Genomic DNA, 70409 nt, shown 5'->3' with positions numbered 1-70409 from the left:
CCTATTTAGCTATGATCTTCTAGGCTATGTCGATGGCTCCCTTCATTGTCCACCGGCACTGCTAAACATCCCAGGAGCACCCAGTCCAGTACCAAATCCAGATCACAAACTATGGTTACGCTAGGATCGTCTCATCCTCCAGGCAATTCAAGTCTCGGTTGATGGATCCCTCGCCCCACTCATATCTTCATGTGACACTACTGCCGAAGCCTAGTGTAAGTTGCAAACCACCCTAGCAAATAGTTCACGCACTCGCATGCTTAGTCTCCTATCTAGTCTCATGACAACTAGATAAGAGGGAAATCTTGTTACTGATTATCTACACAACATAAATATTATCATCGATAACTTGGCCTTAATAGGTCATTCTCTCAGTGATGAAGAAATCACTGTTCATATTCTCAACGGCCTCGGTGACGAGTACAAGGAATTGGTAGCAGCAATACGGGCATGTGACTCACCAGTATCTTTTGAAGAACTCTATGACAAGCTAACTGACTTTGAGATATATCTAAAGCATGAAGACAAATTGTCAGGAACATCCATCACAGCTCAAGTTAGTCAAAAATCTATGAGGAGGGGCAATCTGTATAACAAGACTATCAACAAAAGTTTGACTAAGATGCCTCTTGAACCTATGAGCTCTAAATAAACCATACCTCCTCAACATCATTAATATTCTAATCACAACACCCAAGGTGGCTACTTCACTCCTCGGCAATCCTAGCGCCCTCACCACTAACAAAAAGTTGTGTGCCAACTATGTGACAAAGTCGGTTACTCTGCAAAGGTCTGTCGATCTCGACCTAGACTCCCTACTCAATCACATTGGCCTCAAGCAAATCTCATTGCTACTCCAAACACTAGTGATCAAAATTGGATCGTGGACTCTGATACATCTCATCACATCACTTTGATATACAGAACTTGTTCATCCACAACAACTATGGTGGAAATGAAGACATCATCATTGGTGACGGTAAAGAATTTCGTTACTCATACTGGTTCTATAATGCTTAATTCACCTACCATAATTTTTACACTTGATGATGTTTTGTGTACACCTCACATTAAATTAAATCTCATTTTCATTTCTCAATTTCACAAACAAAATAATATCTCCATTGAATTCTTTCCTAACTCTTTTCTTGTCAAAGATTTGAGCACGGGGGCATCCTTGGTCCAAGGTCAGAGTAAAGACAATGTTTATGAATAACCGTCAGTTCTACAAATAAAACAGCCCATTGTCTACTCCTTAGTTGTAGCTCCAATTGATGTGTGGCATTGTCGTCTCGGTTATCCCTCACTCTCTATCCAAAATAAATTACTTTCTCGTTATTCTCTTCCTACTCTTAAAAATACAAGTATTATCACTCATTGTGATGCTTATCTCAGTAATAAAAGTCATAGACTTCCTTTTGGCACTTCTTCCATATCATGTTCTACACTATTTGAAATTATTTATACTGATGTTTGGGGCCCTGCTCCCATCATCTCTTTTGATAAGTTTAGATTTTATATCATTTTTGTAGACTATTTTACTAAGTACAAATGGATATACCCTCTTCGTCATAAATCATAAGTTTCAACAATCTTTACCAACTTTAAAAAGCTGGTCAAAAACTTCTTCTAATCTACCATTAAAACAGTCTACTATGATGATGGTGGTGAATATCAAGCCCTCGTATTCTACCTTTCAACCTGTGGCATCCAACACCTTAAGTCACCTCCACACACTCCTCAACTAGTTGGCTTTGCTGAACGCAAACATCGATATATCATAGAAACTGGTCTCACTCTTCTACATCAAGCCTCCAAGCCAGCCACTTTTTGGTCTGTAGCTTTTCAAATTGTCGTCTACCTTATTAATCATATGCTCACTCCAGTCCTCTAATATCAATCACCATTTGAAAAACTATTTTTCAAATCCCTCAATCTTCACAAAGTTAGAATATTTAGTTATTTATGTTATCCATGACTACGTCCCTATACATCACACCAAGATCTAAGCATTACATTTTCATAGGATATTCTCTTGAACATAATGTCTTTCAATGTTACGATTCTAAAACTCAAAAAGTCTTTGTCTCTTGCCATGTTATTTTTGTGGAGTCTGCCTTTCCATTTTAAAATCATGAGTCTCATACTATGCAAGCTACTCCAACAAATATACATCATTGGAGTATATAATTGATCCCCTCAAACGAACCTTTCACCACACCATCCAGTCCCTTCCCTCAAGACCCACACTCTTTTGTTCTCCCGGTTCAATAGCTCCTCACTCCCTCCATTACTTCTCCTCTTCCTTCTTCATAAATATCACCCATTACTGGTGTCATATCCTCATAAACATAATAACCTTCTTTACCTAGTGCCACTGATGTATCTCAGCCCAACCCAACCCATGTCAATGTCTCTCCACCACCCAGACTAATACCACAACCTATAACTCCTAGACATCCAATGACAACTTGCTCAAAAAGTGGTATATTTAAACCACGTCAGGTTCTCGACCTACATGCTCTCATACAATCCTCTCCTTAGACCAGTGAACCTATCACAATCACTTAAGCCCAAAAATCTTCACACTGGCATAAAGCCATATATGAAGAATATGGTGCCATACTCCATAACTCTACATTGACTCTTGTGTCATTTCATCCTACACAAAACATCATCGGGTGTAAATGGGTCTTTCGAATTAAGCAGAACCCAGACGGGTCCGTTGTTAGATACAAAGCCCATTTAGTTGCTAAAGGGTTTCATCAACGACCTGGAGTTGACTTCATAGAGACTTTCAGCCCTGTAGTTAAACATACAAGAATTTGGCTTATTTTGAATTTGGTCATCTCTAGGGGCCGGCACTTATGCCAACTAGACATTAATAATGCCTTTTTACAGGGGACTCCAACTGAAGATGTTTTTATGCAGCAACCCCTAGCTTCGTTCATCACTAGTATCTGATACATGTTTGCAAACTACAAAAAGCCATTTATGGACTCCGTCAGGCTCCAAGACTTGGTATACTGAACTTGGATCGTTTTTGATATCAACTGGTTTCATCAACTCCAAGTCTGATACCTCTTTATTCTTATGACAACAAAATGGGAATACAATATATCTTCTAGTGTATGTAGATGATATTATTGTCATAGGCAATGATACATTGGAGATTCAGATATTTTTAAAGCAATTAGCTGATCGATTCTCCCTCAAAGATTTAGGACTCATAAGCTACTTTTTGGGAATGGAAGTAACATTTAAATCCTCAGGTCTCCTCCTATCACAAAGAAGGTATATTCAAAACTTATTATTAAAGACAAATATGCAGGATGCAAAAGAGGTTGCAACTCCTCTCTCTACTAGTGCATCACTCAAAATATGTGATGGCAGCACTCCTACAGACTCAACTCAATATCGTCAAGTACTTAGCTCCTTACAATACTTGGCTCTCACCCGTCCAGATATCTCATTTGTAGTCAATAAACTATCTCAATACATGCACCAGCCTTTTGCTATGCATTAGTCTGCGATTAAACGAATTTTACGGTATCTTAAAGGGACCCTCAATCATGGTCTTTTTCTCTGCAAAAACACTCCACTTCATATCCATACCTTTGTTGATACTGATTGGACGGGAAACTTTAATGATCACACCTCCATCTCAGGGTATGTCGTCTTTCTTGGGTCTAATCCAATCAGTTAGAGTTCTAAGAAGCAAAAGATAGTTGTTCAATCTACAACTGAAGCTGAATATCGTGCTATCACTACCGCTACTACTGAACTCAATTAGGTTACAAATCTCCTCAAGGAACTCAAAGTTAGCTCTACCTTTACTCCTATAATATATTGTGACAATGTTGGAGCTACCTACCTATGCGTCAATCCAGTGTTCCACTCATGCATGAAACACATTGCCATCGACTTTCACTTCGTGCGAGATCAAGTTGTCAAACGTCAACTTCGTGTCTCTCATGTTTATACGGCTGATCAACTAGCAGACTCACTCACGAAGCCTCTAGCCCGTAAACTATATTTCTTGCATCGGTCCAAGATCGACATCCTTGACAGGAGCTCGATCTTGCGGGGACATGATAACAGAGAGATTTTCTCAACTGTATGAGGAAATCTCGCTGGTCAGTTGAGAACAATCCTCTCTTTCACTATGTATAAATAGACATTATATGACACTAATTGAGATGTGCTTTCTCTTTACCTTTACAATTTCACTCTTCATTCTATCACTTTATCATTATGCTCTTTATTCTGTATATAGCGACCGTAAAACTATAGATATCATTTCTTTCTGTATACAACTGGTCTTAGAATATTGTGAATCCAAGAGACTATTAAACTATAGATGTCATTTCTTTTTGTATGCATGGATACGTCAATCAAACAGGGTGTGGTGGGCGAGCTAGGTCCGATGTGACAATGACGTGCAGTGTAAGTGCAGATCGAGCAGAGCGATGGTAGTCAAGTGGGTCTGGTGCGGTGACGGTGAGCGATGTAGGAGAGGCAACGATCAAGCGGTGTAGGAGCGACGACGGTCAAGCGGGTCTGGTGGGTTGAGCAGTGCAGGAGAAGCAGTGATCAAGCGGTGCAAAAGCAACGGTGGTATAGGTTGAGTAGCTGCGATAGGCTAGTGACGAGAAGTAAGTCGAAAAGAGGAGAGGAGGAGAAATCAGTTAGGGTGAGAAGTGGATATAAATTTAATAATTTTTAAAAAATAAAAATTATATTTATATTCTTTTCATTTGTGGTCTTTTTGCACGAGACAATACAAACAATTTTTTTCATTAATAAAGTTAATAACATAAGGAGAATTAGGATTAAATGTTTTATCTTCGTAAGTCCGAGGACCTCGATGATACTTTTTAAAGTATAAGAACTATGATGCTAACTATAGTTAACTATAGGGGGTAATATGTAATTATCTTTCAAAATATTGTTAGGGAGAAAGAGTAAAATGAAAACACCAAAAGAAAACTCAAATGATTAACAGTAAATAATATATCTGAAAATTAACCTAAAATTTAACATGGTTCGATAACTCCCACTTATATCAATAAAAAATTATATTATTTAAATTATAAGATTAATTATAAAAATCTTAAATTATCCTCACTAAAATATAATCTCCTTGTATGTCCTCTAAAATAAACATGAAGAACTCAAAGATGCCCTTGGGAGCATATAAAGTCTATTGTCTCTTTCTTTCACCTGGAGACTTAGTTTATTTATAGAAATAAATCTTAATTATTAAGTAGTTTTAATTTAATTGGGACTCTTTCAAAATCAAATTCTAGCATGACAGAAATGAGGTTAAGTCCAGTATCCAAATGTCATTACTTATATATATATATATATATATATATATATATATATATGATAGGATATGATATACTTTATAATTATTTTATCTAAATATCATATCAAAATCAGATATGATATTCTATTACTATTTTATCTAATTGAATAACTAGGCTCAGTAACTTCTTGGATTTGAATAACTCGAAACTGTCTACACATCTATCATGTTCTTATAAATTAATTTTTCTTCCACTTTTAATATGGGACCATGAAGATATTATAAACACAATCTTCTAAAGATTGTAGCTTTAATATATATAACTTCTTTTATGAATTTTTTTCTTGATATGATGTAAGATAAGCAGTGATTTTTTTATAATAGATAAATATAAAGATAATAATAAAAAGATAATTTATTAATAAAATTATATCTAGTAAACTTGTTCTGACTCAAGAGAAAAGATTCAGGATAAAATTTTTAAATTTTTACATATCTTACACGTGGACGATAAATTTATAGCATCGAAAAAATATATGTAGCCTTACACCATTCACACATAATGTGAAAAATAGAATTTCAATTCAATTTATAGATCCTTCCTACAATCTTTTTTCCCATTTTCTAGACCCCAAGTAGAAGAAAAAATAAATAAATAAATATGAATTTTAAAATATTATGATTACATTAAATCAACTATACAATCCACTCTTTCCATCTTCAAATTAGATTGATTTCCATAAAAAAAAAATTGATGGATAATCTTCTTTCTTAATTGAATGACTTCCATATTTATAGATGTAGTAAACCCTCCTTACAGGGGTAAAATATACAATCAAGTGATCAAAATACGATTTATTTTCTTTATTTCCTCGAGGAAACTTAACTAAAAATTTTGAAAATATTATTATGTGACAACACATGACAATTGCAAGGAAATAATTCAAATGGTCCCCCGCATCAAGTCGAGAGGAATTATATTTATATGTGTATGCATTTTTGTATTGTTTGATTGAAGCATAATTTTCTGTGATTTTTGGAGCTTTTTGCTGTTCCACCTTGCAGCCTTTGGGGTTGTTCTATAGTACTACTAGTTGCTAATGCTACTACTACTGTTGGAATTGTCCCTTCTCGTTTGGCTTTCCGCTGCATCTATTATGTGACAGTCCTGCTCTTTTGTCACTTAGAGCATAAGTCACTAGTGACAGTACCAAGATGCTTTCCTTACCTGAGCAGGTCAATCAATCCTCAAGACCTGTTCTTGCTGCATCGTATGAACTCAAACACAACTTTCAAATCAGTTCCCACTTTGTTTCTTCAAGGCCGTGAGGAATCGTAACACCTTAGGTTAGCTACTCCACGAGAACTCGTGTTTAAGTACTTTAGATCAGTGATTCAAACTCTTTAGCTGTCTCATCAAAATGAATAGTAGAAATTGATCTCAAAATTATCTTTAACTTACGTTTACCTTCTTAGATTAGTTGGTCTATAAGTTGCTTGATCGGTGCATTATCGCTAATTTGGATCGATAGTTTAGACTAAAAAAATAATGAGTTAATTATCTCAAATAATTGATATCATAGCTCACCTAGTATTAGAACTCAAGCAGAAAAGATTATAACATTTTAGTTTAGTCGGTCGTGAAAAAAAGATATAGATTAATTAGGACTCGATGATTATGATTATGCTACCATTAACACAGGCCAGTGGTTAATGTGTAAAAATAATGGTAACATAAATCTAGAGAAAAGGTGAGAAGATACTCTCTCCGGCTGACTGCATCATTGGATGCTTTGGCTTTACATTGCTTAACATCCAAAGAAAGATTGGCACACTTAAACCAAGATGGGATATGAAATCTTTGCTCCAATGATGAAAGTGAATACAAGCATACAAGTTTATTGTCATGTAACAAGCAACAGTGGAGGCAGCCAGTACTCCTTTGTTGGGCAAAGGGCTTCCTTGTCTGGTTCATGATGTACTCACAGAAGCTCTCACCATCAAAATGGCAGTTCCTAGGACGAGAAATGATGGGACATGAATTGTAATCCTCACACCAACATGAAATATGATGGTTATTCAACATCCAACAGGTAATCATATTTTTCTGAGATCCTGACAATTTGAAGTGCCCCTACGAACTGATCATTGCATTGTTTCTTCATAGATGGATGACGCAGCACCGAAGCTCCAAGCTTGAAGCTTGATTGATGTCTTCTTTTTTATGGTCGTAATGAACTGCATCTTTCCGTCACAAAAGGTCATCCGATTATGAGTTGGATTTTTCCAAGCTCATCTTAACTCAAGAACCACACTTGGTGCACTAAAATACATCTCTTGATGACACAAAACTCGTGCACTAAACATTGTGAGGCTGCTCCATAGCATGCTTTGTGCATCGTTGGAAGTATGAAAAGAGAAAAGGTGAAGAAAGGGAAAAGCGATGGGGAGGAAGTGTGTGGAACAATCAAAGGCAACCGCGGTGAAGATTCGCAGAAAAGAAACGTAAGAGTCGTGGAAGTGTGCTGCGCAATCAAAGGCAAGAGAGGCCCCATTGCATGACAAAACGTTGCAGATTAGCTACTTTGGCTGATGGGGAAGCCCTAACTTTTTCTTCATGCAGTGCCAGCCATGGCGGCCCCATGCACGATTCCCCGAGTCAGCAGCTTCTGACGAGAGATAAAGAATGGATTCTACGCAGTAAATGATTGCTATTACATGAAAGAAAAAAGGGATTCCAAGCGATGTTCCTCAAGTAAATGCAGCAGTTTTACCTTGCTCTATGTGTGTTTCCATGATTCTTCTGATCCTTGCAGAGTCACTCACATGGCTCCAATATTTGCATTGTGTTTACCTGTTTCCTCAAAGGCTTCATGGCGTGCACAGCTCGAGGGAGTCGGGAGTCCTCTTTAGCTTCACTGGCAGTAAGGAGGACATCCCCACCGCTGCACAACTCCATGACCAAACACTGCTCAGTGACACACCATACATACTTGTCAGTGGCACAGTTGAACGAGCCAAAAGGAAGGCAGCTGCTCCCCACAGTAACTTGGTTTCCTGCAAACCCACCCCCCCCCCCCCCCCCCTACGACTCCTTCCAAGTAATAAAGTAACAAATGCAGATCTACTAGATGCAACCACAACAGACCTTGTTCTTGAGCTCGGTTGGGTTCTGTGTAATTAGATAGATCCTGTGGGAATCTTGTTGGCATTGATGGGTGATGCTGGAACCCATCCACAAAGATCATGAGAAAATGACGCAGGGATGCAACCAAGTCATCCTGCACCTCGGTTTGACCGAACTGAAGCCCCATAATAGCCCTTTAGATGATGGCGCACACTCGTTCCTCTCAGAGGCGAAGAACAATGGAGAAGCGATCCAAGAAAGGCATCATATCACTACTGTCCTGCCTCTCCTATCTCTCGCAGCATAACCCTTATCCTGAAACCCCATTGCTGGGGCGCATGCATGCAGCGAGAGAACCTCCTCCTCGCCGATAAAACAAGCAGATAAGTCGATGGAAGCTACTATGCCTGAAGGCATGCCATGTCCTGCGCTCTGAGACATAATCCAAGGAAAAAAAAAGCCCTTCCTCCATCTTTGCCGCTACAGCAGCGGCGCCACGAGCAAGCGAGTGCATTAGAACCACAACTGCCCTTGCTAAGCTAATTAATGATCAGTGTTCATCCCGTGACCACAGTTTGGCGTGTTCCAGTAAGTAATCTTCTTCATCGATGTTCACAGCACATCATGCACATTAAATTAGATGAACACATCAAGGGAAGAACAAAGAGACGTCGATTGCTTTGACCGTAGCATTAATGAAGGGAACAACACCCTTCCTCACCTGTCGTTTTCCCCCTCGCATTGCCGCCGCTGCTGCTCCATTCAATTCGTTTTGCCTCCTCACTTTGCTGTGACTCGTTTGGGAATCCGGGAATCAAAGCTAACTAATGAGGCACTTGTGCAGTGCTGGTTCATGAAGATGCCAAACTATCCTCGAACGTGCTATTTGTTATTGATGAATGGGGTCCGAAGGCGAGTGATATGTGTACCAGTCACCGCCTCATCTCTCCTCCCGACATCACCACTGTGGACACACAATAATGTCAATTGACAGGGATGGACAAAAAGAACAGAATGTGCCGAGGACGTCGAATCCTTGAACCACACTCGCACTGCCGTCCCAGTAATGAGACAGACCGTGACACTTCACGACGTAGAAATCAACAGTAGCGTCGTATTTTTTCTGCTGCGAAGAACAGCACCTTTTCTTTTGGAATTCTTTTGATGAATAATACGAATGCATTATACATTCTAATTAATTAATATATTTTTATACAAGTAATAGATGTCAGAATCAAATCACTGTTATGTACATTTATAACTTTGACAACTCAATCGCATTGTCAAAGTTATTTACAGTAAACGATTGAAGATGAGATTCAACATCGCATTGTTTGGATTTTCTAGATCAAACTTTCTATGTTTCAAAATGCCATCACTCACTTCCATTAACATTGGGTTTTCTCAGTGCTAATCCAAACCAGTCAAATTAAGTATTTTTGAATAAATTTATGGTATTATTATTTTAGCATCTTAAGAAAAATGCATTAATAATCTTCGGAGTATTATAAATGTTTTATATATGTTATAGAAAAACTATATATATATATATATATATAGAAAAAAGAAAAGGTATTTATGAACTGTGCAAGGATAAATATGTAAAAATGCTTAACATCAAAGGCGATGCCCCCACACACACACCCTCTCTCTTCCGTTATAACGGGCTGTTATTTTATTACCAGCACTTTACCCTCTTCTCTGTCTCTCTCGCTCGGTCTCTCTCTGCTGTGTTCAAGTAGTGTCCATTTGGAAGGCAAGCAGAACGGCAGCTGGTTCTCTGCTTTAAAGCTGTCAGCTCGCCACCCACCTACCCAAACCTCTTCCTCAGCTGTCTCTCTCGTTCGCCTCCTCCGTCTGAAGCCCTAATCCCTCCTCTCCTGGTTCTCGGACTTGTTCTTTGGTTATATACTCTTCATCGTGGTGAGGGTTTCGGCTTACTGTACTTGTTTCTTGGTGATTTCTCTTCCTTTCCCCTTGTTTCCGAGCCGAAAGCAGGGATCTTGATATAGAGGGACGGAAAAGATGAAACCTTGATGGGTTTTGGGTCCGTTTCCGGCGTCTTCTTTGGTTCTCGGCTGAGATCAGGTTTCTTTGATCCCGCTCAATTGGTTCGTCGTTCGATCTTTGATCCCTTGGAGGCGATTTTGTGGTTGTTTGAGCTTTGGATTTCCCTTCTTTTTCGAGAGGATAGAGATTTCTTTTAGGAAAGCGGTCTCCTTTGGGCTTTTTGTTGCTTAAGTAAGGTTAAAGCCAGCATGAACATCAACATCTGAACCACTCTTCTTGCTTCTGGGCTTCCTTTATAGAGTAGAATCTTTATCCTTACCCCTTATTCTAGCAATCACTGCTGCTCCAGTGTTCCTAGGGGGAATCTTAGGACTAAAGCAAGATAGTAAAGAGAAGGGAACAAAAGAGAAAAGGAAAGGAGGGTGACGGGTGGTTTTGAACTCCTCGCTTTGCCTTTCCGTCTGTGCCGGTTTGGATCTGAGGAGCAGAAATGGCGGCGGTGGTGGCGATGCGGAGTGGAGGAATGGAGAAGCATTCCATGGATGCGGGGAAGTATGTGAGGTACACTGCTGAGCAGGTGGAGGCACTCGAACGGGTGTATTCAGAGTGTCCGAAGCCAAGCTCGACGCGGCGTCAACAGCTGATCCGCGAGTGTCCGATTCTGGCTAACATCGAGCCCAAGCAGATCAAGGTCTGGTTTCAAAATCGAAGGTAAGAGATCGTGAGAAAACATATTTGAGGATATTACACTTGGTTAATTATTTATTTCCACTCATTCATTTCTCAAGAAAGAACTCGTTGGAGATATCTTGAAAGGTCAAGCATCGCATGCATGATCAGCGATGCAGTTTTCTAATTGCACATCATAACAAAATTACAAGGGCAACAAGCAAAATGCATCTATTCGAATGTTCAAGTAAAAGGATGTATAAGTTCTGTTGATCTGTCATCCGGACATTACGTATGAGTTAAAGTTTCTCTTCCGGGCAATTGTTTTCTCTGTTTCCTTCTTCCTTCCAGAGGAAATGTTCCCTGAAGAAAAATGGTATATCCTTCGCTATTTACTTGCAGCATCTTGGTTGTTATAAAATTTTGTTGGTTTGTAGGAACATTAGCAAGCAACGAGCATTTAATCGTGCTCCATTTTAGGTTCTAGAAAAATTCCTATACTTAATTTTGTTGGAGCATTACATTCAACTTTTTCCAGCTATTATGTATATATTTTAAATCCTTTTGTTCGTGATTCCCCACCCTCTCATCTTGGCATAGGTAAATATATGATTTACTGAGATTTCATTATTATTCATGATTTTCTTCATTTTGAATATTCTTCTGGAAGATAAGCAGAATTCTTTCAGGTGCCGTGAGAAGCAGAGAAAGGAGACTTCTCGCCTACAGGCTGTCAACAGAAAGTTAACTGCAATGAATAAGCTTTTGATGGAAGAAAATGAACGGCTTCAGAAGCAGGTTACCCAGCTAGTCCATGAGAACGCATACATGCGGCAACAGCTACAAAATGTAGGTTTTTATTTTTTATTTTTAATTAATGGAGTTTGAAGTGATTCCTGCACAAAGTAATTCTGTGTTCAACTTTCTCAGCATAAAAGACCTTCAATCTGACCTTCTAATGTCAGAATGTATCAAAGTAACCTTGATTGTATCAATTCATCTATTAAGTAATCTATTCATCTGCCTGAGAAATACAGTGAAAGCCAACTTTACAAAAGTAGCTCTTTTTTTTTTTTATATATATGGGCATTGTTGATTAACTTTTGTTCAATTCATATTTTCTGTAGGTCTCACTGGCTAATGATACAAGCTGTGAATCAATTGTGACCACCCCTCAAAATCCTCTAAGGGATGCCAATAATCCTGCTGGGTATAAATCTTTTTCACTTTCCAGAATAAAAGAGAAAAAGAATACCGATTGTCGTTTTTTCTTTTTGGGATCAATAGAGTGTTCTAATTTGAAACAGTTTTGCCATTGCATATGCAACATGTTCAATTGTTTTTGTCTTGTAGACTCCTATCTATAGCTGAGGAGGCCTTGGCAGAGTTCCTTTCAAAAGCTACAGGGACTGCTGTTGATTGGGTCCAGATGCCTGGGATGAAGGTAACAGAAATTTAAGAGACATTTGTAGTTTTTCAATGTTAAGTACCTAGGCTTCAACTAAAGCTAAAGTATTGGTTGAATTATATTTAGATTTTCAAACACTTCATATGAAACATAGAGCAGCTAAGGCTAAATTATACTGAAGTCTGGATTCTTTCTTGTGAACAGCCTGGTCCGGATTCAATTGGGATTGTCGCTATTTCACATAGTTCCAGTGGGGTGGCAGCACGAGCCTGTGGTCTAGTGAACTTAGAACCTACAAAGGCAAGCTCATCAGTGTGAACTGGCACCCTGATCATTTAGTGCAAAGAGATTCAAAGTGGTTACAATGACTTGTATCTCATCCTCTAATCTCATTATACTTCAAAATGAAGGCAACAACTGATGAATCTCTTCTACTATGCTTTTTTTTTTTTCTTGGAGTCATCTCAGTCCTTTTATAAAAAACGATATCAATTATTAATTTCTGTGTGATTCGGGAGTTAATGGAGCATAATCACTCAACCAACATGAACCTTTAGTTCTCAAGTATCTCATGATCCTCATGCTTATGATTGACAGATTGCAGAGATCATTAAAGACAGGCCAACTTGGTTTCATGATTGTCGTAACCTTGAAGTCTTCACCATGTTTCCAACTGGAAATGGAGGCACAATTGAGCTAGTGTACATGCAGGTGAGTTTAAAGTGACTTTTTCTATGTTAAGACCTTAAGTTTTAGCATATTCAGGCTCTTCTTCTTTTGTTTTGTTTGTTTTACATTAGAACTTGGTCCTATTTGTTTTGGTACAGATGTATGCTCCAACTACATTAGCTCCTGCACGGGACTTTTGGACCCTAAGGTACACTACAAGCTTAGAAGATGGCAGTCATGTGGTATGCTCTGTAACCTGTTGTGAACACTTAGTTTTGTCTCGCACATGGGCATTTAGTTATTCTGCTTGTTACAATGTTCTACCTTAAAGATTTGTGAGAGATCTTTAAGTGGTTCTGGAAGCGGTCCTAATGCAACTACTGCTCACCAATTTGTAAGAGCTGAGATGCTTCCCAGTGGTTATCTAATTCGACCATGTGAGGGTGGGGGCTCCATTGTCCACATTGTTGATCACTTGGATCTTGAGGTATGTTTATGGGATCTTAGATAGTTATTGTAAAATTCTTGACTACCATTTGGAGAGATCCTTTAGTACAAGTATGTTTCATCTTCAGGCTTGGAGTGTTCCTGAAGTATTGCGGCCGCTTTATGAGTCATCTAGAGTCGTGGCTCAGAAAATGACAATTGCGGTAGGTAATTGTATGCTTGTACTCTGGCATCTCTGACAGGTTTTTCGGAATTGTTCTTCAGAAACCACATAAATGTTTCTGCCCAATCAAGTTGGCGTCTTCTTTGAAAACTTACTAGTTTCTGTGTGTTTTCTGTTTCTTAATTTTTATCTGATATTTTTTCTTCGTACAATGATGCTTGGAAGGATAGAGTGAGTATAATTAGTTGATTTGTGCCTGATTAATAATTTCTTGTGTAATGTTGGGTTGTTGCAGTCTGGTAATGCTTTCCTTCAGCTTCCAACTATTTTAAGATAATCATAGTGACTTTTGAATGTGCAGTTAACACATGGTTGTGTTACATATCCATAGTCAGCTTAGCTTCTTTTTTTTTCACTTTTAAAAATTGATTAGTGTTATCCTTTCAAGGCACTTCGTCATGTCAGGCAAATAGCACAGGAGACAACTGGTGAAGTAGTGTGTGCAACGGGTAGGCAGCCTGCTATTTTGCGGACTTTTGGCCAGCGATTGAACAGGTCAATATATACTAATGAAATATACGAATCATACTTTTACTTCCAAAAGAAAAGAAGAAGAACGTGTCATTGAGTTCCTTCTTTTGCATGCTTTCTTGCACATGAATGTTCTTTTTCCTAATATCATTGTTCTCCATGTTTACTATAGGGGATTTAATGACGCCATTAATGGTTTCACTGATGATGGTTGGTCACTTATGGGGAGTGATGGTATGGACGATATAGTAATTGCCACCAATTCAACAAAGAAAACTGGTGCTAATGCCAGTTCTAATGCTTTCGCATCGGCTGGAGGTGTCATATGTGCTAAGGCATCAATGCTACTTCAAGTAAGCACCAAATTATTAAGCTTATTGTGGTCAAACTTCATGCTTCTGATGATTGACATAAAACATGATAAGTTTATATTGAGATTGACTTGGTTGTCAGAAATGTAATTGTTAGAGGTCTTCTCTATTTTCATCAAGTTTTTTCAATTCAACTCATCATCTGTTGAAAGATAAGTTCCTTCTCTTAAAACCTTAAGATTACTACTTTGTGTAAACATGATGTAAGACAAAAAGGCCATTAGTGCTTGTTCTCATTAATGAGACTCAATATGTCCACATTTCCCAGTATGCTGTGAGGCTACATTCTGAGGAAGTGGTCAAGGTTGAGCATTTGATCATAAAATATACTGCTTAAGTTCACAACATTTTGTTTGTCTAGAAGCACTGAACTCAAAATTATTTTGATCTGTTCACAGTTGTCTTTAGTATTTTAGTTGTTCTTGCAAGTATGATGGATAACTTTCAAGCCTGTATCTTAATAAACATGATGTAGAGGTCTTGAATACTGTTACTGATATTCATACTGGAGTCTTATCAAACAATTATTTACTATTTAATACTATTTGGTATGCCTCAATAACTAATAAAAGTAAAAAGAAATTGTCAACATGTTGGAAGTGGTCAGAATGTTTGTTACATAGCCATACCAGAACAATATCACAGTCTATGAAACAATCATGATATTATATATGTTATCTTAGATAGTCAAATGAGATGCTAATATGTCATGTTGCTTTTGTAGAGCGTTCCACCAGCATTACTGGTTCGGTTTCTGAGGGAGCACCGCTCTGAATGGGCTGATTACAACGTAGATGCATATTCTGCAGCATCATTAAAAGCTGGTGTATCTTCCTTTTCAGGATCAAGGCCTACTAGATTTTCTGGGAGCCAGATTATCATGCCACTTGCTCACACAGTTGAGAATGAGGAGGTGCATTTACTTGTCTTATACTTGTTTCCATGTTCCTAATGCCCCTGGATGTTCATTTTCTGTGAAGTGGCACTATTGTCATTCACATTTCCAGGTTGGAGTTTGGATCTTATTATTTAGAAAAAACATTTTTTTGCAACATTAGTTCAAGGAACAAGAAGCTAAGAATTTGCAGCAATATGGTAATGGTATATTTTATAATGATAACTATAGTACTATTATGAATATTGCCTTTTAGTTGGTTCTGATGATGGGTTTCCTCCGATTTATGCACTTATGTGGGCATGAAACCTGACAATGTATGCCAGTGTATAGGCTAGTCATATGTAGGTTTGTATTTTTTGGATTTGTCATTCTAATTTTCCTTTGTTGAAAAAATTTGCAGTTTCTTGAAGTTGTTCGTCTTGAAGGTCAGGCTCTTATTCAAGATGGAGCCATCTTATCCAGGGACATTCATCTCCTCCAGGTGTCAAATGTTTATTTCCCTGAAAATTACAGGCTTTGCTCTTCTTGTTCACTTGCCTGCTAAATGAAAACTACAATTTGTGATTTTATGTTATGGTCTGACAAAAAAAATATTCAACATTGATCCTGAGCTTCCACTGAAGCGAATTCCAAATAGATGTATAATTGGAATAAGTGCAATGATGGATATGTAGAATATCACACGATCTCAGTAGTGGTAACACTAGCAGTTATTGTAGCTTTCACTAGTTTATTAATGAATTGGTTTTTTGATGTTGTTTGGGGCTTGCTTATATCTGATTGATGCAGCCTACATAATGGATGATGATGATCAACTGCAAATGTTTCTATTAATGATAGCAAATCCATGTAAAACTAGTGGATATCATGGATGAGGTTATTGTGAAATTATTCATTGTACTAAAAAATTAGCTACGTTGCATGTCACCAGCTCACCCAAGAAGAATTTCTTTTCTTTTGGATACCATAAAGGTAACATAAGCTAAGATCTATGATCAGCACTGTCAATTATGGCAATCATTGGACATAATTGATTAAGTTGCTATTTGAGTTCTTACTTTTAGGATTATTTATAGAATCATAATACTTCATGAATGAAGTTTCAGCTTTCATGAATTTATGATTGTTTTAGCTGATTCTACACACAAAACTCATATATACTACTTATTCTTGCCTATATTATATGGTCCTCGGTTAACATGTACAACTGCATAATAAGGCTAAATATATTCTTGTTAGTGCTTTGATGAAAAGTTCATATATATATTTTTAATTCTCCTTAGATGTGATGATGGCAAGGAGTTAACAGTTCAAAAATTGTGTAAAATATCTAAAAGCATCAGGACTGTTCTAATCCTCGGTAGAGGTGATGCTTTTGAGGATTTATCAGTCCCAACCATGTAAAATGTTCAAATGTACTAGGGTTTATGGATACTGAATTGAAGTATCATGGAACATTCATGCATAGTCCAAAGAAGGTCTAGACTATTTTCAGATGGAGCTTTGTGGGTTTTTTTATCATTCTGATGTAACAATTGTAACAGAAAAAAATGTTATAAAGGTTAAACAAGAAAAAAAAGATATAAAGGCAATGTGGGGAAGTTCTAGAGGGCACCCCCTATGCACCTTTATCTTACAAAGGGTGGGGCTATAAAGTTTCATAATTGTGCATATGAAATTTGTTGAACTAAAGCCATTTAGTGACATTCTTAATACAGATTGTCATGTTGGAAATCAAACAAGTTTTAAAATCATTATCAAGATACTTTAATTTAGACAAGGACCAGAGCATATTCATTTGAAAATAACAACAGCCAAAAATTTTTGTGTATAAAGATAACGAGATCGGACTTGTAGACCTACTTATTGTGATTGACTTCTTTAATTTTTGTTAGCTTGGAGATACTGTGTAAATGTTTTCTTTTTTATTATTTTTTGTTGCACTTAATGGCACCTTTTGAGGACTGATTACACAAAATCTTTTGAGTTGATAAATTGTTTTCTTGTCATGTGAATCAAACTAGGATATTATGTGACTGATTTGTCTCCTTTGGTGGTTATATTTACAGCTTTGCTGTGGAATAGATGAAAATTCTCTGGGTGCCTGTTTTCAGCTTGTTTTTGCCCCAATTGATGAACTTTTTCCTGATGATGCACCCTTGCTACCTTCTGGCTTCCGTGTTATACCACTGGATGCGAAAACAGTTAAGCACTTCAAATAAGATGTCATCATTGGTGTTTCATTTTAGTTTTCATTCTTCCAATGTGATAACTGTACTTTACTTTCTTGCAATGATGATAGATGCTTGATTGTTCCAAATTAAATAATTGGAGCATATGCATTCTGGTCTTTGTATTTCATTGTCCTTGTAAAGCATATTCTCCCTATAACATTTTATTCCAGCATAGTGGTTTATGTGCATATGTGACTGAAATTCTGCAACAGTGGTGACTAATTAGGTTGAGAAAGGAGAGAAAATTCTGAAGATTAAGCTACTTATGCAATGAGCATCTCTTTCTTTAACCAATGGTTACACAGAATCTAGTCATGTTTCTTGTCCTCAAATTGATGAATCAGCAACCTCTTTTTGTATATTATCATCAAATTTTCTTATGTTCCAATTGTTGGATTTGAATCAGCCATGTTTATACGCTTAGACCAATACACCATACATCTTGTTGATATTGAGCTATAATGTTCTAGTTCAGATTTGGATTTCTTTCGTTGATTCCTTTTGGTTAATTGTAGTAGAAGAAATCACTAGGTGTATAGGATATGCTTGTCCAAAAAAAAGGTTGAATATTAATTATTTTTGTTTACAAAGTAGTGTGGTTTCAGAATTGTAGGACTTTATGGTCTGGCTTCAAACATGAGGTTGGAAATTGCATTTCTGCACTCTGTATGAAAATTATGTTAAAAGATTTTGCAAGTTTTTGTATAAATTATTTCATTAATAGAAAGTCAATGTTGAGTTATTATAAGCTATTTTTTGATAAAATCAAACGATGTTAAAACCATTTTAAAAGTCCAGTTGTCTTTGGGAGTGTTTGATGCCAATTTCTTCAGTTGTTTTTATTAGTCCAATTTCTACATTTAGTACACAATTAAATGTTTCTACCTCTACCTTCTTCCCACTGTCATCAGAATCAAAGCCTAGGTGGGGCTCCTTGGCATGTTTACCTTGAGCTGGTTTAGAACAAACTAACTTCTTCCTTGTGTTCGTAGAAACTCAAAAATGCGATTGTCATTCCGTATCCTATTTCCCTTTCAACCGAACTACCTGGAAAATCATATTCCAACTCAGAATAGTTCATCCATATTGCCATTTTTCATCCATATTTCCTTCATTGAGTATTTTTGAATGAGAAAATTTTCCTTATGTATCCCCTTATCCTATGAAGAGGGAAGAAATTTTGTTACTCTCTTTGTTCCATATATTATATGGTCATATCTAGAGTCCGGACTCCAAAGCATCCATGTCTTATTTGTTTCAAAAAGGGAGTAACACAAATTATGATTAACTACTGTTTTCAAATCATTATTGTTAGGAACATGGAACTCTACGATATCTTAGTATATAACCAAATTTTAGGTTATAGTTTTTAGGAATGCAAAGCTTCCTTTTGTTTATTCCCTTCAGCTCAAACTTTCAGAAACATGATTTGAGCAAATCTTGCTCTTAGTTCATTGTTGGAAGTTTCAGGGAAAAAAAATCCTCAGGACAGGCATTTCATTTAACATGTAATTATTATTATTTTTTTCTGGGCTAAAGGATAAGATAGATATGAGAGGAGATTACTTTCACATTGCACATGTTTTTTAAAGTTGCATGTGAATATTCTGAGCAAATTATGGATTTTAATTTGTTTTGACTAGATGCTTGAATTTCTTCTGAACATTTTTATGTATGCTGCATACAACTACAACTGGATACTTATCTATTTTTTCTCAGTTTGTAAACTTTTGATATGTTATACACATTGGACCTGATTTTCGGTATATTGTTCAATTCATTTTCAAAAAAAAAAAAGCCTTCAGAAAGTGTTGAGCTGGTGGTTTTCTCAAAATTTTATCTTGGTCATTACATTATTACTAGTGGCATTTTAGCATACAATGATCAATGCACATATCCTGCCTGTTTCTTAGCCCTTGAATATTATAGGAAGTGTTGATTATCTAGCTTATCTGACAATTTCATTAAATTTTAATCTTTTGTTAAATTCATTTAAGTTTACCTTTTAATCTTTTGTTTTTCCATTTATCTATGCCAACTTTTTATACTTGATGATGCAGAATGGTTTGTCATCCACTCGTACATTGGATCTTGCATCTAGCCTTGGAGTAGGTTCTACCGTGAACCGATCTGGTGGTGATGCATCTACTGATGATTACAATTTGCGGTCAGTTCTGACAATTGCGTTTCAATTCCCTTATGAAGTACACCTCCAGGATAGTATTGCTGCAATGGCTAGACAGTATGTTCGAAGCATTGTCTCAGCAATACAGAGGGTCTCAATGGCCATAACTCGGTCACAACCTGGCCATGGTATTGGACAGAAGCTAGTACCGGGTTCCCCTGAAGCTGTCACCCTTGCTCGTTGGATCTGTCAGAGCTACAAGTATGTCAAAGTTGTCTTTGCCTAGATTCAGATATTTACTAAGCTTTTGAATTTGTGATAGATGTTTAATGGTCTTATCGGTGTCATGTCCCTACTGAGCACCTTATATTTGTTTAAAAACATGAATTACAGTTCATTAATAACAGATAATGATTAAGTGAACTAGTAACATATCATCTTGCTCGAATATGTCAGAGCTACAAGCACTTAAAAGCTGAATTTGCCTAGATTCAAATCATTACTAATCACTTGGACTAATAAATTCTTTAATGATCTCTATGTCATGTCGCTGCTGAGAACCTCATTATTTTAAGAACATATATTGTGTAAGCGAACTATTAGCTGATAGAAATGTATATTTGACTGTTCAGTTTTATTCAATTATAGTTGTGTAACTTTGTTCAACTATTGTAGTTATCATCTGGGGATAGATTTGCTGAGGTATGATGGTGAAACTGAGTCATTATTAAAGATGTTGTGGCATCATCAGGATGCTGTTTTATGCTGCACTTTTGAGGTATGTAAGAGAACAAATTTCCTTGAGTAAGCACAAGAATCTTTTCTGTTGATGTCTTTAATCATATTGGTAATTGGTTTTAGTAAGTCATTATGAACAATTGGCCAATGAATGTGTTGTGCTTGGGCAGTTGTTTCATTTCTCGTAGTGGTAGGGTGGGCAATAGATTCTGGAGATCCATATTCATAAATCCCCTTCTCGAGTTGCTAACCATATCTAATAACTGGGTAACAGCCATTCAACCCCTGATCAATGAGTAATTTTATTATTTCTAACCAGCAATCATAAGGCATTCATGTTGGATCGTCTCGAGTGAAGTTCTCATATTCCGCATGCTACTTCATAGATTTGCTATGTGCCATCCACAAACAAGGATGGATGAACACAATCTTGCATCAACAGTATACACTTTCTTATTCCATGGCAGCATATCTCTGGTACCATATACGGTTTCATTGGATATATTATTGGTAGTTAAAATATGAACTTTAGAATTCCAGGAAATTTCTTGATCTGCCCTGAGAGTTTATGCCAGAGTAATTGCTGGAAACGTTGTGATGACACATCAGAACAGAAAAAGACCAACATGATTCCTTTCACAGTGCAAATAGGATTTGTCCTTTTTTCAACTTTTATAATACTCTTGGGCCTTTTTCATTGACTATGTACCTGTGTTTTCCAGATGCAACCAATTTTCACTTTTGCCAACCAGGCAGGGCTTGATATGTTGGAGACAACACTGGTAGCCCTTCAAGACATCACTCTGGATAAGATCTTTGATGAAGCTGGTCGTAAAGAACTACATTCTGAATTTGCTAAGTTAATGGAACAGGTACCCAGGCTTCTCATCATATTGACTTCTAAATGCTATATTATATCATAAGGTACCAGTCACCCAAGTAGTGGGAATGATAAGATAAATATCACTAGATTCCAAGTCTTATATACGCTTGCTTTGCTGTTGCAATACCAAATGCTGCTCTGTACAGGAGTTCTGGAAGAACATATAGATCATTCTAAGACTTCAAAAGCAATATGTTGGCATTAGTTAGTGTAGTGCACATTTGCACGGCGACCATGGAAGATCAAATGATAGTTTGGTTTGAGAAAATGGAAATGTTATACTTGATGTGGAAAAAGGAGTTAGTACGGAAAGACACATTGAGTGATTTGATGTTGAATAGGTTTAATCTCTGTTTTTAACTGATCAACTAGATATTGTAGTGTCAAAGGGGCGGAATGAATGATTTATGACTCCAAATTGTATTAGAAAAGGAGGAGAAATTGGCCTTTTCAATGCTGATTTTGTAATGCAATTCAGTAACAAGCTTGAAAAGGAGTTCTGGTTCATTTTCAAGCTGCAAGAGCTATACCATGTGCTATGGCTTCTATATCTTTTAATTTATTACGGTTCTACTCCAAGCATAGAAGACATAAAGAAGTGAATTTTGGCAGAATCATAGAATACATCTATTTTCCTTGTGAATCATAAGTCTTCATAGGGAGCAATGCTGTGTTGCAGTTCAAAAAGAGCAGAGTAGTTAGTGATTAGAAACTTATAATCAACTTGGGTTTATTCATTATTTCAGTTGACCTAGTTCATCATAAATGATGGGTAGATCATTGATCACTGTTCTGACTTATGAGCATAGATGATCCTACTATGGAAGTAGGAAGAGACACTTCAAATCTCTGGTCTGTTCCTTTTAACCATACACCTTTTTCTTTCGTTTTCTCTCTCATTCCCCCTTTGACCTTATAAACAGTGGAAGGAGATTTATAATATTTTCTTGTGGCTCAGACAACATTGACACCTTCAAAACAAATCTTCACTGTGAGATTTTGGAGGGTTTAACACACCAGGGTTCATAGCTTTAATGAAGAAGGTTTTCTAGGTTCCGTTGCTGTTCCGTAGCATATGTTTTCACCGGTAGGTAAAAGAATGAAATTTCTTATGTTTAGGAGGTTATCATTTATCTGCTTCTCTAAAACAAAAGTAGCTTATGTTCCTTGTAGCTCCTCGTGTGCCGGACATGGTACCCTTGTACTGTTGTAAAGTCACATAGGTGACTGTCGTATCATTCATCCTCCTACCATCTAGATGTGCTTCCCATTACTTTTTATCGATGTGTTGCTCTCCAAGTCAGATTATATGTATATAATTTTGGTAATAATAATGTATATAATTTTCTTCTGTGTATGGATTTTGCAACTAATTTCTGGGTTCTTCCTCAACTTTAGGGTTACTTATACCTTCCTGCCGGCACGTGTCTTTCCGGGATGGGTCGCCAAGTTTCTTTCGAGCAGGCAGTTGTGTGGAAAGTTTTAGGCGAAGACAACGACGTGCACTGCCTCGGCTTATGCTTTGTCAACTGGTCATTTCTGTGATTGCAGTTAAGAGGTTGGGTGTGCAAGACCCAATTTTGATTCAGAAATGTAATGCTCGTGTATTCTAGATGCATTAGGAGACGCAAGCCATGAACGAACGCACTAGAAGTTGTCTATAGAAGTGCATCCTGATGCCAAAAAAAAAAAAAAAAACCAAATCCATTTTGTTGAAATAGAATCAGGTTCTTATTTTCCATATCTTCTTCCAAATGTTCAGCTTTCTCGAGTTTGTAAGCTGTGATGCGATATTACATTTGTCGAGAGGCAAATGCAGAACTCTCCATCACTGCATTTTGCATCCCAGGCTTCAGGTGATACGCCTTGATGACTCTAATCAATCTTGGTAGCATGCGGAAGCAGCATCGATTGCTAGTTGGGTGGCGGTTGGTCCTCACGTCTCATGCAATTCTAAAGGTAGCACTCAAAACTCAAAACACAATGGAAGGTACTACTACTTTGCAAACTTGACATTCAATTGACTGTTCGGTCGTTTGATAAACCTACACATGATTTATGATCGAGTTTATATTCTCCAAACCCATCCCCGCATTGTCACCAACGAACAATTCATAGTAGGGTCGGTGTTGGATATAAATATAAGCGGCGTTGGCGGCATCGGCATGCAGTAGTGACATATGACTGAATCGGTAGGGTCGGTGTTGGATATAAATATACGCGGCATCGGCATGCAGTAGTGTCTATCTTTTATAGATAGACACTCAAAAGTACCGTGCGACCAAAGTAAAATCAACGTTTTGCATTACATGATTGCCTTATATAAAATATATATATATATATATATATATAGAGAGAGAGAGAGAGAGAGATGCTTAGGAAAAAGATTGATTCCAAGTGAATCACGTCCTCCAACAGTCTCTCGATTACTTGGGTTAGTCAAGGGGAGATCAGACTCATTCATCACTCATTCACAAAACCACACTGTTTAGTAGATTACTGAAATCGATACTGAATCGAAATTTAAAATATCAGGACAAAATACATGTAATGCAATTGTTATTTGCAATGATAAGCTCATCGGTGGCTACGGTCTTTTGAAACAACAAAAATCCGACGTTGTCAAACTTGTGGAGTTTAGTCAGATAAATTAAAACTAAAGTTTGACTAAACAAGATGACCTAAAATTACTGCAGAGAGCAACAAATTGTGGAAGAACTTATGAGTTTCAGCGCTCAAGAAGCATCACCATCTCACAGTGGTCAGTATGGGGAAACATATCAACTGCCATCGCCCTGACTGGTTGGAATGGCTCTGACTTGGGCATCGATTTGGTCCGATGCCTAGCCAGACCAGCACTGCTCATGTTCCGCCATCCTCTATTGCCTTTCCCTTTCTCTGGCATATCGGTGGTCGGAGTACAGAGTTCGATGGCATTAGCCACTAAACTTTCAGGATTGCAAGAAATATAGCTAGTGGCAGACAAGAATCAAAAAAGACAAATGCATTAGTTTTCTGCAAAGAAATATGGTAAAATATGCACCCCGGTTGCATACGCTACAGCAAAATAAATGGGTGACAGAAGGAGATCTTACACGAGGCGCCTTATACGTGGATGAGTCCTTAAAGCTTTGATTACCTACAAGATCAAGTGAAACATATGGTTAGGGTGATGCTTTTTTACAGTCGATATACTTGACAATTTATAGGTAGGAAATAGAGTTTAAACCTAAATTGTAACATGCAAATCTGCAATCTAACAAAATGAAGGGTGATAACGAAGCACTGATTGAGATTTCAAAACAAAAAAGTGGCATTACTTACCACGGGATGGAGTCCAACACGTGGTGGATCAACAATGGCAACGACATTCTTAAATTGATGCATGACTGCACCATCCTCGTCTTTAGAAGCACATGTCTCCTCAGTCGGTTCTTTACACACCTGATTATCCTCAGTTGTGTCACTACACTCTGCTGAGCAAGTTCCCATGGTTTCCATTGAGACATTAAGATCCTTGTCTAGACCATCAACAGCCATGGAATCACTAGTCAAATTTTCTTCACTGGAGCCTTCTAGACTTGCTTCAGACTTGACTCCTCCATCATAATTCTCTACTGATACCCCTACGGGTTCCAAGTTTTTATTAGGACCATTTTCTGGACATGATAGCATCTCCTCCTTGCTTGCTTTAGCTGAAAGAACAATCAGGAGTACTCATATCAAACTCAATAATATTCGGTTGACCATGTCATTCATCACATCATAATTGCCTGTATGACTCATGCTCGAGACTTCAGAAATGATACCATGCTGCTTCGGAACATCAAGATATTCCTTGAGTAAGGCCCCCACAACGTCTTCTGCCTGGCAACCAACTTTTGGATCAAGAATGAGATAACAGGTTTATAAAAGTCACGTTACAAGTTAAAAGCAATTAGCCCATGACCATAACTCATAGACATCTTAAATAGGTATACAGTCATTAAAAGCTAGTAAACACACCTTCCCACAGACAAACCTGCAATTCTTTATGTCATTAATCATTGCATTTCTTTGTGCATCAGAAACTGCAGATGCATTCATTTCAATGCCAACGACCTGGGAAATTTCAGATCAGGCAACAAACATATATCAATTAGTATGATGACCTTGCAATCATATAAATGTTATATATCAATAATATGCAGCATCTTTGTATGTAAAATATGTTCTCCCAAACACATTTCATGAATCATCTCTTTCAACTTAGAAACAAAGACAGTTTTCTGCCATCACGCTAGCAGTTTTAAGCATTTGCAAACAAAAAGACACGGTACTGTCAACCAAGATATGCAATTTCGAATAATACCGTCTGGTACGGGCGGTACATATCAGTCCGTCAGCTGACCGATACACGGACCGCCCGTTACCGAACAAAACGATATATATATACATACATATATATACATATATATATAAATGAGGCGACGTCGCTCCACGTGGGAGAAGGAAAAGACGACATCGCCAAGGCGATACGACGTTGCCTTTTATAAAAAAATATATAAAAATATATATATATATATAATCTTATATATATATATATATATATATATATATATATATATACCGAGCGATAAAACGCTCAGTATACAGTAATAGTACCGTATCGAACGAACGTCGAAACTCTGGTACGGTACGATATTTCAATCCTGGCTGTAAACAATGTGAATCACCCATCATCAAATGACTAAAAGACAATGTGAATCAACCAATATTGTATAGCCACTTTCACAATTGAATTATATAATTAGGAAACCATGCAACTTGATGCTAATTGTACTTCAATTAAGTCTAATGGAATAAAAGAGTTGTACTTGTCCATGAAAAAACAATGCCAGATTACGAAACCAAGATTGTTCAATAATGTCTAAAAGAATGAAGGAGATACCAGCAAGCAACTAAAATCTGTAAGTTGGAAACATACTCAGGTAACAAACGAGAATCCCACAGGCAGAAATGTTGAGAAGAATATGACAAGAATACCATAGATCAAACAAATGTGAGTATAAATGATAAATCTCCCTAATAATATGACAAGAAACCAGGAAGACAGTATCACATGATAAGAAAAATGCACATACACTATTATTAGGCCTTTGCAACCTTAAAAGTTCAGAAAACATTTTTTTTTAAGTGCAGAAAACTTATACATAAATATGTGAACATCATATTCAAATGTTGAAGAAATACCATGCCAACACAGTGAGCTAAGGTCAGGCCAATTGTTCCTGTCCCACAACATATATCAAAAAGCAATGTTTCTGGATTAAGATCTGCCCAATTTCCAGCAAGTGAGTACAGCCTCTCTGCGGCAAGAGTGTTAACCTGTATCCTAGTGAGTGATAAACCTACTTGGTTATGTTAAACAAAACGAATGTATAGCTAAATGACACTAGATCTAACTTGGAAAAATGCTGTTGGAGATATAGAGAAGCGGAGATTGCTTATATAATCATGAATTCTTGCTTCAGTTGCACATTTATTTTCTGAGCAAAGCTGCTGTTCCGCTACTGGTACCATTAATGGAATCAAAGGACAATCAGCTGGAGCAGCATTTGATATCCCTTTGTGATCCTGCACACATGATTCAAGAAGTATGAACATTGAACATAAGAAAGCAGCACATGGTGATCGAATACTTTTCAAAGAGAATTAATGAGCACCTAAGCATGTTCAATGCTAGAAAACAAACCTGCACGACAATTACTGTTAGAGGAAGTGGAGGTTGACAAGCAGCTGCTCCATGCGCAAGACACTGGACCATCTTCTGGAATTCATTTTTCATTATTTCTGCATCAACATCAGATGAGCAAACCTGCAGTATCCAATGTAAAGGGAGCATCAACACAGACTTGACAGAGGCACATTGAGTAACAAAAAAAGTATTTAAATGTGTGCATGGTGCAACATTAAGTGACCAAGAAGCACTTCCAAAGAAAGGAACCAATGCATTATACAGCTTAATACTATCCTTAGTTATCCAATATGATGTAAAGTTGACTATCAATTATTTTGTAGGATGAATAAAGAGGTGCATATGCATGCATATGTGTGCATGTAGCCCAAAGCACAATCAATTTTTCCCCTTAATTCTAAACTTATGCCCTTTTATCTTACAGTACAAACCTGAATGATTAGCATAACCTCCACAACAGAATTTTCTGCATTCTCTGTAGAAGATATTTGGCTGGTTTTCCTTCCTTCTCGAACCTAATTAAGTGTGCTCATTGGTTAAAATCTTCAGTTCTTTTTGGAACTATACACTTCTGGATTCTAGAAAGACAAAGAGAAAAATATATAATATTGACAAGAGAAGGTTATATACTGTAAACTGACGCCAAAACCCTTTGTTCTCAAGCCTGTTCCATATAGGCAACACTGAGGACTGTAGGAACTCCTGAAAAATTAAAGCATATTCAGAGGATATCCTAGACACATTTGGGCAGTTGATAGGTTCCTCAATTGCTGTTATACCCTCCCTGAGACCTCATAAAAAAGCAACAGTCATAAGCTGTACAGTAAAATATTATACACACAAGCAGGTGCTTACTGACCTGAAATTTCCAACCATAAAGCCAACAGTTGGTTTACCCTTCAAAGAAACACCAACTGAGAACTCACATTTGTTCCGATACCCATTGGCTAGTGGTGACTCTAATATACCTTCAAATTTGCAAGGAAGACCACCTACACAATGTAAATTGCAGACGGTATTTTGAAATATGTGAAAAAGGGTACTCAAAGCTTATTTTGAATCTGATGCAAATGCCACATAATAAGGAGCAATAGCAGAATAACATTTGAATTAAATCATTAATTTTTAATACAGGCTTCCAATGACTTTCCATAGTTCAGTGTGCCCATATAAATGGCAATAAGATCCTGTGATGAAAGACTGACCAGTTGAAATTAAATGTAACCATGCATTCCCTCTCTCAAGAAGTCAAAATTCAAGTTGCAGTTCGTATCTCATATCATACCCAACTTCAAACGGTCCAAAGTTACCATGGTCTCATCGATGGTAATGGTTAAGGTCTAGTCTGAAACAGATTCATTTAGACCAATCTATGCAACCAAACAAATGTTACAGATCATCATCCCCAACAACTAAAATCCTAACAATAATGTAAGCTCAATGGACTGAGCAAATGATAGGAGTAGGTAGAACCTTAATCATTTCACCTAAGTGTGTATCATACCACGAGGGTAACAGTACCCAGAACTAGGGCATATCCTGGTCTACAATGTAGACATATGACATTCCTATGTGCATAAAAAAATCACCTCCTGACACAACACATCAGAACTAGGCAATGATAAGCAAAAGCACAGTGGACCTTCATTTTATACCAGGCCCCAAAATATTGTGTCTTCATTTATTCTCTTCACACCATTTCTCTCTTCTCCTTTCCCAAGTCTTTCTCCTCAAAATAAGGCCTATCCTTCCATTCAACCAACGTGGAACTGAGATTGAGGGAGAAAAAACTTCTACAGAGCTTGGTGACTCGCCTAAAGTTGATATTCTCCTTAAACTCCTCATTCAAAAGCCCAACCATTTTGGGACTTTTCATGTTTCACCCAATTTAAAATTCACTAGCATATTAAACATGATCAAATGCAATATTTGGTCATTCAACTCGTTGGCTTTGTTGTTTCACTCAATTTCAAGATTACTGGACATACATCATCCCCAAGGTTATCTCTAGAGACAAACCATGACTGGACACCCTTTCCCAAGAACTTGTCTGGTGGTACTGGACACAGCCACAAACAGAAACACAATTGTCAGTTAACCTCATGGTACCAGACCCAGCTCAGACCAGTATGGGTTGATACTGGTCAGCACAAACATAAAATGATAATACTGCATTAACTAGTGTAACGGTCCCAGCTCAGACCAGTATGTCCCAAATGCTGTCCCTGGGTGAAAAAAAACTTGGCCTCAACTGCCACGAACATAAATTGGTCATGCCAAAACATGTAAAGATTGTGCATTACAGATACGAAACTTCCACAAGGCTGTACTACCGGTGGTACTATCAATACATAAGTTTCCTGCAAAATTGGCAGCTTCTTCCAAATCAGGGTCAGAAAACTAGGCCAATCATGGAAATAGAACACTTCAAAGTCAAACAGTTTGTTCAATGTCATAAGGATTCTCAATCCAAGTATAATGTCCTAAGACATTAGTTTTACATTCCAAGTAATAGAAAGAAAAAGGAACTAGAATACTTCTTTGGTAAAAAGTCAGTTCCCAACAAATGCAATATTTCAAAATGATTAGAATATTCATTTTGTGAAGAGAATCAATAACAGTGAGACGAGAAACTTTACCAATATCCCTAGATTTAGTTATCCACTCTGGCAATGCAACAGATGCAGGACAAGCCTTTCGTGCATTACGAGTCTACAAAGGAAAGTGCCAACAAGTTAACAAGACATTCAAGCAATAACGGATCAAGAAACAACACATGTTATAAATTGTAGAAAGTTTAATGGCAAAGACGATTCAATTACTTCTGAAATATTCATCTTACAAGTCTTTTTAGTGTCTGCATAAGTGTCTTCTTCTTCTTCTCCAACTGATCGCCATAGGGCAAATCAGCAAGAGGAGCAACAACATCACGAGCAGTTCTTGTTGTCTTTGAAACTAGCCCTTCAAAAACAGAAGTGTTTTTTTCAACTGCATCATCATCCTCAATTAAGCTTGTTGATGTCGAGGTATTGGGATCATCTGTGCATTGTTCACTATCAACAAGCTGCCCTTTAGTTTGATTAGAAGTTGGAATTTCAGATTTCTTTTCGTGAGACCGACGAATGGCATCTACGACTTTTATTTGTTTCCCACTAGTTGAATTCGCATTTAGTACCTATCAGTTTATATAGCATTAACAAAAATACAGAAGAGCTCAGAAACTCTAATAGGAAATAATTATATTTCAAAAATTGGATGAACTACCTCAATTGCGCTTTCGAGCTGTTGGCTATCCTCAAAGCACACAAAACCTACAGTCATTCCTTTCTTCTTTTTTGCTGTTTTGTACAGAATTCCCTGAAATACAAATATAATAAGAAGTTACTAAGACTTGCTAAGCAAGCTAATTCAACTAACATTATGAGAACAGAGGAGCAGCAATGGCCAACAGATATGAAATGAGGATATGGAAGGAGAAGATTGCAACAGGCATATTGAATTTGAATGATTCAATTAAAGAGACTCACCATACTAACATCAGAAAAAAAATTCAAGGAAAATAAACTTCAGATAATTATGATGCCTAAACATTACATCACAGTGTTTCAGACTAAACCTTGCGTCAAAATTGTTATAACATCAGACCTAACATCAAAGCAACAAAAAGTTGATGGTAAAATTGTCAATCTAGTCCTCTAGGTTCCTGAAGATTGTAAACTAGTAGAAACCACATCTAATGCTTCAACAAGGGCTCAAGTAAACAAATGTCAAAAGAGAGGAAGGGAGACAAGTCACCTTGTCCTCTAAATAGTTTTAGCTTCAATGCGCAATGAGTGTTGCAACTTGCAACCACTAAAATCGAGAAAATATGTTTGTTATAGGCAAGTAGTGTATTTCTTTAACTTGGGGTAAAAACTTGGTATTATGTTCTAAAATCATATCCTTTCCTTTTTTTTTGTCACATTATTATTTATACGCAGACTGAAACAAAAGAAATGTTCCGAATCCTGAACAAAGTTTTCCAAGTGTCATGTTTGTTCCTGCACTGTAGAACTTACTGATTGCATCAAGAGAGCAACTTTCTTAACGTAGACGGGATTCCTCGAAGTAATTCTCTTTTACCTGACCATCGAGGAAGCTCTTCAGGTTGTCCGATGCCCACTTTCTCGGGAGGCCAATGAGGCATTTATCGAGCGAAGTAACATCGACTGTTGGGTCTTCGGCCTCTGAAGATTCGGCCTTTGCATCATCTCCATTATTAGAGGCCCTAAGGAGCTTCTTGGCCCTCTCGGAGGTGGGATCCCACGTGTTATCGGGACGAATGCGGAGCTCCACCTCGCCGTGGGCGTAGCGGCAAGCGTCTCCATGGCTACAGCCCGCCTTACCGGGCTGCCGCCGGTAGAACGAGCACAGGCTCGTCTTCCACAACAGGTCCCTTCTCGTCTTCCCATCTCCTGCATCCGAAACCTTTGTTTCTTCCACTCCTTCAACTTCTCTCTCCTCCTCCTCCCTCTTCCGTTTCGCGGAAGAAGAGTCGACGCCATCTCCGACTTCCAAAGCATCATCTCCGGCGGAGACGACGACCGCGGTCGACTCGCGGTTCGCTACTTCGTTCTCTTCACTGGGCTGCGGCGCCGTCATTTCCATGGCCGCCATCGGGTTGGGGTTTTGAGGGCGCGGCGCGCACAGAAAACCCAATAGGAACCACCACAAGAGAAGCCTTCCCCTTCCTTTCCGCCTTTACGTGCTCTAATTTGGGCGGGCCTCCAACATCGTTCCCGGCTATGGGTAATTCGATTCTTCTTTGGGCCGGGCTATAGTTGTAAGGTGGATATGCAAGCTACAATGCATGATATAAACTCTGGCTCCAATTAAATTAAAAATAGATTAAATAATCAGTACATTAAACCAAAGGAGTTTAGAAAAAAAAATAATAATTGGACTTTCCAACTCGATATGTCTTATATCGGCATAATTCTCGACATGCTCATTGAATAGGAACACACACACTGTTAAGATCTATACCGATTAGATTAATTAAAACCTTCCAACTTGATATGTTTTACTTTACCTCAGCATAATTCCCCAACTCCTTCCATGTATCTATCTGCCGTGGCAGCACTCAGAATGCCCCGACATATGAGGTATGCTTAAACGAAGGGGTCAATTTCATATTCATCTTTGAACCTTAATTTTATATTGGCCGACCACCTTTCGTTCAATTATTTCAGAAAGGTCCTGAATCGACGTGTAAGACTCTGCCACACATTCCCATTTTATCTCGACCACTTGCCAAGTTCCTAACATCACCCGTCGTCTAAGCAACAGGGACCTGTCATGAACCCTAAATCTCATGGCCATCACCATCACATCTTTCCTTACACACTGTTTGATTGATTGCGGAGGACGTCTGTGGTACGTCCACGAAAGCCAATCATTTATGACTAGGTGCCCAGTTCCTACCAAGACAAAACCTCAAGCAACAATTCGCTGTCATCAACCTAAGATTCACTTCCTACTCGAGCTCAAGAACATTCAAAGCTCCCAGGTACCGTTGGAAAGGGACTCGAATCTTGCAGTCACGGTAATAATTGTGCTTTTATGATCTAAACGGTGATGGTTCGTCTGAGGTGGAACTCATGATGGATTCATAGCACAGATTTTAAGGCAAGGTGGAGGGCTGTAGAATCCATGCAGTAGTGGATGGATGACTGTGATTCATCGGTTCGACGCGTCGTCACGTTGTAACTTCGTGTCGTCGGCGTGTGTGTTTAATCTTTCTCATGTCCTTTCTGCTTTCCCGCTTGGGGACGATGACATGATAATGGAACGAGGAGCACGGACAGGAGATCGCGACCCAGCAACTGTTACTGCGCCATTAAATGCTAGCAGCTACATAAACTCGGGGGAGAAGCAGGAGAAGAGAGACATCCTGAGCTGAGATTAGACGCCAAAAGATGTAGAGAGAGAGAGAGAGAGAGAGAGGTTGCCGTATGTTTGTCTCCAATGGCAGGATGTTTTGTCTAGAGAGAGAGAGAGAGAGAAGCGGAGGAGACCAAGACATGCTCTGAATCTGTCTGCAGTGTGGTAAAAAGAGCAGCGGCTGTGGTATCATCATGATGGAGTCGTCCCTCACTTTCCATCGGAGCTCCGATCTTTCACGTTCGAGTCGTGTTTGAAGAAAGAGAAAGCAAGAAGTAGTGACAGAGAACGCAACGGAGAGAATTATCAGTCCATTCGATCCGCTAATAAGCTTCCTGTTCGGTTGTCTTTGGAGTCTACCATTCCTTTGTACTGAGAAGAAGAAAGAGAGGAGCCTGCCAGAGGCGGAGAGAGGGTGGCGTGTGTGGCGGCGGAGATGCTGGTGCCGTTGCAACTGACTAAGAGGAACGAGGAGGAGATAGCAATGGCGGTGGCGGCGGAGGAGGAGGAGGAGGAGAAGCTCGGCTTCGACACCGACAAGCTAAGCTACGAAATCTTCTCTATTCTGGAAAGCAAGTTCCTTTTTGGCTGCGACGACACCAAACTCTGGGTCCCTGCGGCTCCTCCTTTGGCCCCCTCCTCCGCCGTCTTGCCAGTGGCGGCTGCGGCGGATTCCGTCAAGAGCCAGAGGGGCAAGGTCTGCGTGCTCTGCATTGATGGCGGCGGTGGCTGCGGGATGCGCGGTATCCTCCCCGGGAAGGTCCTCGCCTACCTCGAGCACGCCCTCAAGTCCAAGTCTGGGGACCCCAACGCGCGGATCTCCGACTACTTCGACGTTGCCGCAGGCACCGGCGTCGGGGGCGTCCTGGCCTCCATGCTCTTCGCCACCCGCGACGGCTCCCTCCCTCTCTTCCGCGCCGACGACACCTGGCGCTTCTTCGTGGACCGCGGGGAGCGCCTTTTTCGAAAGGCGTCGCCTTCGCCCTCCTCCTCGGGGTTCCTCCGCTGCCTCTTTCCAGGAGGCGGAGGGTCAACGACGGCGGCAATGGAGAGGGCCATGAAGGAAGTGTTCGGCAAGGGCCTCACTCTGCGGGACACGGTGAAGCCCGTGCTGATCCCGTGCTACGACCTGCGGAGCTCTGCCCCGTTCGTGTTCTCGCGCGCCGACGCCTTGGAGAGCGAGAGCTTCGACTTCCGTCTGTGGGAAGTGTGCCGGGCCACGTGGGCCGAGCTTGGGCGGTTCGAGCCGGCGGAGATCAGCTCGGTGGACGGAGCCACCTCCTGCGTCGCCGTCGACGGCGGGCTGGCGATGAGCAACCCGGCGGCGGCGGCCATCACCCACGTCCTCCACAACAAGCAGGAGTTCCCCTTCGTCCGCGGGGTGGAGGACCTCATGGTTCTCTCCCTCGGCTGCGGGGAGGTGGCGGTGACGGAGCATCTGAAGCTCAGCCGGTGGGGGCCCAAGCAAGGGGCCCGTCCCATCGCGCGGATAGCCGCCGACGGCGCGGCCGACCTCGTGGACCACGCCGTCGGGCTCGCCTTCGGCCAGTGTCGGAGCTCCAACTACGTGCGAGTCCAGGTACGTGCCTCTGGGTTGCAGTCCCTTCCATTGCCCGTCTGCTGTTGTGATGGTCGTCCATGGATTGATCTGTTAAGGTTTCGTGTAATGGCAGGCTAATGGTTGGAACACGGGAATGTGCAGCGTGGATGTGGACCACGACGCGAGCCTAGGGAACGTGAAGGTGCTGTTGGAGGCAGCGGAGGAGATGCTGAGGCAGAAGAATGTTGAGTCGGTGTTATTTGGCGGGAAGAGGATTACCGAGCAGACGAACATGGAGAAGCTTGATTGGCTTGCAGGGGAACTCGTGGTGGAGCACCAGAGAAGGAATTGCCGAATAGCTCCCACTGTTGCATTCAAGCAAGCAGTCACCAAGTCTTCCATGTCTCAGGCCATTTAGCAAAGCATTGTTCATCTACTCTCCCTCGCCACATTTGCTGGATTTTGCTCTTTATATTGAAGGCATTCATCTTCTACTAATCTTCACAACTCCCATACTAAAGCACTGTTCTGCGAATTGCAAGTTGTGTAATTGTTCATATTATTGGTTCTCAACAACATCTAATATTCTTACAGCATTTAATTTTAATCCTCTACTATGTCAAAATAATATTCCTGGGTCAACTATATGGAGGTCTATTCTTGGTTGATACCTGTCAGAATGTGTGTGCTCCTCATTCTTTCATCAGGTGTTCAGATGGCAAGCACTTCCTACTCACATTGCTCAGTTTAAGTTTGTACTAATTTGGTCAATAAAGATGCAAACAGATGAATCACAGAAATGTTTGGTTCAGTGTCCCATAACTCTCTCCATGAGGGTATACTTCTTCCTTCACTTGGCAAGCAGCTGGTAGTGGGAACAGTTCAAACAAGCATTAGTTGTAAAAGATGATGATGAAGAAGAAGAAGAAGACAACACATTTGATATCACTGCATTATATCATATACGACAACTAAACTAATATTTATGAGGGATGACAAACTAAGACATCATATATGAAAATTAAATTAATAATGGATCACCAATAACCATATAAATGCCTTGTTTTTTTTGGATGCAACAACTGCAATTAAATAGACTTACCAAAAAAGAACAACCATTTGGAGTCAGAAAAATGGAACCTTAATTGTGTTTAGCTAAACAAACAGCAACTGCTGGAAGGCATGTTGAAGGAAGCATCAGTGGATTGACAGAAAACAATCCATTGTTTCCACCATTGAGCAAAAAATTTAACAAGAAAAAAATATTTCTACAACAGCTGTGAAAATTTTCCCGATATAATATTAGCACAAGAAAGAAATATTTGGATGATTTCTCACCACATCCATCTTTTTCCTTGCTGCATCCAACTTGTAAACCAGCCTTCAAGAAAACCTAATTTTGTACAAACTCATTTCTTGTTGAAATTTCCAACACATCAACCTTCTGTATTAGCCTTTTTCTGGAAGATCAGACTGCAAAGCGTTTAGTCTGCAATATACTGTTTGCAAGGAAACACTAGACTTCCAATAATGAGTAGGCAAGATTGCAGAGATAAAGAAACAAACAGGGGAAGGCAGAAGAATGGAAGCTTCAACAATATAGCATGCTTCCAAGCTAAACACTTCAAAACTTGATATCCTCTGGTAGAAACATAAGTCAACAACCAGTCTAATGTTCACATTCTGACATCACATGGAAACACAACATAGAACATAGTGATGGAAATGGAAGGAACTATGCCCAAATGTCTACTCACCGACCTTAAGGAAGGAAGCACATAGTTGCAGATTATCAACTCAGTACAATCCCCAGATATGTTTGCACATATAGTTCATAGCAAAAGTCGCAACTTTGATGTATTAGTCCACAATCACTTGCCGAAGAGCAGGTTCATGATGCCTCTATATACCTGACCGCGCTTGCCGATGGTCTCCCTGACTGCATTCTCCTCGGGCATGAAGCCCTTCTCTCTCATCTCCTCCAGCAGGGCCCTGGCGTCGTCTTCCCTCTGCTCCCGAAGGTAGGCCTCGAAGACCGCAATGTAGGTGCCAGCGTTGGGGCGCATGCCCCTCCCCATCATCTCTAAAAGGTATTTACGAGACTCCGGGAGCCTCCCATCTTTGGCAAGGCCCTTGATGAGGACGGCGAAGGTGTAGGCATTCGGGGACACGCCGGAGGCGAGCATGCGCTCGTAGGTGCGGATGGCCTCCTTCGCGTGGCCGCCGGCGTTGGCGTAGGCCTCGAGGACGGCGGTGTGGGCGACGACGTCGGGCATGGTGCCCTTGTCCTTGATGATGGTCAAGAGCTGCAGGGCCTCGTGAATGAGGCCGTCCTTGGACAGGGCGTCGAACATCTTGATGGCGTGGTTGGTGAGGCCCTCGGTGCGCATCCGGTGGAAGATCTCCTGCAGGTCGGATGGATCGCGGGGCTCCTCCACCACAGGCTTCTTGTTGAAAGGGTCGTAGGGAGGGGGCAGCCGGCTCTTGTCGATCTCCTTCGCCTTCGTCTTTATCTGATCGCCGCCGTCCTCCTCGTCGTCGGACCAGTCGAAGGAGGCGGTGCTGTTGGTGTTCTTGGAGCTGGAGGACGCCGAGAAGCTGCGAACGGAAGCAAAGAGGAGGGGACGCCCTGATGAGAAACGGGGGATGACGACGCCGGGAGGAATGGCCACATTGCGTCGGTACGTGTGCAAGGGAAGGGAGAAGGTGGTGGTGAGCTTGAACCCGGGGGAGTGCAAGCGACTAGAAGCAAGGATGCAGAGAAAAAGGCGCTCGAAGGAGAAGGAAGACGAGGAGAGGAAGGATCGATGGACAGCAGCAGAGGCCATTGCCATGGACATGGAGCGGGGATGCGACTGGAAGAGGGCAAAGGGGATGAGGAGGAGGGTTTATTGGCGGTCTGTGGTCAAATCACATTCGAGCTGGGCCTTACACTGAGGCAGATTGGGCCTGACACGGGCTCGGTGCTCAAACGCTGATTTGGAATCGGAGTATGATGGTCTCGGACGGTATTGAATTCGGATGCCACCTTCGGACCCGGCTCCGATCCGATAGTAGGTAGAAAATTAAGCTCAAATGCAACCCAATTTTTCTTCCGATTGATGACATGGACACGTTTGACCACCTGCTTTGTGGTTCTACGTTGAATAATATCTCAACTACCTTCAATTGCGATAGGTGAGATGTGAGATATTACTGAAATTGCTGAACACGTAAACCTAACATCATCATGTCTTCATCCTAATGTCACTCAACCTTCCCTCTGCAAAATCCACGATGTGTTTGGACTTATATATATATATATATATATATATATATATATATATATATATATATATATATATATATATATATATATATATATATTATATCGATTTATTGATATTTAAATATCTCTCTTCATTTTTTGATTCTTCTCCCTTCCCATAACAAAGAATGTTGCTCTTCATACCCAATTACCATTACAAATTGCCAAATAAAATAATCCGACCACATCTACCACGTCATTCAAAAATCTTAATAAAAAATAATTTAGAGGATATTTCTTTTAACTATAAGCGTTTAGAAATTCTAAGCTACAAATCCACCGGTCATATCTTTCTATCTCTTCTCTCTGCCTCTTACATTCCACTTAGAAACGATTTTTCAATATTAGGTGACAGTTGACTTAGGAGCGGAAGTGTCAGATTTCAGTCATTGACTTTTGTACAAGAAAATCCATATCATATATATATAGAAAATATCTTGAAATGGGTATAAATGTTATTTTGAACTATGGAGGGGCATATAAAATATTTGACAGTTTCCGAAGGGCATATATGGAATTGTAGTTACAGATCAATTAATTCCACCGCTGGGTTTGCGTCAGCGGGCGTGGCACGTGCAGACGTAGCTACCGAGCACGCGCACGAAGCCGGCGATCTCCTTCATTTGTGCGAGAGCGGCCTTGACGGCGGGGTCCGATGCGCTCCCTACCAAGTCCAAGACGAAGACGTAGTCGAGGTACGTCGCCGTCCCCAGCCCGTCCCCGCCCCTCTCCACCACCCGGAGAGGCTTCGCGCGGTTCGGCCGGTGGTCGACGCGCAACACCTTGACGCCTCGGGTCTCGAAGATCCACATCGCTCGGAACAGGTCCGACGCCCCGTCCTCCAGAGTGAAGGCCACGGTGGTCTTTTGCTCCGACCTGCGTCCGCTGGTGGAGGATGACGACGACAGGCCCTGGGCGTGGGACGGTAGCCCGAGCTGGAGGAAGCGGTTGAAATTGCCGCCCAGGTGTTGGTCCTGGAAATCGGGCTCCAGGACCCACAGGCCGAACTCCCGGGCGGCCATCTTACTCCCGATGACCGCGGTGTCCGCGACCCGGTTCTCCGCCACGAACTGGGCGGCTTCCGCGGCGCTGCAGACCTCGTCGACCTCCAGGGCGAGGGCCTCCAGGCTCCGGCGGCAGTGGGACAGGGCCTGCGGGTGGCTGATGACCCGGCGGAGGCCGGATCTGGGCGCGCCCGGGAGGGAGAGCAAGCAATGGTTCACGGGGAGGACGAGCTCGCCCAGGATGCGGACGCCCGGGTGGCGGAGGAGGAGGTCGAGGTTGCGATCGATGGGCCCGTCGAGGGAGTTCTCGGCGGGCACCACGGCCCGGTCCGCCGAGTGGTCCTCGAGGACGGCGAAGGCGTCCTCCATGTGGGCACAGGGGAAGGCCTCGCAGGCCGAGGAGGGGAAGGCCCGGGCGGCGGCCTCCTGGCAGTAGGAACCGCGGGAGCCCTGGTAGGCCACGCGGACCGGGCGGCCGGATGAGCCACCGTCGGCAGGCGGACGATCCCCCCCGGCGGTCTGTTGCCGGAAGAGGCGCTCGAGGTTGGCAACTGCGATGTCGTGGCCCAAGCGCGAGGCCATCTCCTCGGCCGTTCCCAAAGGCGAGGGGCTCTTACGAGGACGAGAGGTGTAGACCTCTCTGCTCCTATCATGCTCTACCTTCTGATTGGCAGCAGCTCTGATATCGATACGCCCAGCAAAGCGTCCTCTGTTCTTGCTGGTAATGTTAGCAGCAGAAGCCGCCGGAGGAGGAAGCCTGAGCGCCATACGCAGAAGAGAGGCTTCAGGACTGCCGCCTTCTCCTTCCTCCGAGGAAGGAAGATGGAGGGAGGTCTACAGAACCGATGTACCGATCTCCCTGGCTGAACCGAGGGCAGGTGGCCTTCCATTATAAGCACGTTGTCCTTGCGGGCGGTGGTAGGTCGAGAAAGAGGGTGAGGCGGAGCGTGCGGGGAGTAGGTAGGTGGCGGAGCACGTGCGACGTGCAAGTCACCCCCTTCGTTCTCGTTCCTCCGTTGGAATTCCTGTGGAGTATGGCTGGATTCGGTCGGGTGATAAGAGGAATCGGTGGTAGCTTCACTGTCCACCCACCCACCCACTGCGGCATTGGCTCGTCCAGTCGTAACTGCAGTCGTGTCTTGAATGGGGGGATGGACCACGAACCACGGGAGACCGACCGTGTGAACGCTGCTGCGTTTTGGGTGCGGACGTGGAAGAGGTCGTGAGTTGCGTCGTGGGACAATTTGGACCATCGGCAGGTATCCGTACGCGACTGACATAGGCAGGTATTTAGAGACCTTTTTTTATTGGTTTCCACAAATTCCATTTACTTGTCTCACGTGGCTCGGTTCGGATCCGGATGACGGGGGATCTCTTAGGGGGGGGTTCATCGGGACTGCGGAAGTTGTCGGCTCGGGTCGGTTCGGTCGTGGAGGTGGGTCATCGTTTCCTTATGAAGGGGGCTCCTCGCCAATGCGTTCGGAGAGGGTCGTCTCGTCTTCGTCCCTGCAGATAGGTCGGGTCGACATGCTCGACCCGACCCCTCCGATGATTAAGTTAGTCCATCATTTTTCCCCTCCCCCAGTGCTCAGAACGTAAGGATATTTATAGGGCAGTTTTGTGTCACCTGACGTGCCTGCTCGCAGGGGACAGGATCGTACCTTCTGATGACATCTAACATTGCTGTTGGCGTGGCGTGAGGAATCGAGCCTGAGCGATCGTTAATGGGCCTCGATTGGCGTTCTGGCCCGTATTGGCCAAGCACTATCAGCCCGACAGAGACGTGGGGCGTCAGTTGATGTCACGCGAGTCTTATCGTAATTATCATCCTCATTATACTCCCCCCCCCAAAGGAAGCTATGCGTCAGTTGCTGAAAAAGGGGGGTCTGAGGCATGGCTTCGGTTTTAAAGAATTATCTCCGTCGAGCGAAGGCCGGTTCGTCGCTCAGGGCGTGGGAAGCGTGAAGCTTGACAATTGAGGAAGGTCGGATGAGCCATAGCAGCGCTGGGTAGTGAGTGGCCGAGGAACCTCGAAGAATGACTCGTAGGTCGAATTGGGCTCGGCCGTAGGGGTGGTAGTCCCCTCGGGCGAGCAGGCCGCGCAGGCGCGATCTTGGGCGACATGAGGCCGAGGAGCACGACGTAGGCGGCTGCGATCGAGGAGCTGGACTCGGGTGAGCAAGCCGCGCAGGCGCGTTCTCGGGCGACATGAGGCCGAGGAGCACGACGCAGGCGGCTGCGCCCGAGGAGCTGGACTCGGGTGAGCAGGCCGCGCAGGCGCGTTCTCGGGTGACATGAGGCTGAGGAGCACAACGCAGGCGACTGCGACCGAGGAGCTGGACTCGGGTGAGCAGGCCGCGTAGGCGCGGCCTCGGGCGACACACGGTCGAGGAGCTACTTCGATTGGATCTGTTAGGATCTGTTACGCTGTGCTGTGGGACGCGCGGGTGGCCAAGTAGCCTTTGGTCTATTCGGAAGTCCAGGGGACGAACCTTTTCGTGAATCGCTAGTTTTCGAGAAGACCGGCACCTCAAGCCCGTTGTTTGCCACACGTAGCGCGCCTGTTGGTTACCCTGCCAAGCTGCATTTATGGCGGAATGACGTTGTGTCATCCCGATGTGACATGCCTGAGTAGAGGAAGGGCCGCTTTTTGGCGGGATTTTGTCTATAAGTATTGTGCGGCTAGCCCCTCGAAGGTCTCCTCACTCGTTTCTATTCTACCACTTCGGACTCCATCATTTCATTTGCGTCGATCGTTCTTCTTCTCCTACTAAAGGTCAGTAAGGATGGTGTCTTCCTCCTCTTCCTCTTCTTTGGCTAAAGTCGAGCCAACGGCGGTCGCGTCGAATCCTAACTCATCGTCCGACGAAAAGGCGGCTCGGGCCCTTGAGGCTCTGATGTGGCCACACGACCTCGACTCCACCGTGAGTGAGTCGTTGCTCAGTCGCCTCCGGGACCTCTACAGCATCCCGGAGGAATTTGTCCTTCTTGCTCCTGAGCCCGGCCAACGGGCATATGATCCGATTCCCAAGGGTTTCGCCCTCACCCTTGATGCTTTTGAGGTCGAGCTACGCCTCCCCTTGCACCCCATCATAACCTCATGCATCTCATGGTGGCGTATCTCCCCGTCCCAGATGGCGCCCAACTCTTGGCGCTATCTGGTGGCGTTCCTAGGGGAGTGCCACTACACTAACATCACCCCGACCTGATCCGTCTTCCTTTCTTGCTTTCGACTTTCCAAGGGGTCGGGGGGCTACTATTTGTCCGCCCGAGCGGGCTTCCGAGTGAGCGGGGCTCTTTTCAGTAATAAGGGATGGAAGGGGCGCTTCTTTTTCGTCAACCGCTCGGAGGACTGAGGGTTTGGGCTTCGATGGGCGGTGCGCGTGATAGACAACACCGCCCCAGGTTTGGACGATGAGGAGCGCCGAGAGCTTCGGAGGCTTAAAGAAATCCTTTCAGCCTCAAGAGCCATCCGGAGTATGTCCGAGCAGTGGTTGGTCGAGGTGGGTCTTAGCCCGATGCCTCGAGGTATGCCCTAAGGGGTAGTTTTAGGGTTTCTCTTAGGGATTAACTAGTCAGCTGACCAATGTTAGTGCTTTTGCGCAGAGATGGTGGTTCTCCGAGCCCTTCGTGGGGGTAAGATCTCGACGGCCCCATCCACTCATTCCCTGGCCGAGGCGAAGGCTAGCTCGAGAGAGGCCCCAGTGGATGTTGAGGCCGATCGTCCTCAAAAGAAGGCGAAGACCTCCTCGGCAAAAGCCTTTGGGGAAGTTGCGACTTAGCCAGCGAAGGCCGTCGCCACACCAGCCAGCCGCGCCGGGAAAAGCCTCGAGCGGGGTGAAGCCGGCTCGAGTAGGGAGGCGGCGGGGAAGGCCCCTTGAGAGCCCTCCATCCGCGAGCTTTGCCGCCTTCAAGCCAGGGGGGAGGATGAGCCCTACCAGGCGCGGGCGATAGGCAACCTTCCTTAGGGCGAGCTCTCTGACCCGCTGACGGCCCGTTGGGAAGGCCTTTCCCGAGGCAGCCGGATGTGTGGGCCGACGGGGATTCCGCGGTCGGGTTTGTCCGTGGAGGGCTCCATCCCGACATAGCTCGGGACCTGTACACTCTGCCCTCCGAGGTCCTTCTTGTCAGGTCTGCCAAGTCGCTGCTGTGGGTAAGTGTCATTCCGCTGGTTCGGTTGCGTGTGTTCGGATAGCTCTTGTCTTAACTCGTTTGTCTGCAGGGCACTCATTATGCCGCGGCGCTGATGGACCGTGTTCGCGACGCGGGGCGGGTCATCGACATCCTGAGTGACCGCAATGCCGACCTCCAGAAGCAGATGGAGGAGGTCCGCACCGGGGCGGCTCCTGAGGCGGTCGCGGCAGCCGAGCAGTGCGCCTCGGATTTGGATGCGGAGGCAACGCGCCTCCGGTCCGAGCTCAAGGCATTCGAGGAGTGGAATAAGGAGCTTCAGATGCATCTGAAGGCTTCTGTGGCTGAAGCTCGTTCGGCAAGGGGGGAGTCGGTCGAGCTGATCCGTCGGTTGGAGGAGTCGCGTGCTGAAGCACGGGGGGCTGCCGAGGCCCTTACCGTTGAGATCCATCAGAGGCCGGAGAAGGATAAGAAACTGATCGAGGACTACAAAGATTCCTCGGGCTTTCAGCTTGGCCTTGTTCGGACTGAGCGGGTTTCGTACAAATACGGGTACCGGATCGCCCTCGCCCGCTTTAAGGCGCGCCACCCCGACCTGGAGGTCGCGGAGGATCCTTTCGACTCTTTCCCCGAGGACATGGGCGTCGACATGCCGGACGAAGTCCCATTTGATGGCAGCCCCGACGCTCCAGAGGAATAAATGTAGACTTTTCTATACATATTTTTTCCCATTTTTTCCTTTCAACTCCTTCCCCGAGGACATGGCTGTTGTTATACTAGCTTTTGTTTAATATAACTCTAGCTTTTATTAAGTCCTAGTTATTACGGAAAAAACCTTTTGAGATTTTATGAGTTCCAAGTCTTTGGCAAAGCATGGCCCTGCATCATCGCGAGTCGGTACGTACCGACCCTAACAACTTCGATCACCCGATAAGCGCCTTCCCAATTGGGAGCTAACTTCCCACGTGCTTGGGTCAGGTCGCTAACCTCGACCCTGCGTAAGACCAAGTCACCCAGCTTAATTGGTCGAGGCCGCACCCTACGGTTATAGATTCTAGCGACGACCCTTTTATAGGAGAGGTCTTTTAAGTGCGCATTAGCGCGTCGCTCCTCGAGTAGATCGATATCGGCTCGCAGTCCCTAGGCCGATACCCGTTCGTCGTAGCTTGCCATCCTCAGGGTAGGGAAAACCATCTCGGGGGGCAAGATAGCCTCGGTCCCAAACGAGAGGCTGTAAGGGGATTCTCCAGTTGCGGTCTTCAGGGTGGTCCGCAAGGACCATAGGATACTGGGGAGCTCATCCACCCGAGCTGATTGGGCCGCTGACACTCTCCTCTTAAGTCCGCTTAGAATAGATCGGTTAGTGACTTCGGCCAACCCGTTCGTTTGGGGATGGGCCACAGAGTTGAACCTCAGCTGAATCTCATAGTTCGCATAGAACTCCTGGAATCGAGCACTAGTGAACTGGGATCCGTTGTCCGTGATGATGACTTCGGGCAAGCCAAACCGAGTCACGATGTTTTTCCAGACGAATTTCTCCACTTGCCGCTCCGTGATTGTTGCTAGCGGCTCGGCTTCTGCCCATTTGGTGAAGTAATCCACGCCCATGACGATGTATCGTCGTTGCCCCAAGGTTGGTGGGAAGGGGCCGAGGAGGTCCAATCCCCATTGCGCGAACGGCCACGCACAGTCGATGGGGGACAAGGGGATCGTCAGCAGCCGGGGCATCCGGGCGTGCCTCTGGCAGGGCCTACACCATTGCACATAGATTCTCGCGTCTCGGGACATGGTGGGCCAGTGGTATCCCTGACGAAAGATTTTGTAGGCCAAGGTCCGACCAGCAATATGCTCCCCGTAGATCCCCTCGTGGACCTCGGCCAGGACCGCCTGCGCTTCGTCAGGCTCGAGGCATCACAGCAGGGGCTATGAGAAGGATCGCTTGTAGAGCCGTCCGTTCACCTCGGAATACCATGCTTGCGTTCGACGAATGCGCCGCGCCACAGCCTCGTCGTTGGGAAGAATCTCGTCGCATTTGAAGAGCAACATCTCTTGTACCCACGTGGCGCACACCTTGGCAGGAGTTATAGCTGAAACCGAGATGGTGCGGGATGGGAGCTCTTTAACCTTGATGTGGTTTTCGTGGTCTGGTCCTGAGGCCATCTTTGCCAACTCATCGACTCGTTCATTTTGGCTCCTCGCCACATTGGATATCGTGAAGTGGGAGAAGTTGGAGGCTAGGCTTTTTACCTCCGCTAAGTACTTTGCCATGGTCGGTTCCCTGGCTTCGTATCCACCGTTGAGTTGCTCGGCGACGAGCTGCGAGTCAGTGAAGATGTGGATGGCGTCCACCTGCATTTCAAGGGCCAGTTTGAGTCCTGTCAGGAGCACCTCATACTCGGCTTCATTTTTGGTTGCCCGGAACCCGAAGCGGAAGGAGCATTCAAACGAGCGTCCGTCGGGTGCCGAGAGTACCAACCTTGCGCCTGCGTTGCTGGAGGTAGCCGAGCCATCCACGTGCAGGTCCCATGCCTCCTCTATCTGCTCGGAGCTTCCATTCCCGTCTTCAACTAGTTCCGTGATGAAGTCGGCCATGGACTGGGCTTTGATAGCAATTCTCGGTACATAATGTATGTCAAATTCTTCGAGTTCTACTGACCACTTGAGGAGCCGTCCTGCAACATCAAACATAGACAGAACTTGCCGGAGCGACTGATCAATGATTACCTCAATCGGGTGAGCTTGGAAGTAGAGGTGTAGTTTCCGAAACGCAAGCACGAGCGCCAAAGTGAGCTTCTCGATTGGCGGATACCGCTCCTCGGGCCCGTTTAGGACATGGCTGATGTAATAGACCAGTAGTTGTTCCCCAGAAGCCTCTTTGGTTGGGAGGCGGCTAAGTAAATGCTGAGCTTTTCTTCGAGAGTAACCGAGGCAAGACGGGGGAGGTTGGCCAAGTGCCGCTTGACTTGTCCAAAAGCCTCTTCACACTGCGTCGTCCACCGGAAGTCCTTGGGGTTCTTTAACGCCCGGAAGAAGGGAAGGCAACGATCTCCAAACCGAGATAGAAACCGAGATAAGGCAGCAAGCCGTCCGTTTAGTCGCTGCAAGTCCTTGACTGTTCGAGGGGCCTGCATGTTGATGACCGCTTGAACCTTTTTCGGATTCACATCAATTCCTCTTTCATGCACGATGAATCCGAGGAACCTTCCCGAATTGACGCCGAAAACACACTTCGCCAGGTTTAGTCGTAGGCCATACCTCCGGAGTGTGGAGAATGCCTCGGCCAAGTCGGTCAGGTGGTCTGCCGCCATGCAACTTTTCACGATCATGTCGTCGACATAGACTTCGATGTTTCGCCCGATTTGTGCATCGAACATTTTGTTCACGACCCTCTGATAGGTGGCGCCTATGTTTTTAAGCCCAAACGACACGACTTTGTAGAAATACACCCCTAGATCAGTGATGAAAGCCGTGTGCTCTTGGTCCTCAGGCGCCATTCTGATCTGGTTGTAGCCGGAGAAGGCATCCATGAACGACAGACGGGCGTGCCCGGCAGTTGCGTTGACCAGCTGATCGATCCTTGGGAGGGGATAGCAGTCTTTCGGGCATGCACGATTGAGACTCGTATAGTCAACGCACATCCTCCAGTTCCCATTAGATTTCTTTACCAACACTACATTAAACAGCCATCACGGGTACTTGACTTCCTCGATGAAGCCAGCCTCTAAGAGTCGCTCCACCTCTTTGCGGACGACGAGTTGCCTGTCGAGGGCTTGACGTCGTGGCATCTGTTTTACTGGCCGACATCAGGCGAGATATTCAGGTGATGCTAGGCGGTCTCTGGGTCGACGCCGGTCATGTCGGATGGTGACCAGGTGAAGACATCGGCGTTCTCCTGCAAGAAACTGACGAGCTGCTCCCGTTCTTGTCCAGGGAGTTTCGACCCGACCTGGACCGTCCGATCCGGGCGATCCTCGATCAATGGTACGTTGCAAGTGGGCGTCGTCGGCTCCGGATGTGGTGTCGACCACTTCTTTTCTCTCGGGTCCTCTAGAGGTTGGTCGGTCTTCGCCCTTTTGTGCAGCGAAACTGCCGTCAGGTAGCATCGTCTGGACTCTTGGGGGCTTCCCCAAACTTCCCCTGTCCCGGCGTGGGTAGGAAACTTCACCGTCTAATGGTAGGTGGAGACTACAGCTCTGATTTTGTTGAGGGTGGGGCGGCCAAGGATGGCATTGTAAGCAGTAGGAAGATCTACCACCAAGAAGGTGGACATCACCGTCTTTGTTCTGGGCGGCGCTCCCAAGGTCAGGGGCAAGGTAACAGTCCCCAATGGTGAGACCGAATCGTCGGTGAATCCCGTGAGCGCTAAGCAGATAGGCTTCAGGGATTCTTTGGTTAACCCCAACTTTAGAAAGGCATCCAGATAGAGCACGTCGATTGAGCTCCCGGTGTCGATCATGATTCTCCTTACCTGGGCATTAGCGATTCGAGCCATTATCACAAGCGCGTCGTCATGCTCTGGTCGCTTGACGTCCTCGGGAGGGAATGCGACCTTGGGGTCGGGGCCGCATTGGGGAGCGTCAGTCCTGGCGGAACGGGCGTATGCCTTCCTCCCGGACGTGCTGGTTCCCCCAATCGCCGGTCCTCTAGTGATGACATCGATGCGGCGCTCCGCGGGGCCCTCCGGGCGAGGCGAGGGCTCCCTGTTCCGTCGGATGTACCGATTGAGGTGACCCCCGCGGACAAGCTCCTCGATTTACCGTTTCAGTTCGCGGCATTCTTCGGTGTCATGCCCGCTTTGCTTGTGAAAGCGACAATGCTTGGACTGGTCGGTGAGCTCTCGTGGGTTTTTCATCGGGACGGGAGCCCTGAGTAACCCTCTCTCCTTTATCTGGAGAAATATCTCCGTTCGGGATGCGCCTAGGGGGGGAAGAGGAGGCCTCGGAGTGGGGGGGTCGGATCGGTCCAGCCTGCGCCTAGTCGCGGCAGGTTGCTGCCCGGGAGCCGGCTTCGGTCTGACCCTCGTGCGTTCTTCTTGCTTTCCAGCCATCCAAGCCTCAACCGCGACGAACTGGTTCGCCCGTTGAAGCATCTCAGGTAGCGCGGTGGGAGGTCTCTCAACGAGGGACCAGAAGAATCGGGAAGGTCGCAGTCCTGCCATGAACGCCTGCATCAACAGAGAGGGGTGAGCATCAGATAATCCCCGGATTTGTGTTGCAAAACGGTTCACAAAGTGGGAGAGGGACTCATCCTCCCTCTGGTGCAGTCCGAGAAGCAAGGCAACGGACGGTTTCGACCGAGCACTGGCCAAGAACTTGAGCTCGAAGTCTCTGGCGAGCTGGTCAAATGAGGCGACTGTCTCGGTCCTCAGGCCGTTGTACCACGCGCTGGCTGGTCCTCTTAGAGTTGTGGGGAACGCCCTACACATTAGAGCGTCAGAGGTTCCATACAGTGCCATGTGGGTGTGGAAGGCAGCGACATGATCCGCTGGGTCGGTGGAGCCATCGTATGTGTCCAGAGAGGGGAGACGAAAGTTCTGTGGGACTGTCTGATCCCGTATTTCAAGGACGAATGGGGATCCCTGATGTACGTCCTCCCCGAGCTCTCCTCTTGACCTGCAGACCTCCTTCTGCACCTCGTCAAGCCATTGACTGTTGAGGAGCAACTAGGCTCGCAGGGAGTCCATCGAGGCCAACGGAAGGGCCTCGGGTTGCGCATGGCCGCTCCGGTCCGCCGTCGCTTGATCCCCGAGTGGGGACGCCTGGACCCGAGGCGAAGCGGGAAGGTCCAGGGGTTGCACATGAGCCTGAACAGGCGGCTCCTGCTGTCGCACCGGTTCGGCGGTCGGGTGCATCGTTCGTGAGACGAGTGGAATGATGGACTGCACCATACTGGTCAGAACTTGGACCTGATGTGTGAGGTCGAGAAAGGCCTCAGACGAGACGGGCGACGGCTCGGCGGAGGGGGCGTCGGGCGGCAACAAACCCCGGTCGTTGAAGATCCGCCAATAGCGCTCTGAAGTTGTGGCGGGGTGTTCGTTGCGGAGACCCGTCCGCGGGGAATGTTCCCCCGGAGCCCCGATTGGGTGAGACCCCTCGACTGCGAGTTCGACCGAGTCAGTCTGGCGATCCCTCAACATGGGAGCCCTCCTTCTAGCGCCAAAATGTTGGTGTAAACAACTTTAAGCCGTGGCCTCGGGGCCGACGCGGCTCGGTTCGGGTTCGGATAACGAGGGATCTCTCGGGGGGGGGGGGGTTCCTCGGGACTACGAAGGTTGCCGGCTCGGGTCGGTTCGATCGTGGAGGTGGGTCATCGTTTCCTTCTGGAGGGGGCTCCTCACCAATGCGTTTGGAGAGGGTCGCCTCGTCTTCGTCCCTACACACAGGTCGGGTCGAGCATCCGATGATTAAGTTAGTCTGTCGTTTTTCCCCTCCCCCAGTGCTTAGAACGTAAGGATATTTATAGGGGAGTTTTGTGTCACCTGACGTGCCTGCTCACAGGGGTAGGATCGTACCTTCTGATGACGTCTGATATTACTGTTGGCGTGGCGTGAGGAATCGAGCCTGATCAGTCGTTAATGGGCCTCGGTTGGCGTTCTGGCCCATGTTGGCTAGGCGTTGTCAGCCCGACAGAGACGTGGGGCGTCAGCCGATGTCACCACGAGTCTTATTGTAATTATCATCATCATCACTTATATTAATACAAAAAAAAGTAGATATGCTTATTGAGGCTTAGGTTGGGAAGATGGTGATCCAATATTTAATTCACAGAATTCCTTGTGTGATTGCTTACCTTTAATCTATTTTTTAATTAAAAAAAGACATGCTCTTTAAGTATTGAGAACCTAATTTTGTTTCCAAAACTCAACGTTATAGATTTTTAAGGCATATTTCCAACATCAAGGAAGATTCGATGAATGATTCATTTAATGTACTTAACATCCACTCCTATTATATAGAAAAGAATAAGGGGATGTATTAAAGAGATATTTCTCTTACCAAAATTGAATTACTCTAATATGGATTTTTATGCCTATCCTGTTATAAAATTGGATAAGTTACTAATAAGACTTTGAGATGGATGAGTTTACTATATTTTTTTTCTACTCAAGCCTCTCACCATATCTCATATTAAAATTACTTCTCATTCTAATATTAATTGAAGTATATCTATACAGTCCCTATGAGTTTGTTCAAAATTTTTTCTAATTTTAAAATAGGATTAAATTGGGGTATTAAAGTTTTTCCCACTTTTTCTTGTGTATCTATCTATATAAGATAATACGTTTTAGATGAAAATTGGAGGAGGACTAATTGATAGTCTCATATTACTTACTACCTATTTTAAAAAATAGGTGACATATATTGGCTTGATAGATAATAAGTTTAACCTTTTTGGATTGAACTCATGATCAATCTCATATATGTTAACCCTTATTAGTCATCACATCACATCAACCAACAATAGTTAGATCATTTCCAGAGGATGTGTAAAATTGTTAATGACCGATCCATAATACTTAAAGAGGCTAAATTAGAGGTAATATAATACATTCATCAAGTTATTATAAAGCAAGTCAAGTCTTTTTCCACATCTAAAATGAGACTAAACTAAGAGTGTTTTTTGCTCAATTAAGAAGCAACACATGTAACTAATGTAATCCCTTTCCAACAAGGAAAAATAAAAAAAAAATTCATATGTACAAAAGCTGAAAATAAAGGAAAAAATATTAAGGAGACTGTAACTTTCTTCTTTTACAACTCCACTGTTGAAGGGTGTCATCTTGTTTGTCAAAGGATCAGGTTAGAGATTGTGTTTGTATTCTTTCATATATTATACATCATTGATCGGCCAAGAATGTACTATTGATCTTTCTTGTGGGAGCTTTGCAAGTTCAACCGGACTGCCATTCCGGTTGATGCCCCCACTGCTGTTGCTTTCTGCCTTTCTAAGATCACTCAATGCTCGTCTCGCATAAACTGTAAAGGCAATTGTAATAGCGATGGCGACAACGAACGATACGATGTTGTAAATAATCTCCACCGGTGTCATGGTATATTTTCTGTATTTCACATCTGCCAAAGTCCGTATTAATCGCCCACTGCACCAAAATATAAGCAGAAAAAGAAGGTTTAGAATTCATAATATATCTTCCAAGAGGTCATGGATCTTCTTGGAAGGAGAAAAGAAGATTTCCAGGTAAAAGGAAAAAACACAACATCGCAATGGACTGTCGTACAAATCAGCTAGGGCTGACCAAGGGTAAGTATTGGGCATCAGATCCTTTAACTTTTCAATGCAAAACGCAAAACACATTTGAGTTTTAAAACATAAAAAAGTGGACTGAAATTATTTTCTCTTATACATCATAAAGATTTGGCATGATTCCTATTTGTATGTTAATTCAGCAACATAGTTATATATTTAGAGGCATCATAATGATTGGTCATGGCTCCTAATTGTTGATTCAGCAACATAGTTATATATTTAGAAATGGGTAGATTACTAACCTATAGATGTAGATGAAAGCTTCAGGTATCATTCCAGCGATCGAACCGCTAATATAAGGTCCAAATTTTATACTTGTCACCACTACTGCATAGTTGAAGATTGTGTATGGAAATGGTGAAATCCTAAAGAGTGCAACGACCCGAAATTGATGAAACCAGCTTCCCTCCGCAGCCAGCCTAAGTATAGCAGTCTGCTGAGGCCATCTATTCAACCATCCCTGTGAACATTGATCATAAAAAAAAACAGAAAAGAGAAAACACAGAAAATTTGAGGTTCAGTGAGGGTTGATCTCCACGAATAAAGCGGACATAAGGAATTGAGAGGTCTTACATGTATCCGCTCATGAAATAGCAAGCCAATAAAATAAGGCAACAACATGCCTATGGTAGTTCCTACCATGATTATAACAAATCCAAGACCATACCCAAAAATCATTCCTGCCAACCACATCGATGGTCCAGAAGGAAGTAAAACAACTGGGAACAAAGCCAAGGATGCAACGAGTACCAGAGCAAGAACAGGCCGACCAAAAGCAGTTGCTTCCCACTCCATAATTGGCAGGAGAACCTACAGAGTAATTCAATGGAATCATTAACATGTCAAAATGAATGATCAGTATAAATATATTTTCCAGCTTCTGAGAAACTGAAGCCATGTACATAATGCAATATATCACATTGGATGACATAAGGTCATACGTAAGTCAAAGCTCATCCCCATAATAGTAACCTCTGAATTCTTTTTAGAGGCAAAACTCATGTAGTTTTGTACATGAGTTGAGATAATAAGAGTTTTAGATCTAACCTAAGAATCTAAATGCATGAATTAGTAGGTCCAGTGGGAAAAGACTACCAATGCAACGATGCAAGAATATGTTATGAGGTAGAGTTAACACCGTTTGGCTCTAACAAGTTACGAATTTGTGCGGAAGAGATTATCTTCCTCAATAATCTCACATCAGAGAGCTATGATGGGATGGTATAAAAAGCTCTATGCACCTCCAAATGGCAATTTTTGGGTACTCTTATTTGTAGGCAAGCTCATGTGATGATATTTTTGGGTTGTAAATTAGCAAAAGTAAGACAGTTCAAGCAATAAACATATTTTAGTGCAAGAATATGACATATGATGCAGCACAACTCATAGGTTTCAGCATGGAGGGTCAACAACCAACCAATTTGTAAATAAAACATGTGGAACCAATCAATTTAATAGTTCAGATATGGAAGATAAAATAATACATTAAGAAATAAAGACACACCAAGGATGTTTGGAATAAACTTTTCAAGAACTAGTCTAAGGTTGGGATACATTCATGTGCAAGGATTGTCATATCATGGCACAGGCGTGTATCAATATCTTTTGGACATGATGCAAAAGATATTGATACACCTGGAATGTTGTCCTAGCCATACGTTGGCACCTGGCATGATGTATGCCAATACCTTTTTGCCAATGGCACCACTATTGATCCTTGCTGAGACATGCCTGAGTGGCACAACTATTCTCGCTGATAAATGTGTATCTCTCATTGCAGATTGTGTAACATTTCCTGCTGAAAAATCGTGACATATGTAACCTAAAAAAATATCTAACCGTATCTATTGGCAAGAACGAAATAGCTAGACTAGAACATATAGCAGAACAGAGTATTCTAACTGAAGATAATTGAAGAAGGCAAATGGTACCTTCTCAAAAGCAAATGGGATTCCCCATTTGACAAAGACGAAAATAAGTAGCAGTAGAAGAAAGCAGCAAAAAAAAAATTTCATCCACCAGATGCAGGAATTTGATTTATCTTTCTCAACTGCCTGTTGAGAATCAAAATTGGCCATTCTTGTCTCACTTGGCAACATTAATCTTGCATACTCATCTTCCATTGTTCGTAGCTCAGAGGTCTCAATGTTCTTTACTGACATCTCAGATGCACTTGACATCTTTTGTGAAATTCCACACAACCTGTTAGACAAGGGACAAGCATTAGAATAAAGGCCAATGGAAAACAAAAAAAATCAAAATCAAAACCAGTATTGACCTAAATTAATTGAGACACACACAAGATCATTCAAAGAATGACTTGGATACAGATTACACAACTACAATGACAAATATATGGGCCACATATTTACAAGTGTGGGTACTTTGCGCCAGTGCAGGAAATATGCTTTTATTATTTTTAGGGAGCTTCACTAAACAATACACAGATATATATGTTTGTATGGTCACACAATGCAATTAGATCTCAGCTAATTAAAATAAGATTACGGCAGGTTAATTTTAGCCCACACGTGTTGTCCCATTATGCCAAAAGTTAATTCTAGCAAAACTAAAGGGCCAAGGAAACAGGGACATGAACAACCACCAAAAATCAAATTGGCAATAGGCATGAAGAATGCTAGTTACTAGACAGAAGGCCACTAGCTATAGAATGAAGAATTTGAGTATGTTCATGGAGAAATGATCATATGCCAAGAAAGAATCCCACTGTTCTGCAAACTTAGTGTTATCTGATTTGATCTTTGAGAAGATGATAACTTCTAGCTCGAGCTTTGTATCGCTTCGCAAATGGGATCAAAAGAATAATCAATAGCTTAAGCATGTTACACTTGATAAATCTACAAGCTATCCATCTTAAGAAGGCACTATAAAGGACTTTTCATTTAAAATGTTCATCAGTCAGCTTTTGATCGGTGTACAATTAGTCTACACATATCTAAAGGCAATCTCAGGATAGAAAGATCAGATATTTTGACAAATCAATTTGTCAGGTTAGTATCAGTAATACCGTGATTTAAAACTGGCGGATTTTCCATGCTTCCGTACTCTTCTTCACTTGCTGTATCACTCTAGTTAACCTCATACAAAATCCACCATTGTTCCAGGTCATGCTCTTCTTTATTTTGTCTTGTGTTTTAACTTTTCTCCAAAGTTCCCAACATTTTCTCCACCTTGAAATCTTCCACCAAACAGAAAATGACTACTTTTTCTAGTCTAGATCACATCCACAATTATGTTCCAACTTGCATGCAAAGGATCACTGTCTAGGTCATCTCACGATATATAGATGTTTTTACTTCTAAACTGCAAGAAGTTAAAGGGTTCCAATTTTATTCCTGCATAATCTTTTCTGCACTAAACTGTGCCAACTAGGATCAAAACTCATAAGCGTGTGACATGCAGTGAATGTTGGATATCCAACGGAATCTATTGCCTCGTAATCAGTATGCACCTCTAACCCAATACTGGGAGTCTGCAATCCTCCGACATCACTCCATAAATAAGTTCAATAAATCTAAAAGCTACAAACTTTAATTTCTGAACTTTGGCTTCACTCGATGTTGTCAATAGCAAGAGCACTTAGGCCTATAGATTAAGTGTACACATGGGTACGATATCTGTGTTACTGTCAGAAATCTGCCTTGAGAGCTTCAATGTCTAAGGACCATATACAAAAAAGGAAAAGAAATTCCATGTTACTCGACGACTTGTGCCTGATTGCTTTTCAGATGCATCGGCACACATTCCTATCTAACTCCGACCAGAGTTGCTGATATGACGCTTTAATTCTCTCCGACCAAAGACTCTATGTTGAGATATCAGGGTAACTAGCAACTTCCGGTATCGGAAATTAGCTCGTCATGCAACCAACAACTTGGGACCGGACCACCCAGGAATCCATGCCATAGTATTATGACTGAAGGACACAGAACAGAGATATGGGCGTCATTCTTTGCCTCTTCGATCGGTTTTCACAAAGGCAGCTCCTTTAATCCAGATTAAGCGAAGTAAAAATCAAGTATTTTGCTGGATCGGAACGAATTTTGGTGCTTGCAACTAAAGCTTCCATGTTTAGGTCACATCAAGAAGACAGACACAGCGAAAAGAGTAAATTCTTGATGGAAATATGGAGGAATTCCGAGGCAAAAAGAAGAGGAAGAAAAAGAATGAAAAATCTCTTACCTTGTGAAGACTCTTAAGGTAGGGAAGGGGGGTTGAGACCTCGAGCAGATGAGACGTCGAGAGTAAAGGGGGAAGGAGAAGACGGAGGGACAGGGAGAGAAAAGGAGCGGCTCGTTCTGGGGTTGTCTCGGTGTTTGTTCTGGGGCAAAGGGTGCCAACAAGAGTAAAGGATTCGATGCAGAGGAAGCTCCTCCCACAAGGCGACGACCAGCCGCGGCCTTTTGGTAGCTCGCTCAAACGCGCGAGGAAAGCGAACACGATCGCCGTTCCCGTGCAAGGTTTCGGGGGTGACGTCTGCCTCTCACAGGCGCCATGGGTCCCGTCGTTTGCGGTCTTGTGACGAGAACACGTCAACCGTGTCATTTCTCGTGGGTGGTTCACCCTGCATCGTATCCGATTTGAGTCAAAACGCGCTGGTTGCCTTGTCCGCATGGTTTGTCAGCGGCAGCAGCAGACGCGGATTCAAATTTCTAGAAGACGGCCGCGGAGCCACCAAGCACGAGAAGTCTCTTTCCCAGTGGTCCGCCGGACGGGCCCACATGAGCACCGAAAAGGAACGTGTATGTAAATGGAAATATAGTAAATTTGATTTGATAAAATTTATTTAATCTAATTTTTTTAGTATATTATTTGATTAAAATTTTTTTTCGATAGGTATAATAAAAAAATTATTTAAGACGATACAAACATATATTTTATAGATGATATAATAGTAAAAAGAAAAGGTAGAATGACTAATATTAACGGAACAGAAGAGACAGTCCAATAAGAAGGTGAAATGACTAATGTTAATGGAATGAGAAATGATTAAATTTTTTAATAAAAACTATAAAAAAAATTAAGTATTTTAAATTTAATTAAATATATAATTTTTTGTTGATCCCAAGGGCGACATAATATCTATATAGCCAATCATAAATAATTAAAATTTATGATTATATTATTATTATTATTATATTTGATAATTTTTTGTTGATCGCAAGAACGACATAATATCTATGTAGCCAATCGTAAATAATTAGAATTTATGATATTATTATTATTCTTATATTTGATAAAGAAAAAAGATTATTGAGTATCTAAAACTTAAAGAGAAATTTTTTTCAAAAGTAAAAAAATATTTATATTATATGTCTCTTACCTTATTTCGATTGTTCGATAAAACTTATGTTAGTGTCGTTTCAGGCATCATAAGCCTATAATTATTATTTACAAACTTCACAATGAAAAAAATCACTTTATATAATATAGAAATATTTTCCCTAGATGCACATTTTTGATAGACATTAACTTATGTGTCAAGTTTTGATTGATCGAAAATAATGATAATACAATTTATCTTTTATTATGCTCCTAGATAAGGTTTTCGCCCATCTCATAGCATAATGTTTTATGTATTGAAAAAAAAATAAGTAGAGTTTTATTTGCTTTTCAAGTTGTGGGTGAACTCATCATATCTAAACAAAAGAGACACTTTGATCTCATCAAGCATTTTAGATACACTCATCATTCGGTCAACTCATCTTGACCGAATGCATCACAAATAAAAGAGATGTTCAGTCCATTATATACTACAGATTTTTTTTTTTTTTCTTGAATGGATGTATCATGCCCAAAGGAGACACTTGATTGCATCAAGTATTTTAAATATTTACATATAAATGAGATATTTTAAGATGTGTCGGACACCTCATATGTATATGTATACGTATGTATTAGGTTGCGTTGTTGCACTTCGAGTGTATTTTTCTCCAAGTCCGATGCATCGGATGACATGAGCTCTAGAAAGCTTACGTGTATTTGGCGTGTGATGGTTGCAACTAACTTCACACATCAGGAAGACCAAAACCTGGTTGGTCAGTCAAAATTAATCCCACCAAAGTTTGCTGGTCAAAATTGGCCGGATCTAACTTGGTCAAGCAGATGGACTAGACCAAAGTTGGTCAGACAATTTTTCCCAACATGGTTCTACAATATTTTCACTTTAGTATTGTAATATTTTTGCATGTTGGATCTTGGTGTTGAGAGAAGGGTGCTGCCTAATGGAGTGAGGTCGAGTTGGTATAAACTAGAGATATATTATAGTGGATATGATTTAGCTAACACGTTAGCATCACATATAGTTGATATGTCATCATTCATCATTTTAGTTACAAATATCATTTGCTATTCAACAATAATCTTATGGATGCACCATCAATTGACATATGTTAAGGTTGGATTTATGTAAATAGCATGACTAATTGATAAACTGTCTAATACCTGTTATAAGTAGTTAACAATCTCCTACTGCAATTATAACTATTTCAGTAGAAATCTTTTCTGCTATACTTCAACAAATGCAAGTATCCAAGCCATAGCTTCGTACCTTCTCAACATACCCAATTAGCTTATCTAATTCTATCTATGTTTGTGCCTCTTATTTCTACCCCTACCCCACCACCTATACCTGTTCTGAGCTAAATAATCGAGTCATATCCAACACAGACCCAAGCACCCCACAAGTCACCTCTGTCATTAGTAGCTTAAACCCAATCCTAATACAAAAACTAGAATTCGTGAATAAGTCAGTCGATCAATCGAGCAAGCTTTTGATCGAGATTAGAGAGCACATGCATAAAATGAACTAGCAATTGGCTAACATTCATAGAGAAATAAAGCAAGAAAATTATCAAAAATATATTTATTTTCTTGATCTATTTTCATGAAAGATATAAACAAAAAGTCAAGTTCCTCGTGACTTTAGGCTTCTAACGTTGTGGACGTTTACAAAGGAAAGATTAACCCTTCAAAATATATAGTAGCATTCACTTCACATATGACTCTTTATAGAACTATAGACTCTCTTAAATGTTGGATATTTTTGACAACCCTAAGAGGGGTAGCACACGAGTGATTCGCAATGTTGCCCTCAGAGTTAATCTCATCCTTCAGATAATTAGATAGAGAGTTTGAGCTTAGTTTCATCGCTATAGGCTCCTTAAGAAACCCACTATTTCTCTCTTAGCTATACGATAGGAAGAGAAAGAATCTTTGGAAAGTTATACTAGGAGGTTTAACGATAAAGTTGGACAAGTTGCAAACCCAACCCCTTTTGTCCTCATCAATGTATTTATCGATAATCTCGAACTCTTTAGGTTTTCTACAAAGTTATTACTTAGCCTCCAATAATTTTTTCAAAATTATTATAAGAAGCCAACCACTATATTATTGTCAAGTCAAGTTAATAATCATTAGCAAAAAGAAGGAAAAAACTAAGAAGATAATAAAAGAAGAGAAACCCCAAATCTAAGTTTGACAAAAAAAAACCAAGGAATGATAAACCAAGAGGAGATCAACCCCCTTCTAGATGGGAGTTCATGCCACTCAATATTTCTTATACAGAATGATTTATGTAGATTCGGGAGAAGGGACTCCCGTAGACACTTTGACCGTTGAGAGCTCTATCGATAAGGAGGGATTTGACCAAATACAATCACTTTCATTAGGACCGTGGACATAACATAAAAAATTGCTATGCTCTAAAGGAATGACAAACAAAGAGGAGATCGACCCCCTTCTCGATGGGAGTTCATACTATTCAATACTTCTCACACCGAAGGATTCATCCATATTCAGGAGAAGGGACTCTTGAAGACACTTCAACCCTTGAGAGGTTTGCCGATAAGGGGGGATATGACTAGATACTATCACTTTCATTAGGACTATAAATATACCATCAAAAATTGCTATGCTTTGAAGGAGAAAATCAAAGATTTGGTTTGAACGGGACACCTTAATAAATTCCTTCATAGAATTCAAGAATCCTTATCGAGACCTTGAGACCCAGTTAAGAGACAAGTGGACGTGATTATCGGTGGACCAGTGGTTGGGGATAGTAGCTCCTTTACTAGAAAGATGTATGCAAGGGAGTCATAATTTAATAAGTTTCACCCGAATGGAGATCAACCCATTGTATTCAAGGAAGAAAAGGCCAACCGCTTAGCCCTGGAGCATGATGATGCGTTGGTAGTATCCCTTAGGATCACAAATGCATGAGTCAAAAGAATTTTGATCAATATAGGAAGCTCTACAAATGTATTATACTATGATGCCTTTTAGAAAATTGACTTGTTGGCAAATGATCTTTAGTCCATCTCCTCCATTCTTATTGGCTTCACAAGAGAGTCAGTTACCTTGATAGAGTTATTGATATCTATATAACCTTCAAGGCTAATAATTGCACAGAAAGGTGAAAACCAAGTTCCTGATCATCAACATTCCCTCGGCTTATAATTCTATCATCAAGTGACCTACTCTCAATCGAACACGGGGTATAGTGTCAACCTATTACATGACCCTCAAGTTCCTAACCAGTTTAAGAGTAGGGGAGATTAAGAGTGACCCTAAGAAATCTGGATGATGCTACCTAACATCTGTCACCGTTTCAATGAAGAGAAAGTTATTTGTTCAATAAATGGATCTGCGAGATCCCTCACCATTGACCTAACACCATGTGGCAACGGAGTCCTTAGAAGAAATTTCCCTAAACCCGAAATAACCAAATTGCATAGCAAAAATAGGGTCAACCTTGACCCAAGAAAGGAAGAGAGAACTCATTAACTTCCTATGATTGAACTCAGAAGTGTTTGTATGGTCAGCTAACGATATGCCCAGGATAGACCCTAATGTAGCCTAGCATCGACTTAACATAAACCTAAAATACAAAGCTATCTGTCAAAAGTCTCGAACATTCACTCTCGACTGCCAAGAGGCCATAAAGAAGGAAGTCAAAAAACTTTTTGAAAGTTGACTTTATTAACGAATTCTATTACCCAAAGTTGCTCACCGATGTAGTCATCATTAAAAAGAGTAATAGAAAATAGAGAATGTGCATCGACTGCACTAATCTCGATAAAGCTTACCCAAAAGATAAATTTTCTCTTTCGGTGCATTGACTAGCTTATTGATCCACCTTCGGACATGAGCTGTTAACTTTATAGATGAATTCTCTAGGTACAATCAGATTAAAATGGCACTGAAGAATGATGAGCACATGACTTTCATCACTAAAGAAGGTCTATATTGCTATAGGGTCATACTATTTGGATTTAAAAATATGGGAGTAATATATCAATGGATGGTTAATAAAATGTTCTAATAATAAGTTGGGAGGAACATAGAGGTTTATGTGGATGACATATTGGTAAAGAGCCACACTATTAACATGCACTTAGCTGACCTTGAGGAAACATTAACCACCATTAAAAAAGTTTAGATGCAGCTAAATTTGACCAAGTGTACATTTGGTGTAAGTTTAGAAAAGTTTGAGCTTTGTGATACACCGATAGGGAATATATGGAAATCTAGAGAAGGTCCAGTTCATTATCAATATAAAGCCTATGAATTTCGTTAAGGAATTTTAATTAACAGGCCATATCAGCATGCTTAGTCAATTACTCTCTTAAAAATGATCGATGTCCATCATTTTTCAAAATCCTATAACATTTGTGGGACTTCCAATGGATTGAGCAATGTTAAGAAGCCTTTGATACACTTAAGCCATACTTAATAGCTCCAACTTTCAAACCCTTTGTTAGTCATAGGTGTCCTGCAAGCTAATCATGATAACACATGTGACATGATATGTACTCTTTTTTACTTATTATATTATTTAATATTTTATCATTTTATATTGTTTGTTATATATATATATATATATATATATATATATATATATATATATATATATATATATATATATATATATATATATATATATATATATATATATATATATATATATATATTGTAATGTCTATGGATCTATGTAATGAGAATCAGATCGTGATAAGATCACGATAATGAGACCAATTCGCTATAAACACATATCCTAAATAATCAGAATCATAGGTTACTCGAGAGGGACATTGAAATAACTAAACAGACTGATGTATGATATACCCATCCATATGATGAAGGTAGTTGATCTTATAGCTGCTTGTGTGGGGACACTATGGATATAGTGCATGTGCTCATTGGAGAATAAGTTTACTGATTGATCCACTCATGGAATGTTAGATGGTTGATACTTCATTATCAGATAGCGATTCCATCATCCCAGTCATATATCTAGTCCTTACACTTGAGATACTAAGGATGTCCTGTATGAGTACTCCACTTTTTGATACCGGACTTATAGGTCTGAAAGTTTTAAATCTAACACAACTAGTCATTGAGAGTAGCAGCCAACCTTACGAGGACTATTAAGTATCGATAGAAAATCATCCTCTCTCGATGTCATGAAAGAAATATCTTATATGTACTTGCTTAAGCAAATCCCTGGCCAGGGTCATTCAAATTGAGAGAGAAAGAATTCTCTAGGTAAATCCGATTAGAGTGAGTCTTGAGTAGAAATCATATGGGCCTGATAGGACCATGCCTGGTATACGATCTCTAGGATATTAGATGGATGAGGGACTATATATATATATATATATATATATATATATATATATATATATATATATATATATATATATATATATATATATATATATATATATATATATATATATATATATGATAATTGAGGATAGACAAGTCCAATGGATTGGATTCCCCTACATCATCCGGGGACTATAGCATAGTGGCATAGTACATCTATAGTCGATGAGTTGAGTGAATTATTATGAAGATGATAATTCACTGAGCTAGAAGGAGTTCTAATGTGTATAACTCACAGCTAGCTCGATATTGGGTCTAGAGGGTCACATACATATGACAGGCATTACGACGAATAGGGATTCAAATTTGAGATATCCATTGGAGTCCCTATCTTATTGGATATCCAATAAACTCATGAATTATTGGATCCTATGGATGAGATCCAATAAAAGCCAATGAGAGATTATTGGTAGAGACCCACTAATCTAAGAAACTTAGGTAGTTGGATGGATATCCAATACCTAATACGACAAGATCCATTTGGGTTAAGTTGATAGGGGGGCCTCTATAAATAGGAGGGAACCAAAGGACCATGGGTTAGGCTTTTTAGTTGCCATCTCCTATTCTCCTCTTCCCCTCTCCTCCTCAGCCATCAACCTCTATTTGTGGCATGTGGACAATAAGAAGGGGCAATCCCTTCTTGATTACGTGGTGTGCACGACGAAGAGATTTGGGTAGTGATTTGAGGGGCATCTTCGCAGCCTCTACTATGTGGATCATCATTAGAGAGGAGGACAGTTGACATCCTTTATTCTCTCCCACAGATTTATAAGAATTCAGGGATATACAATCTCCCTAGGTAACATAATTTTTCTTGTATATGTAGTTTTTTTAATTTCATGATTTTTTACGTATCAATCTTTGCATGATGATGAAACCTTCTTTTTTACGAGAAATTATAGGATTTTATTTTTTGTTCATCTATTGCGCATGTGATGTCGTCATAGATTTTTCTACACTCTTACTCTCGCAATAGATTTTTCTACACTCTCACCCCGATGGCATAAGCTTAATTCTATTTGAGAAAAGTAACTAATCCAAAGCCCTATATATTATACTAGTCATATACTTAAGGATGCAAAAACTCAGTATCCAAATTTTAAAAGCTAACCTATAGGTTGATGTTGGTAGTCAAAAAATTTTTACCCCTACTTCCAAGCTCATATCATTATCATGATAGATCAACCAATATGTTAGATCCTTTCTAAGCCCGATACCACAAGAAGGCTCCTTATGTAGACAATTGAACTTATTAAAATTGACATAACTTATAAGTCGGGTATTGTTATTAAGGCACGTGCTCTTGTCTACTTTGTGAAGAAATGACATTTACTAAGGAATGTACAAAGATGTAAAATGTTGCACATTGCATGTAGATGGGTCAGCTATACACACTAGTGGAGAGATGAGTCTTGTCCTAATTGTTCGGCTGATGGCCCATATTCAGCCCACAGCCCACACCCCCTCTTAACCTAACCCTAATTAAGATTAGGGGGGTGTGGTGGCTACGTTTTAGAGGCAGATTAAAGCTATAAAAAGGCAGCAACGAGGCAGATCTTAGAGCAACGAGATTCCAAAGAAAAGAAGGAGAACAAGGCAGAAAAGGAAGAGAAAGAAAGGGAAGAAGACAAGGACAACGCAGAGAGACTGTTCTCAAACATCTAGCAGTATTCTCATCTCAAGTTAGATCAAATCTACAGTAGGCTCTTGCTGTGATTACTTGGGAGGTTTTAGATATTGTGGGCAGTGACGTGATCCTTGTATCCCAGTTATTCTCTTGTGGTTGTTGCTAGGGTTTTGGGCAAGAGATTGAGATTTGTACATTCATTATTCTCATAGTGGATTATCTCTAGTTTGCCCCGTGGTTTTTACCCTTCACATTGAAGGAGTTTTCCACGTATATCTTGGTGTTCTGTTTGATTGTGTTTCCATTTTATTCCGCTGCGTATTTTGGTCTTCTAGTATTTGTTCCTATACAAAGGTTATTCCTGATTATATCCCCATCAACTGGTATCAGAGCGGGGTTTTGGTGATTTAATTTTTGTATTTGAACATGGAGGCCAGTAATATTTCTCGCATGATTAGTTTGAATGGAAATAATTGGATGATATGGAAACCAAGAATGGAAGATCTCTTGTATTGCAAAGATTTGTATGGACCTTTGCAGGGGGATAGTGCAAAACCTACAACTATGACAGATGATGAGTGGAAGAGGTTAGATCGAAAAACAATTGAGTTTATTAGACAGTGGCTTGATGATAGTGTCTTTCACCATGTTTCTACTGAAATTTCTGTATATTCTCTTTGGAAAAAATTGGAAAGTCTCTATGAAAGAAAAACAACTGGCAACAAAGCTTTTTTGATCAGAAAACTTGTGAACCTAAAATATAGAGAGGGTGCTTCTATTGCTGAGCATTTGAATGAAATGCAGAGTATTACTAACCAGTTATCCTCTATGAAAATGTCTCTTGATGATGAGTTGCAGGCATTGTTACTTCTCAGTTCATTACCAGAAAGTTGTGAGACACTGGTGGTTTCCCTCAGTAATTCTGCACCAGATGGTATTGTCACTATGAGTCAAGTAACAAGCAGTTTGTTGAATGAGGAGTTGAGAAGAAAGAGTTCAGCAACATCTCAGAATGATTCACAGGCACTTATCTTAGAGAATAGAGGAAGGTCAAAGTCTAGAAGCAGTTCACGTATGGGTAGGAGCAAGTCAAGATCAAGAAAAGATATTGTTTGTTATAACTGTGGTGAGAAAGGACATTACAAGAACCAATGCAAGCAACCTAAGAAGAACAAGAAAAAGGGAAAAGAAGTGGAGTCTACAGAGTCAAAGGATAATACTACAACTATAGTGCAGAGTGGTGATTATTTGATTTTGTCTCCTTCTGATGATATTTTTTCTTGTGTGTGTCAGGATCTTGAGTGGGTGATTGACACAGGTGCTTCTTATCATGCTACACCACGGAGGGAGTTTTTTGCTACATACAGGTCTGGAAACTTTGTGTTAGGATCGAGAGCACTAAGAGGGGGGGGGGGTGAATTAGTGCAGCGGAAATCTTTCAGCGATTAAAAACGAAAGCTGCGTTCGTTTGATAAAACTATTTTGATGCAAAAGCCGATTCTAAGAATACTTATGATTAAGTGCAGTTTACGTCTAAGCACAGTTTACGTCTAAACTGAGTTTGCGTCTAAATACAGTTTGCGTCTAAACGTAGTTTTGCGTCTAAACACAGTTTTACGTCTAAACGCAGTTTTGCGTCTAAACTCAATTTACGTCTAAACGCAGTTTTACGTCTAAACGCAGTTTGCGTCTAAAAGTAGTTTACGTCTAAAACACAGTTTTATGTCTAAACACAGTTTGCGCAATTTGCGTCTAAACACAGTTTTGCGCCTAAACTCAGTTTACGTCTAAACGCAGGTTTACGTCTAAACGCAGTTTGCGTCTAAACGTAGTTTTACGTCTAAACATAGTTTTACGTTTAAAAGAAGTTTACGTCTAAAACACAGTTTTATGTTTAAACACAGTTTGCGCAGTTTACGTTTAAACGTAGTTTTACGTCTAAACGCAGTTTGCCTCTAAACGCAATTTTACGTCTAAACGTAGTTTGCGTCTAAAACATTTTCAAAGGGATCTAAACTTAGAAACTAGTTCATAAAAGCGCAGAAGACAGTTTTGCAGAATCAAAACACAAACGTAAGCTGATCGTACGAAAAACACAGATTTACGTCTGAATGCAGATTCGAAAAGATCAGCACTTAGAACTTATTCGTAAAGGCGCAGAGAGCAGTAGTTATGTAGGAGGTTTGCAGTAATGATAAGGTACTCGAAATAAAAGCAAACCAGAGATTTAGAGTGGTTCGGTCAGTCTTGACCTACTCCACTTTTGGCTTCCTCCTTCGACGAGGTCACCGACGTCAACTAGCTGCCTTCCTTCAATGGGCGAAGGCCAACTGCCCTTTTACAGTTTCACTCCTTTTGATGGGCTCACGAGACAACCCTTACAGAACCTTTCTCTCCTCACTTTTACAATTCAGAAGCTTAAAGAACAGAAGGAGGAGACTTAAAGGCTTTACAACAATTTTGAGCTCTTAGAATCATAGAAAGAATCAAGATTTCGGTGTAGGTCTCTTGCTCTTTTTGTGCTGAATGGGTGGGGTATTTATAGGCCCCAACCCAGTTCAAATTTGGAGCTCAAAACGATCAAATCCCGGAATTCTGGGATCAGGCGGTTGCACCTCCTAACTGGAGAGGTTGCACCGCCTGGCAGAGCTCGGAGGCTGAGCCCAGGCGGTTGCACCTCTCTGTCAGGGGCGGTTGCACCGCCTAAGTCTGGCTCGGAGACTGAGCCCCAGGCGGTGCCACCTCCTGACTGAGGCGGTTGCACCTCTCCTGCCAGAGCTCGAAGACCGAGCTCAAGCGGTGCTACCTCTCTGTCAGGGAGGTTGCACCGCCCAATCTAGCTCGAAGACTGAGCTCAGGCGGTTGCACATCCTGGCTGGGGCGGTTGCACCGCCCAGTCTCCCTGGGAGACTTAGCCCAGGCGGTGCCACCTCCTGGCTTGGGCGGTTGCACCTCCTGGTGCAATCAGGGTCCGAATGGTTAGCTCCATTCGGCCCAATTTCAGTTTTTCAGGGGCCTAATTGCCCCTGGATTAAGCTAATGGGATCACCTCCCATTTCCAACTTAATCAACGTGCTAACTACGATTAAATCTAAGACAATTTTTGCAGCTTTGCTTCGGTGCGTCAATCGCTTCTTCCGACGAGTTTCCGGCGAACTTCCGTCGATCATCCGATGAACCCTCGGTGATCCTCCTGCGGACTTCCGGCAAACTCCTGGACTTGCGACGATCCACTTGGCGAGTTCCGACGAGCTTCGCTTGGCAAGCTTTTGGACTTCTCGGATCTGTTCCCGCAAAACCTCCGACGACCGTCTGAACTTCCGTCGAACTCTCGAACTCCCAACGTGATCATGAACTTGACTCCGGCGCAACTCCTGCTGCTTGTCTAACTTTCATCGTAGTTAATCCTGCACACTTAAAACAAAACTTCGATCGAGACAATTAATCCTAAGCAATTTAACCAAGTTGTCCGGCATGTCATTGGTCCCTCGACGCTTCGTCCGATTCTTCGGCGCATCGTCCTCTCCTGCAGTCTATTGCCCAATCAGCCAGTTGACTCCGCAACTCCGATATCCTTGGCACAATACCCGCTCTTCTTGGCCCGATGCCCGAGTCCATGGCCCGAAGCCTTCTGTCAATACGTCGACCGATCCACCGGCCCGACGTCCAATCTTCTGACATGTTCCTTCGGCACAACATGATTTTCCTGCTTTAATTGTCTCATCGTGATCGAAGCATCCTGCGTCACTCAAAACGCAGATTAAATCATAAACATATATCAAGTAGTTTCATCATCAAAATACGAGATTCAACACTTTGGTGTTGTCAAGATGGGCAACTATGGCACAGCAGACATCATTGGCATGGGTGATATCCATTTAAAGACCAAACTTGGCTGCAAGTTGATACTTAAGGATGTGAGGCATGTAGTTGACTTGAGGTTGAATTTAATTTCAGTTGGAAGACTAGATGATGAAGAGTATGAAAGCAGATTTCCCAGAGGGCAATGGAAGCTCAGTAAGGGTTCTCTTGTTATAGCTAGTGGAAAGAAATGTCATACTTTGTACAGGTTGCAGGCTAAAGCTTATGGTGAGCAGTTAAATGCTACAGAGAAAGACTTCAGTATGGAGTTGTGGCATAGGCGATTGGGACACATGAGCGAGAAGGGGCTGCAAGCTCTTTCCAAAAGAGAGGTATTATCAGATCTCAGAGGTATACATCTGAACCCTTGTATTGATTGTTTGGCTGGTAAACAACATAGAGTTTCATTTGCTAGTGCTGCTTTGTCTAGAAAAATGCATGCCTTAGACCGTGTTTATACAGATGTATATGGTCCTTTGAGGACAAAAACTCCTGGTGGATCTGTTGATGTTCTTGGTATAAGTTGTGCACTTTATTTTGTCACTTTTATAGATGATTTTTCCAGGAAAGTTTGGGCCTATACTTTGAAGACCAAAGATCAGGTTATTAATGTCTTCAAAGAGTTTCATGCCAGGGTTGAAAGGGAGACAGAAAGGAAATTGAAATGCATAAGATCAGATAATGGTGGTAAGTATACGGGATTGTTTAATGACTATTGTAGGTCACATGAGATCCAACATGAGATGACAGTTCCTGGTACACCTCAGCATAATGCAATTGCAGAGAGGATGAACCGCACCATCATGGAAAAGATCAGATGTATGCTTTCACAAGCCATACTACCCAAAAGGTTTTGGGATGAGGCTTTGAGGACTGCAGTTGATGTGATCAACTTATCACCATGTACAACCCTAGATGGTGATGTTGCAGAGCATGTATGGTCAGAGAAAGATATTTCCTACAAGCATTTGAGATTATTTGGTTGTCGTGCATTTGCACATATTCCAGACAATGAGAGGTCCAAGCTGGATGGTAAGTCTAAAGAATGTATTTTTCTTGGTGACTCACATGATCAGTTTGGTTACAGGCTTTGGGATCCAGAAAAGCAGAAGGTGTTCAGGAGCAGAGATGTGGTTTTCTTTGAGGATCAAACCTTTGAGGATTTGAAGAAGAAGGCACCAGCCAAGACTTCTGCAGAAGGATTAGCAGATTGTGACCCAGTTATTCCTCCAGTATATCATGGTGATGGGGGAGATGTGCAGGAAAATAGTGTAGAGCCTGATGTTGATTTACCTGCAGGACATGTTGAGCAAGAAGAAGTAGGAGAGCAAGTTCCCGCAGAACCTCAATTGAGAAGATCTTCTAGACAACGTCAACCTTCCAGAAGATACTCTACAGATGAGTATGTGATGCTTACTGATGCAGGTGAACCAGAGAATTACCAGGAAGCAATTGAGAGTGAGTAGAAAGAGAAGTGGTTAGTTGCTATGCAAGAAGAGATGGATGCTCTTCAGAAGAACCACACTTATGATTTGGTGCTGCTACCAAATGGAATGAAGGCCTTGAAGAACAAGTGAGTTTTTAGGTTGAAGACTCAAGAATATTGTTCTCAACCAAAGTACAAAGCTAGATTGGTTGTGAAAGGCTTTGGTCAAAAGAAAGGTATTGACTTTGAAGAGATATTTTCTCCTGTTGTTAAAATGTCTTCTATTCGTATTGCTCTTGGTATTGCTACTAGCCAGGACTTGGAGGTTGAGCAGTTAGATGTGAAGACAGCTTTCCTTCATGGTGATTTGGAGGAGGAAATTTATATGGAGCAACCAGAAGGCTTCAAAGTCAAAGGTAAAGATAATTTTGTCTGCAAGTTGAAGAAGAGCTTGTATGGGCTAAAGCAAGCTCCAAGACAATGGTACAGAAAGTTTGATTCATTTATGACAGAAAATGGATACAAAAGAACAGCTTCATATCATTGTGTGTACATCAAATGGTTTGGTGAGGATTTTATTATTCTCTTACTTTATGTTGATGACATGCTTATTCTTGGGAAAGATATGTCTAAAATTGACAGGTTGAAGAAGGAACTGAGTGAGTCTTTTGCAATAAAGGACATGAGGCCAGCAAAGCAAATACTAGGCATGCAGATTTCTCGTGACAGGAAAAATAAGAAGATTTGGTTGTCATAGGAGAAATACATCGAGAAGGTATTGGAAAGATTCAGTATGAGCAATGCTAAGCCAGTTGGTTCTCCTCTTGCAGGTCACTTCAAGTTGTGCTCAGAACAGAGTCCGTCAAGTGATGAGGAGAAGGAGAAAATGCAAAAGGTTCCTTATGCTTTAACGGTTGGAAGTTTAATGTATGCAATGGTATGTACGAGGCCGGACATCGCATATGCAGTGGGTGTTACTAGCAGATTTCTTGTAAATCCTGGCAAAGAGCACTGGGCAGCAGTGAAGTGGATTTTTAGATATCTCAAAGGGAGCTCTAAGGTTTGTTTAAGCTTTGGAGGTGGACCACCTGTGTTAACAGGTTACACAGATGCAGATATGGTAAGAGATATAGATACGAGGAAGTCTACTTCAGGTTATGTACTTACTTTTGCAGGGGGAGCTGTGTCATGGCAATCCAGGTTACAAAGGTGTATTGCTCTCTCCACCACAGAAGCAGAATATATTGCTGCTATAGAGGTATGCAAAGAAATGTTATGGATGAAAGAATTCTTACAAGAATTGAGGCTGAAACAAG

The 70409-nt window shown here is 42.0% G+C and overlaps 7 protein-coding genes across 11 annotated transcripts; 2 read left to right on the top strand and 5 right to left on the bottom strand.

Annotated features, from left to right (window-relative positions):
- Nucleotides 1-10138: 10138 nt before the first annotated feature.
- LOC103985830 (homeobox-leucine zipper protein HOX9) lies at nt 10139-23325 on the top strand. The gene is made up of 18 exons (XM_009403680.3): nt 10139-11159; nt 11807-11966; nt 12245-12327; nt 12471-12561; nt 12730-12825; nt 13123-13236; nt 13353-13436; nt 13526-13681; nt 13770-13844; nt 14253-14359; nt 14508-14688; nt 15431-15619; nt 16005-16085; nt 17674-17808; nt 19899-20224; nt 20639-20741; nt 21424-21573; nt 22983-23325. Exons 1-18 carry the CDS (start codon nt 10939-10941, stop codon nt 23127-23129), a joined length of 2499 nt encoding a protein of 832 aa, XP_009401955.2. The 5' UTR covers nt 10139-10938; the 3' UTR covers nt 23130-23325.
- A 755-nt stretch (nt 23326-24080) lies between these two features.
- On the bottom strand, nt 24081-32048 carry LOC135674219 (zinc finger CCCH domain-containing protein 24-like). Of its 4 annotated transcripts, none has more exons than XM_065183836.1 (15): nt 31444-32048; nt 30586-30678; nt 30164-30496; nt 29961-30033; nt 28181-28313; nt 27952-28105; nt 27753-27836; nt 27319-27441; nt 27030-27200; nt 26817-26951; nt 25590-25685; nt 25358-25451; nt 24909-25279; nt 24680-24723; nt 24081-24556 (listed from the first exon to the last, which is right to left on the bottom strand). In XM_065183836.1, exons 1-15 carry the CDS (start codon nt 31975-31977, stop codon nt 24313-24315), a joined length of 2682 nt encoding a protein of 893 aa, XP_065039908.1. In that variant the 5' UTR covers nt 31978-32048; the 3' UTR covers nt 24081-24312. The 4 variants fall into 4 exon arrangements, with proteins under 4 accessions (XP_065039908.1, XP_065039909.1, XP_065039910.1 ...); XM_065183837.1 differs by having other exon boundaries at nt 25394-25451; nt 31444-32047; XM_065183838.1 differs by lacking the exons at nt 24081-24556; nt 24680-24723 and having other exon boundaries at nt 25058-25279; nt 25394-25462.
- Nucleotides 32049-33171: 1123 nt separating this feature from the next.
- LOC103985832 (patatin-like protein 6) lies at nt 33172-35411 on the top strand. Of its 2 annotated transcripts, none has more exons than XM_009403683.3 (2): nt 33172-34822; nt 34917-35411. In XM_009403683.3, the coding sequence occupies exons 1-2, from the start codon at nt 33680-33682 to the stop codon at nt 35199-35201; spliced, it is 1428 nt and encodes a 475-aa protein (XP_009401958.2). In that variant the 5' UTR covers nt 33172-33679; the 3' UTR covers nt 35202-35411. The 2 variants fall into 2 exon arrangements, with proteins under 2 accessions (XP_009401958.2, XP_065039907.1); XM_065183835.1 differs by having other exon boundaries at nt 33173-34822; nt 34946-35281.
- Nucleotides 35412-36353: 942 nt separating this feature from the next.
- Nucleotides 36354-37655, bottom strand: LOC135674218 (pentatricopeptide repeat-containing protein At4g38150-like). The gene has a single exon (XM_065183834.1). The coding sequence runs from the start codon at nt 37621-37623 to the stop codon at nt 36655-36657; it is 969 nt and encodes a 322-aa protein (XP_065039906.1). The 5' UTR covers nt 37624-37655; the 3' UTR covers nt 36354-36654.
- Nucleotides 37656-38523: 868 nt separating this feature from the next.
- LOC103985977 (arogenate dehydratase/prephenate dehydratase 2, chloroplastic) lies at nt 38524-39992 on the bottom strand. Its single transcript, XM_009403831.3, has one exon. It carries the CDS (start codon nt 39860-39862, stop codon nt 38648-38650), a length of 1215 nt encoding a protein of 404 aa, XP_009402106.2. The 5' UTR covers nt 39863-39992; the 3' UTR covers nt 38524-38647.
- A 7401-nt stretch (nt 39993-47393) lies between these two features.
- Nucleotides 47394-48680, bottom strand: LOC135673955 (uncharacterized). The gene is made up of 2 exons (XM_065183350.1): nt 47983-48680; nt 47394-47925 (listed from the first exon to the last, which is right to left on the bottom strand). The coding sequence occupies exons 1-2, from the start codon at nt 48678-48680 to the stop codon at nt 47394-47396; spliced, it is 1230 nt and encodes a 409-aa protein (XP_065039422.1).
- Nucleotides 48681-50762: 2082 nt separating this feature from the next.
- Nucleotides 50763-55910, bottom strand: LOC103985835 (uncharacterized). The gene is made up of 5 exons (XM_009403686.3): nt 55694-55910; nt 53422-53692; nt 52064-52300; nt 51733-51950; nt 50763-51323 (listed from the first exon to the last, which is right to left on the bottom strand). Exons 2-5 carry the CDS (start codon nt 53668-53670, stop codon nt 51056-51058), a joined length of 972 nt encoding a protein of 323 aa, XP_009401961.2. The 5' UTR covers nt 53671-53692; nt 55694-55910; the 3' UTR covers nt 50763-51055.
- Nucleotides 55911-70409: the final 14499 nt, after the last annotated feature.

The sequence above is a fragment of the Musa acuminata genome, chromosome BXJ1-5 (assembly GCF_036884655.1).
Source record: "Musa acuminata AAA Group cultivar baxijiao chromosome BXJ1-5, Cavendish_Baxijiao_AAA, whole genome shotgun sequence".
Taxonomy (NCBI): domain Eukaryota; kingdom Viridiplantae; phylum Streptophyta; class Magnoliopsida; order Zingiberales; family Musaceae; genus Musa; species Musa acuminata.
Note: the sequence above shows the minus strand (reverse complement) of the source record. Positions and strands in the feature narration are given on the sequence as shown.

Excerpts from the sequence above, each read along its gene's own strand:
- LOC135674219 (XM_065183836.1), bottom strand. The coding sequence starts at position 31,977 with ATGGCGGCCATGGAAATGACGGCGCCGCAGCCCAGTGAAGAGAACGAA. Across the intron at positions 30,034-30,163 it reads TGCAGACACTAAAAAGACTT|ACTCGTAATGCACGAAAGGC; the intron begins GTAAGATGAATA and ends TTTCCTTTGTAG. Across the intron at positions 28,106-28,180 it reads TTTATGGTTGGAAATTTCAG|GGAGGGTATAACAGCAATTG; the intron begins GTCAGTAAGCAC and ends ATGAGGTCTCAG.
- LOC135674218 (XM_065183834.1), bottom strand. The coding sequence starts at position 37,623 with ATGTCCATGGCAATGGCCTCTGCTGCTGTCCATCGATCCTTCCTCTCC.
- LOC135673955 (XM_065183350.1), bottom strand. The coding sequence starts at position 48,680 with ATGGCACTGTATGGAACCTCTGACGCTCTAATGTGTAGGGCGTTCCCC. Across the intron at positions 47,926-47,982 it reads GAATGCCGCGAACTGAAACG|GGAGCCCTCGCCTCGCCCGG; the intron begins GTAAATCGAGGA and ends CCGACGGAACAG.
- LOC103985832 (XM_009403683.3), top strand. The coding sequence starts at position 33,680 with ATGCTGGTGCCGTTGCAACTGACTAAGAGGAACGAGGAGGAGATAGCA. Across the intron at positions 34,823-34,916 it reads CCAACTACGTGCGAGTCCAG|GCTAATGGTTGGAACACGGG; the intron begins GTACGTGCCTCT and ends GTGTAATGGCAG.
- LOC103985977 (XM_009403831.3), bottom strand. The coding sequence starts at position 39,862 with ATGGCGCTCAGGCTTCCTCCTCCGGCGGCTTCTGCTGCTAACATTACC.
- LOC103985835 (XM_009403686.3), bottom strand. The coding sequence starts at position 53,670 with ATGTCAAGTGCATCTGAGATGTCAGTAAAGAACATTGAGACCTCTGAG. Across the intron at positions 52,301-53,421 it reads TCCCATTTGCTTTTGAGAAG|GTTCTCCTGCCAATTATGGA; the intron begins GTACCATTTGCC and ends ATTACTCTGTAG. Across the intron at positions 51,951-52,063 it reads TATTTCATGAGCGGATACAT|GGATGGTTGAATAGATGGCC; the intron begins GTAAGACCTCTC and ends CAATGTTCACAG.
- LOC103985830 (XM_009403680.3), top strand. The coding sequence starts at position 10,939 with ATGGCGGCGGTGGTGGCGATGCGGAGTGGAGGAATGGAGAAGCATTCC. Across the intron at positions 17,809-19,898 it reads TACCACTGGATGCGAAAACA|AATGGTTTGTCATCCACTCG; the intron begins GTTAAGCACTTC and ends TTGATGATGCAG. Across the intron at positions 20,225-20,638 it reads TGGATCTGTCAGAGCTACAA|TTATCATCTGGGGATAGATT; the intron begins GTATGTCAAAGT and ends CAACTATTGTAG.